Here is a 72,089-nt window from a genome sequence, read left to right on the forward strand (position 1 = left end):
TGCTGCTTCAACAGTTTTTAGATTCAAAATTAAGCAGATGGGAAGCAAAAATTTCACCAGATTTTTCCCTCCAAGAAATGTTTTGTCAAATGGATTTTGGTACGTTATGATACAAAGCTGCTGCAGCAAAGGTTTTGAACTATGCAAGAAAACAAATTTATTTGCGATAATTTTATTTAAAAATGAAACAACGAACAGTTTAAATTCGTACAGTGATTCTAATAGTAATTTGTATCACAAAATATATACAAATTGTACTTTAGGGATAACACAATTAGTAGGACGACTATAATCTGCTTTTATAGAAAAAAATTGAGATGCAGAATTCTTCAGAAATCGATCTTTTAAAATTAATTTTGTTGAAAAAGTTAAAAACTTTCAAATGTTTATTCACTTATATGTGAAAAAAAGTATCAATAAAATAAACATGAAAACAAAAAGAAAACGAATTACTGACATGCTGTTCAACTTAGATTTTGCATTTTACTAATTAAACTCTTAAGCAGAATGAATTTAAATACACTTTTAATTTTTCAGGATTAAAAGGGCACTTATTCAACACACTTAGTACGTGTTTTAATCGAATCTCACTTTACAAATTGTGTTTGCTCTTTTACATCATTTATCAACTGCCCATAATTGTTAAAATGTTTCAATGCATGGCGCAAATAAGATTGTAAAAATTAAGTTTTTCAGAAATTCATTTTTAAAATTTATATTTTTAACACATATTTATTCGACATTAAATAGAAAAATCCAAATGATTTTTTTCAGAAAACGCTTATTATCCAAGAAATTAGGAGAATTCTAAAATATCCAAATTTTTGATGAAAATCTAAATTTTTATGCAAGATCCCGTTTATATTTGTAGCACTTAATATAATATACCATAAAACATAATACCACTATTAGACGTCATTAACCATTTCAATGGCTACCTCGAGGGTAAATGGTCAAGCAACGGGGGGTTCTTGCATGTGGAGCTAATTGATTAATCTCCGACATAGAAATACGGTATTTGATGCATTCGAAAAATATTTCTTTCAAGTGACGAATTATGTCTAAATTTGGAAACGGCACATTTTCGAATTTGCATTGCTATATGTATTAATCTGATTAAATATTATTAGAATATATATAAAGAACAATGGATAGTAATTGTAATGAACATTTCTTTTGCATCTGCCGGTGACAGTTCTACAATGGTACATGAATTGAATGGGACATTTCTGGGACGTCATTGTATATCAAGCGATTAAAATTATGGAATCCAAAACTTCATGACTAGAACAGTTTTAAATGAAGGAGTTCGGAATTTGATTAAACTATCAGTGTACCAAAAATATTAAATACGACTAATAGGATAGAAAAACTAAAAATTTAAGTACTTGTCGGTTTAACGGCGACCAAAAAGCACCAAGAAAAATTTTCGCCAAATTATAAAAATATACTCCAAAGCATATTAATTGGTAAAAGTGAATTATAGTGTGCACACTGCTGCGCAACAATGCCAAGTCACCAATAAAGATGGCGGATAAAATAAACAAATACTTCCGCGGAACAGTTATGGTTACCATTTTCCGCCATATAATTAGAACTTTTTACTGATAAGTATTTTTTTTTCATACTGCCCGGTGCCTTCTACAGATGCCGAAGACACCGGGCAGAATTTTTTAACTTAAAAAAAACATCTTACGGTTTCGCTAGCAGTGGGAGTGGGAACCTAGTAACTTCGCTAGCACATTGAACTCAAGGACTGTGTGGATAATTATGTGCAGGAACAGTACATAACCAAAAGAAAAGAAAAAAAACTGAGAAAGTAGCAATCGGAACATTCTCCATACAAAATTTCAAACAAAAATCCTTTTCCAACTTCATCAACTAGTAAAATTATAAACAGTGGCTCAAAAAATTGAGAGTACGCCTTATTTTTATTTGATAAATCTGACTTTCAATATAAATAACTCATTACCGAGAAAAACAAGGATTTTTTTTTTATTTTTACCCGTAACAAATGGTTTAATTTAAAGTAAAAATAAAGAAAAATCAATAAAAAACTTCTAAATTGAAAAATTTCGGAAGCATTTTAAATAAACATACTCAGATTTTTGCCTCAAAAAATTGAGAGTACACCACTGAAATTATTGCAATATCTCGCATAGAAACAAAGTGTCACTCTTAAGTTGTATGTCTTTTGGCTCCTATAATGGCCTCTAAACGTCGTGGTACCGCTTCGACCAATTTTTGGCGGTATCTGAAGATATTTTATCCCATTCTTCTTGCAACACTTGTTTTAAATAGGTTTTGCTTTTAATTTTGTGTTTTTGAGCCACTTTTTAGAGTATGGCCCACGAATATTTGATGGCATTGATGTCGGGGTACTGTGTGTAACTGCTGTTTGCAATGAAAATGACACCATATTTTGACATTACTTGCATTCTGTTTGGGTCTTGTCCTGCTGGGAAAGGGGATTTCCATTTAAACCCACATTTATAACACTTCCCTTTAAATTGCTGTGACCATATGGTTCTTCCAATATGCTGTAGAAACTTCTCAAATCATAGGCAAAAGTGTAAGTGCTGAAACTATGCGAAATGACAGACAAGCTGGATATAAAAGTCACATTGTTAGAGAGAAACCGTTCCTCAGCTTGCAAATTCTGATAAAGCATTTAAAGTTTGCAAAAACTCATTAATTGAAGAGAAATTACTTTTGAAAGTTATATCAATTAATGGAAGAAAACTCAGCATTTCTGGCAGTGACAGCCATCGTACTGTATGGAGAAAGCCTAATACTGCTTTGGATCCAAAAATTTACGTCCTATAGGTAAACATGCTGGTGATTAAATCATGAATTCGGGTTGCACGGCTTCATCCGGGGTTGGAAATTTAATTCTTATAGATGGCATTATAAACATGGTTTACTTGGATATACCTCGCAGCAATCTAAAGGAAAGTGCTAAAAATTTGGGTTTAGATGGGAATTTTATTTTACAGTAGGGCAACGATCCCAAACAGAATTCAAATAACGTCGAAATATGGTGTCTTTTCATTGCAAACAGCAGTTAAACACACTACAACAGTACCCCGACATCAATGCCATCAAATATTTGTGGGCCATACTCGAAAAAGTGGCTGAAAAACACAAAATTAAAAGCAAAACCTATTTAAAACAAGTTTTGCAAGAAGAATGGGATAAAATATCTTCAGATACCGCCAAAAATTGGTCGAAGCGGTACCACGACGTTTAGAGGCCATTATAGGAACCAAAAGACATGCAACTTTACAGTGACACTTTGTTTCTATGCGTGATATTGCAAAAATTTCATTGGTGTATTCTCAATTTTTTTAGGCAAAAATCCGAGTATGTTTGGTAAAAGTTACTTTTAGTGTGCACCCAGCTGCGCCAACAACGCCAAGTCGCCAATAAAGATGGCGGACAAAATAAACAAATACTTCCACAGAACAGTTACGGTTACCATTTCCCGGCATCTAATTAGGACTTTTTAAGTATTTTTTTTTTCCATACTGCCCGGTGCCTTCTACAGATGCCTTCGGCATCTGTAGAAGGCACCGGGCAGAATTTTTTAACTTAAAAAAAACATCCTACGGCTTCGCTAGCAGCGGGAGCGGGAACCTAGTAGCTTCGCTAGCACATTGAACATAAGGACTGTGTGGATAACATGAACTGTACATAATCAATTGAATAGAAAGAATGAAGGATGTTGTACGAACGGATTTCAGAGGAAATTCTGCCCGGTGCCTTCTACAGATGCCTTCGGCATCTGTAGAAGGCACCGGGCAGAATTTTTTAACTTAAAAAAAACATCCTACGGCTTCGCTAGCAGCGGGAGCGGGAACCTAGTAGCTTCGCTAGCACATTTAACATAAAGACTGTGTGGAAAACAGAAACAGTACATAACCAAGAGAAAAGAAAAAACGGAGAAATAAGCAATCGGAACATTCTCCATACAAAATTTCAAACAAACATACTTTCCCCACCTTCATCAACTTGTAAAAGAATATATTCCACTCACCTTCCATCCATTCTGCCGGTTCGATATCAAACCATTCTCAATACAAAATTTCAAACAAGCATCCTTTCCTAATTTCATTAACTCGTAAAATATATATGTATGCATATTTAACTCGCTCTTCATCCATTCTACAGGTTCGAAATAATCCCGACATAACAAATTATGAAGGGAACCAACCGTTATAACACCAAAAGAATTACGAGAACTGCGAAGAATTCCATTTGCAGCTGTCTTTGAAAGTGAGAATGCAGACGATTTTTTTAAAGCGAATACTGACAATTAAAAATTGCAAAAGAATAAATATTTTCTGTTCGTATTCACATTAAAAAAAAGAAAGAAGAAAATAACTTTTAATTATAAGCTTAAATTTCTTTATAATAAAGAACAAAAGTAAAATCTTTAATCGATATTTTTTTAATATTTTTAATTTAACATTTTTCATAATTTAATTGTAGTTTAAGTACAACTCAACCATTGCAAAAAGTAGTAAACAAAACAGCAGTACGGTTGCTAGAAGAGGAATCCGATGGGTTGCAATATTGGCGACAAACAGCTGGTGCACACTAATCTTCACTCAGGCCGTATGTTTATTTAAAATGCTTCCAAAATTTTTCAATTTAGAAGTTTTTCGTTGATTTTTCTTTATTTTTACTCTAAATTAAACCATTTGTTATGGGTAAAAATAAAAACATGTTTGCTCATCTCAGTAATGTGTTATTTATATTGAAAGTCAGATTTATCAAATAAAAGTAAGGTGTACTCTCAATTTTTTGAGCCACTGTAATATATAAACTCACCCTTCACCCATTCTACAGGTTCAAAATACTCCCAATATAACAAATTATGAAAGGAACCAACCGTTAGAACTCCAATAAGAATTACGAGAACTGCAAAGAATTCCATTGCGGCTGTCTTTTAAAGTGAGAATGCAGACGATTTTTTAAAGCGCATACTGACAATTAAAAATTGCAAAAGAATAAATATTTTCTATTCGTATTCACATTAAAAATAAGAAAGAAGAAAATAACTTAATTATAAACTTAACTTTCTTGATTTAATAAACTTTTAATTATAATAAAGAACAAAATTAAAATCTTTAATCGATATTTTTTTTAATTTAACATTTTTCATAATATAGTTGTAGTTTATGTACAACTCAACCATTGAAAAAGTAGTAAACAAAACAGCAATAGGGTTGCTAGAAGAGCGTTACGATGGGTTGCAATATTGGCGACAAACTCGGGAGCACACTATTCTTCACTTTATCCTATTTTATATATTACAAAAAAATCGACAAAAGGACGAAGTTTTTTCTTGGTACTTTTTGGTCGCCGTTAAACCGAAAAGTACCTAAATTTTTATATTAGTATTTTTTCGGATATCTATTTACTGACTTAAACAACGTAAAAGAATTTTTATGTCATTTAAAGCATTTTTGCAAATAGAAATGTAATTTTATCTTTAACGGTTCTCGGATATTGTCTAAAAATTCAGCGTTAGTAATTTTTCAATAATATATTAAGTAAAGTAATTTTCGACCTTACGATTCTTCATTTACTCAAACATAATTCCTGACGTCATTTCAAACATCCCCCGCCCTCTTCCATTGGGAATTACGTACCCGTCGAGCGGTTCAGGAAGTACCCATTAGACATGATTAGAGTGGACCCTCTATATATTCGTGATATTTTTAGATAATATTTCAATTTCATCGACTATATATGAGAGTACAACAAGAACGGATTTACAAAAATGATAGCGAGAAACATTTTTCATGAAATGCACATTATGTATTCATCAAGCTTAATTTACATCATTTGACTTTAAACATAAAAAATTAAAATTTTATTGCTAAACTTTATTTTACATCAAATAATTTGCGACATGAAACATTTCTTTTTACGCGTAATCTTGTATAAGTACGTAATCCCGTATGTGCAATAAAAGTTAGACGTCTTTTAACGAAAAGTATTTTTAAAATCAAATTCTCAATACAATGAGTTAACAGGCGGAACTAAAGAAAGAACAAGGTAGATTTTTTTTTGTCTGCCAAATTGTGCTAAATAAAAACTCGTCAAATATCAACTAAAGAATACAGTTAAATTACCATATTTGGCAGATTATTGCTTTTCTTTTTTTTAAACAAAAAAGTGAAGTCTGGCAATTTTATCGTATTCTTAAGTTAGGTAGTTCCCCTTTTATAAGACTGACATCGATTAATTTCTACCAACAAATTCGTTGAGAATAATTTTACAATAAAATTGCCTCCAACTGAACACGTTTATACAAACAAAAACCCCGATGCGTACCTATGATTTTTACAAAAACAAAGTCGTATTCCCATTGTTCCAAAATAATTGCATTTTATGCAGTCTAAACGACTACTAAGTGAAAGTTTATTTTCATACAGAATAAACACATTTCGGTACAATTTATAAATAATGCCATAATTCAATATCGGTATAACAGGAGAATCTGGTTCTAGAAATTTAAGAAAAAATTTAAACAATTCGCGCTTTAAATGTCTTAAAATGACATCTTGGCGCCATTCGATACCTATGTCGCCAAATGGAGATTAACGGCAATCGAAAAATTCACTTTCAAAATAATTTCATTATAAAAACAACGGCATTGATTAAGAAAACATCGTCGATTGTTTTACATTTCATTTGCACTACATAAGAAAGTTAAAATTTGTGCTAATACATCATAACGGTTTTAATTTTTTTTTTTAAATTACGAACTGTGACACAGTAATGAATTCTAAAAGTAAACAATTTTTTGAGCATAAAGCAATTGTTTGAAGAAGAGATAATGTTAAAAGAGAGGTAAGCAATAGAGTTATAAGAAGTTATTTATAGAAAATCAATCTAGTGAACAGTTATCTGGTATTATATTAAAATAATGCAAAATAATTATTATATTATCGATTATTATATTAATCGATTATACTTAATCGATGAATAATCCATGAAAGTATTCCTTCCTTTAAAGATACAACAGGTTTCAAAATAAGAAAACTTCGAACTTATTTCATATGTTAAAATATAACTGAAAAAGCATTCAAGGAATTTAAATCGAATCATAAAGCTTAATTTAATAATCATTGACAATTGACACATTGGATCACAATTAAATATTTAATTAAATACCTATGTGTATACACATAAATAGTATAAAATTTAAAAAAAGAATAATTAGCATTCAAATCTGCAATATTTTTTAATTTAACATTTTATTTAATATATTATGTATTTAACTTTAAAATTCATTTTCAATGCTACATAAAAATGTACAAATACTATCTTAAAATAAATTTTCATTTTAATTTAAAATTTATAATAGTCATAGCAGAGTCGAAATATTTATAAATATCCTTGCATCTGTATGTCGATTAACAACAGCCTTTTCAAAAGGAATAATAACTCATATTTTGCTATTTTATAAAAATTTATATTTAATGCCGATTAACTAAAAATTGGGTTAAAGTGCAGAATCTACCACTGCTTGCAGCGATTTTTTGGGGGGTGGGGTGGGGGGTGCGTTTTTCAAAAAACATAACTGTGATAGTTAAAACTCTAGAAGATGCGAGAGCGTTCCATGTTAACGATTTTGAAAATCGCGCCAATCAGTGGGCAATTCTGCCCTTCAACGGAATTTGCACCTTAAAAAAAAATTATTTCCCGGATAAAAAAAACTTAATACACAAGCAAAATATTCATTTTGCATTTGAGGTTCTAGTGTAGATTTGGGTACCTCTTCGATTGGCGACAAATGTCAGCGATGAAGCACTACTTCTGGTTTCTACAATGTTTTGTTTTCATTAATGTTAATGTTGGGTTACCGACCGATAATCCGCTTTGCTCCAATCTTGGCGTCAAAAAAAATCGCCAAAAAATCAAGCGGCACCCAATTATAAACTTTAACAGCGTTTGATACTTAACATTACAAAATAATGCAGTAAAAGTTTATAATTGGGTGCTACTTGATTTTTTTGACGATTTTTTTTATGCCAAGATCGGAGCCAAGAGGATTTTTGATCGGTAACCCAACAGTAACTTTAATGAAAACAAAACATTGTAGAAACCAAAAGTAGTGCTTTATCGTGAAATTGAGAGGTACCCAAATCTGCACTAAAACCAATAAGGCATATTACTTCAATTATTAAAGAACATGGCAATAAAAATATTACTTAAATGAGTAAACATGAACTTACCGGAAATATAACAGAAAACTCCAAAACGACAGCAATTTAGAAATACTTGTAGCTCTATTATAGATACGCATTTGATATTTGTGTTTTCACTCTTTCATAGTCTTTGGGTTTCCATAAATTACCATTTTTTCTACCAATACTTTAGATCTACAAACAGGAGACTCAAAGCTCCACTGACATCGTTAAATTGAATAAATTTGTAAATAAATGTATTATTTTACTTGAATTTTCACAAGATCTAAAATGTCGGAAAGCAGTAGAGGAATCCAATGTTCAATGAAAGAATACGTCTGAATCGAATGCAAAAAAAAAAAAAAGTAACATCACAATCGAGCACAAACAAATCGAACTTCGCAGTCACATGAAAAACGACGCCAGAGAATAGGAGAAAATGGAATGCGCGAGCATTCGTGACGTCAAAATACTGATTAGCATAATATTTTCAAAAAATTAGCAAATGGCTGTGAAGGGTTAGAAAACGTAGTAGATGTATAAAACTTACAGCCAATCAGGCACGTTTCGTGTTTTTCGAAGAATAATTTCTAATTTCAGAAACAAAAATCTTGTCGGTTTGGCAAAGCTTATTTGTATTGAATGAAAAGGTTTTCACATTTAATGAGAAATATATTTTAGGCTGATTAACAATTAAAATGCATTAGTCTATTTAATACGATAAAATCATTAGTAAAATCTTCATCTATGCAGATTCTTAATTCTTTTCAATTTAATTAGCTACGAAAAAAATGGAAAGATGTGATTAAAATGCGGAATTTTTGCATTAGCAATTGAGAAAGAGAATGCAGTTACATGAAATGTAAGTTATAGTGTTCCATATTAAATTAAGAGAATGGATCATTTTATCATTACGCACAATTTTTTAAAAAATTTCACATTGAATTATTATACAAGAAATATACATATCCAAATTAATTATTTGTCGTCAAATTGGTTATAAATTGTCCATTACTGAATACCAAAGGAATCATGTTTCGGATAAACCAAAAGTTTTGCTTCAAATTTCCATTATAAACAGTGATTGCCCAATTAAATGATTCATTCATGAGACTAGTTTTGCGTTTTCAAACTTTTCAAATTCTATGAGAAAGACGAATTCGATTAATTTATACTCAGTTTAATCTTGTTTTGATTTAGTTAGTCTAAAGCTCCATTCGAAAGTAATACATGAGGGCTATTGCGGGACAGACTTCCTAATTTTGAACCCACCAAAGGACAAAACATGCGCCTACACAACGGATCTTTAGTAGAATCTTGTTTCGAACGTGAAATCCTGCAGCCTCGAAGCTGAGATTTTATCATTAAATCATCGTAGACCGTTTGTACTGAGGTCAGTCGACAAGGATCGTACCCTGGAAACATTTTATTTTCCAAATTTTCTAACTATAGCAATGATGCTAATATGACGGGCAGTAGTCTCGTCTTCATTAGCGGAAGAATGGGGGTTCGAGACCAGATTCCACCAGACGCACTATCTGCAATTGTGAGATTTTTTATACACCAAAAGTTTGAAAAATACGATAGGCTTCTTTCTCACTACAACGAAGGACCGCAGTGGCCTGGTGGTAAGATCTCGGCTCGTGAGCCGTAGGGTTTCAGTTTCAAGACCCGATTCCACCGAGGAACCGTCGTGTAAGGGAGTCACGTTAAATCCGTCAAGGACAAACGCCCTCCCGCTGGCGTGGTGTGGTGCGGAGAGGGGGGTGTCAGCTCAGGTTCGTCCTCGTCATTTGACCGCTGTTCAAAATTACGAGGTCCGTCCCAAAATAGCCCTAGTGTTGCTTTACGGGACGTTAATATAACTAAACTAAACTAAACAAAAACGCTACAGCGAATTATCTGAAACTGGTTTACTGCTGCTCCAACTTTAAAAAAAATAAAAAAAAATAAAAAACTTTTTTTGTGTACAAAGTATACAAAGAGAAAGAATTGTAATTGTCAGAAAATTCTAACTGGAGATTCTAACGAATCTCCACTCTTCAGACTTTCCTGGGTCTGAAAACCCCCTTTTCAGCATTATTTATGTCTCTCTGTCAGGACAATAACTCAGAAATGTTTGGAACTGGACGGATGGAATTTGGTATATGAATCTACGACAGAATTTATAGATTTTTATCATAGTTTGAAGGAAATACATTATGAGAAAATCTGTCTGTCTGGCTTGTTATTTGAGTTCATGTGAACTCAATAACTACAAAAGCATCATAGGGAAAAATCATTCCATAGCAACGATTACACAGTATTTGTTCGTATTTATTTCCGCAATCCACAGATTGGAAACTCCTGTTTTTAGAGAAATCAAACATGTTTACTATGCGACTCACTGCCATTTTGATAACCTCCATTACACGTTCAACAGAAAGAATTGAATTCTGGAAGCATTAAAAGCAATTTATTTGCTTTTTTTTATAAAATTAATCATTAAAATGAACTGCTTTACAATTTAAGTAAAATCTATTTGGTGATTTGTGAGACATGCATGATTTCGAAGAAAAACTGTTTGGCAATACAATACTCAGATCCGCTGGAGACTCCGGGGAGACGCAGATTTGGTTAACAGGTTTTCCAACATTTCTCCTCACCACATCTCGCACAGTTCTTTAAGAAGGGGGCCTTTCGATCCAATCTGGTCCAAAACGAAGACTCATGAAATTATCTTGCTATTACCGGTGAAAATAATAGTGATTTTCAAAAAAACGTTCGTCTATACTTTTTATTTCAACAAAAAGTTAAAGCATAAAGTGGATTTTTGAAAATGCAAAGGCAAGTATGATTTAAACTTGACGATATTTTTTTCGAAACAATTTAATAACCAGAGGGAACAAGTTTAGTTTAGTTTAGTTTAGTTATATTAACGTAACGTTTTAAAGCAACACTAGTGCTATTTTAGGACGGACCTCGTCATTTTGAACCGCGGTCAGATGACGAGGACAACACCTGATTTGGCACCCCCTCTCCACACCAGCGGGAGGACTCCAGAGGGAACAAGAAAGCCCTCATAGACTCGCGGAGTTTGAACATTTTGTACTCCGTTGAGTACAAGTATCTATTTTCGATGCCTACCCTGTAACTAACTGGATCCAAAATTTGATACTGCTTAGATGAGTTAGTAAAATGAATGAATTTCAATTATGACTGCACAAAATGAAATTTATTTACAGTCATTAACAAAACAGAAACCAGTGGAAGTGGTATCCGCAAAAGTTTATCGCAAACTTTCTAATAATAATTTCGCCCCACCCACCACATAAAACTTGTAAATCTTAGGTAAGGCAGAGAACACATTGCATGGCATTGGCGTACAGTAGTAAGGAAATATTAACCTTTGGCTGGAATTTAGCATTTTTACTCAATATATCGTATTTGTCCTTGGAGAGTTTGTTTGGCGTTTATTCCTTGACATGTGATAATTAGTATCCAAAAATAAAAGTTGTGCATTGAATGCATTTTTTTCTAACTGATTGAAATCAAAATTTGACAGTGTACACTTGTAGTTACAAAATCATACATCAAATTTGATATATTCAAGTCATTACCCCTTTTACATGCTTTTGAAAACACAGACCGACAGACGGTCAACACCTTACTTGGATTTAGTTCAAATTTGATAGATGCAGTCTATATTACAGATATTAAATCTGGGACCGAATTTTATCCATCTTGCTCTCTTTATTTTGTAGTTATAGTGCTGCCTTATATTTAAACAATCAAACATACAGACTTCCACTGAATCTATTTTGTTCAAAATCTGATAGAAATCTACGAGTTTGGTGAACACCATATACTAAATTTCATCGGTCCAGCTTAGAGCATTTTTAGTTATCTTTGTCACAGACAAACTGACTAAAAGACATTTACTAAAAATGTGTTTTTCGAATACCGGAAGGTCTGAAATGTGGAGATTCGTCAAGATCTCGAGTTCGAATATTTTGACACTAGCAATGCTTTCTCTGTACTTCATATACGAGAAAGTATAGAACTGCCAAAAACAGAAATACATAGTATTATTATACGGCCTTCAGAAATGGGTTTAAAAGTACGATATTAGACGAATTTTACAACAACACAACCACATTTATTATTACCCTTTGTTACCGAGTTAATAATTATTTCTATTGTATATATATTTAGAATTTATACGATTTTTATATCTGAGTGTGGAAATGTTAACCATTGTCATAAAAACACACACACACATAACGAGCTTAGTTTAGTTTAATTATATTAACGTCCCGTTGTAAAGCAACACTAGGGCTATTTTGGGACGGACCTCGTAATTTTGAACCGCAGTCAGATGACGAGGACGAGACCTGAGCTGACACCAATATTTACCCGGCCAATATTTATCTACATTTCGTATACGAGAAAGTAAAAGACATATAAACTGCAGTTTCACCAGAGGACCACCCTCCCCCCACTGTCTGCTGCTTTAAAGGATGATATTTTCAAGAGTTGCTACAGTCAGTTCCAAACATTATTAATGCTGTAAAATTTCCCCGTGAAATTTTACAGCACAAATCAAGGTAGAGCTTCTTAAAATTGCACAAAATAAATAAATGTGAATGTTATAAACCGTTTCGTATATATGGCTTTATGTATATTGCCAAAAAAGAAAACATATTTTAGTAAATATTTTTTGACAACAAGTTTTAGTGAATCTATAATTAAATATAAAGAATGCAGACCAACTAGACTGTTTTATGAGTTATATTGTATTAAGTTTTGAATAACAGTTTTTATATGCACAAAGACAAATCTATGTATTGACAAAGTTTCATATTTTTTTTTAAAAAAAAGATTTAATAAGGTCTAAAAATTCAAATCATGATGACAAATTATTTGAAAATTGCAGTATTTCTTTACATATTTTTTAAAAAAAGTATATATTACAAATGGAAATCATACAAAATAACATTAGGAATGATGGATAATTACTTTATTGCAATATAAAAATATTCATACAAAACAACGTTAAATATATAGTTATAAAATATATATCTACATTTTAAAATTTAATTTAAAAAACAATCATAAAATTATTCTCCCGATTAACATTAACAGGCTAGATTTTTTTTTGCATTCACAGTTTTATATAAAACATTCATTTAATGGGTGTTTCTTTAAAAATAAAACACACACACAACTGTTATGTCAAATTATACACAAATTCCGGAATATTAATTATTACACATGGAATACTTTATAAGTAACCATGTATTAATCTTAAGAAAATACTGAACATAAGCTCAAAATTAGCAGAGCATGACAGCAATTTCCTTTTCTGTAAAAATATTTCTATTTACAAATAAAAGAATGATAAATATTTTCAGAGATTTCGACATTTAGCAACAGACAATATTCAAAGAAATAAATATGAATACTATTGGCATAGAAATTGCCAATGAATATAATTGTGCATATTTTATTAGATTTGTTTAATATTCCAATCATCTCTACACAAACCCTTGAGTAAAATTTTTTCCCATCAAAAATGTACAAATATGTATAAACAAATAAAGAAATAAAAGAATTTTATAATTAAAAATAATAAAAAATTAATTTTTAAATTTAAACTTCTTTACCAGAGAAGCTACTTTTCAAATCAAAACAGAAGTAATTAATAATAACAAGAAGAAGAAATAAAAATGACAGTATTTCAAATATATCCTATTGTACAGCATGGCGTTAAAAAAAACTAGCTAACAAGCTTTTCTAATATTAAAAAAATATGACCTCAAATATCTGAAAAATAAAGTAGAATAAATTTTTCCTATTAGCTCTTTGTAATGAAATTATATAATGATTTTATATATATATATATATATATATATATATATATATATATATATATTTACATTATATTTCAGAGATAATATACTTTCAAAAAGTCTTTATTAATCAAAGCTGTAAATTAGAGAGGTGAATAAAACCTTAAAGGTTTTTGACAAAAGATTTAAAATTATTATATGATAATTAAACTCTGACTTTATAATATGTTTTCCAAATACAACTCCATGCAATTATATAAATGCAGAGCAATTTGGAAATATCTATACGACTCAAATATGGAAAAGCAGAATATCTATCAATAAAGTGTAAAGTTAACACTGAAAGATCCAAAATAAAGGAAACATATTTTCCCCTACATAAATAAGAAAATAAATACTAGTTGTTTTCTGATATAGCAAAAGTTTTTTGAGTTTGCATAAAAGAAACTCAGATACCAGATGGAAGCGTCATGTCTTAATAACAAATATACATAAGTATTATACAAATTATGCATAAAAATAAAATAGTTGATTGAAAAAGAAAATGAAAATCAACATCATAAAACAGCAGTTAAAGGGAAAATGCAATTAATACAGAACTCTAGATAAGCAATCTGGTTACACACTGCAGATCTCCTTTCTGCAGAGAAAAATTATCCCAAAATAATAAGCACAGGATTCTGAAATAAGCAGTGTCTATGATTCTGATTAAAAAAACGGCAGGAATTGGACATTTTTTCTCATTGGCAATCTCTACTAATATTTTATTCTAAATTAATTTTCTTCGCAGATTTTTATTTCCCATCATTGCACTTTTAATATGTTCTTCCTCCACTACTCTTAGATTTGTATTTAAAGCAATGTTCTTTTCTAAAATATGATATTCATATTAATAGTCAGAAAGTATAATAAAAATACTTTTCTTATACTAGAAATCTCTTTCCATGAATCTCATACATAATTAATTTATTTAATAATATTCTTTTTTTTTTCATATACACATTTTTAAAAAATTTTATGATCATTTGATGCATGTCATTTTTCAATAATATTTTCATTAATGTTTGATTAATAAATTCATATTCAATACTCGAAACATTTTTTTAAATTTAATTAATTGGCCAATATGTGTAATATATAAATACAAAAGATGCATTCAAAAGCAAGTTTTTAAAAAATTCTGTAATCTAATATGACTTAATTAAAAGTTATATCTAGTATTATAATATCATATATTTCTGAAAATAATAAACAAAAGCCATCCATACGACATTGATGTTAACAAAATCTAATTCAAAAGTTATAGTCAAAATTAAGTTCCCTTATCTTACATTATCATGGATTGTTTGATACAAGCATAAATGAATTTCATCCTCAAGTATAAATTGGCATTTTTAGTAAAAAATTTCTAGTATGATAATTTTTTTGTTTTTTATCAGTATCAACAACAAAAATCAATTTCACTGGAATGGCATTTCATATTCTTCAACTATCTGTCGAACAGATGTTGGTGCTAATTGCAGATTGTTAGAAATTGGATTCATTGGCAGATTCAATTGCAGACACCTATTATCACAGAACTATAAGCAGAATGAAAGAGAATTCCCGCCAAATGAAGTTTCAACCTTTTTTTTTTTTCTGGTTCGGAATCCAAAGGGCAACTTCCCAAAGCCCTGTCATCTTCTCCAGAACTGAGACTTTCACAACTGAAAAAAGAAGACATTTTTTTCCTTTCAACCAATACAATCAATGAACATAATTTTCTTATTAAGAAGAAAGACAATGCACACAAATTATAAACTAAAAGTTTAGATCAAAATGTGTTTTACTCTAATGGTGACAATACAAGTTGAAATTATACAGAAATTAATGAGAGGCAGCATTACTGGTAAAAGATATACAGTATGATCTCTTGTAACTATCTATATTAAAGACAAAAAAATTTTTAAAAATGCACTACAAAATGAGAAGGGTAATGATAACGAGTAAGGAACAGATTAAGATAATATGCAAACCAATTAAGTTACCTGGCAAGATTGTAAGCTTTCATAAAATTTGTCAGGAAATGTTAGTACAACATGTGAAGCATCACCATATATACAGGGAACTATATAAAATTTGGTCAATATTCATAATCACAATCTGAATGAAAATAATCATTATTTTAAGTTGCTCTAAGATTCGTTGAGCAATGAAGTTAAAACAAAACCTGATGACATTCTTTTACTAAAAAGATGGTAAAAGAGTATGGTTCTGAAATTTCTAAAAAGACGCAAGGAGTAAACAAAAATTACCGAGTTTATAAATGATTAATAATGCTATAAAAACTATTACTTAGTGATGTGCCTACTATAATTTTAAAAATATATGTTTAAATTTAAAAGGATCTTAAGTATAGCCTACAAAAACATTGACTTAAATTCATTTTACACACAAAACATTTTAAAATTATATATTGCAGTTAGATAATAAACAATAATGGATGTTCATGATTGAATCATTTCATTGTCCAAAATGCCCCGTTTGCTTTAGTTTCGATAACCAGGCTTGTACTGTAATGAAAAAGAAAAAAAATTAAAATGCATGAAACTTTTTAAAATTAAAACTTTTAAAATAAGGTATTTAAATTTTTTTTAAAGATATTTGACATATTCTAATATATAATTTTAATATATATGCATACAAAATTTCACACTCTGATATTGAGTTATATATATATATATATATATATATATATATAAATCTATTGTATTCTTAAGATGATATGAAGCTAGATATTAAACCATTAAGAAAAGAAAATAAATTTCAGTAGAAACTGATTAATATTGTGACAATATTTTGGCAAGGAGTATGTTTTTTATATTTAGACTAGTCTCTTTTAGCAACCTACTGGTTCACCAAGTATATTTACCGAATTTAATCTCAGTTAAATTCTTAAGTGTAACTAAATGTTTATGAGTGCCTTAACAAAATAGTTTTAAGTATCAAACTGTAACTGACATTTAAATCATGATAATTTAATAAACTTACTCTTGTTCTGCTTATTGAGTACATAAACCTTCCAAAAGAGTCTAGTCTCATGATGTCATATGGCTATTAAATAAGCAAATGTCTGAATAATATACTTTTTAATTGCATGTCATCTTTTGTGACAATGTCAGTTCATTTTCTTGGTTTCAACAAAAGCAATTAAATATCCAATGGATCAATTGAATAAGTTTGAATTTCATTGCAAAAATAAAAAGTACTGTTAAAATATAATGCAAAAAAATTTAGCTATCAAAATTAGTAGGAAAATTGCATGACAACTAAATTAGCATCATTCTAAAGACAGTAGTTTTTTTTTTTAATTTTAAAATGATGATGTTTTGAGTAATAACATTTTTGGATGTTATTGTAGAAAAACACCAAAGTGCACATTCCCTCTGGAATATATATATATATATATATATATATATATATATATATATATATATATATATATATATATACAGACATTCCTTCAGAATATATGTATAAGCTAAACTTACAGAGTGCAAAAGACAAGCACATGCATGTACACTAACATGTTCTTTATTAGTAGTAGAGATAACTGCTTATCATATAACAATGCAAACTAAGTACCATACTCATTTTACAATTTCTTATATTTATACATTTATCCAACAAAATAAGACATCTAGTGTCCTAAAGAAACAATAACTTTCATACAATATTCACAAAAAAATTTCATACCTTAATACATCAGCTTGTGCAGATGATGAAGCCATAGACGGTTCTTTATGTGGAACTGAAATCCCTGAAACTCCAGCACTGCATCCAGGATCTCTGGAAGTTTCCAATGAAAAATTCTTATCATTGAGAAACATTTCACTCTGAGTAGACTTCTGAGGATCATCATACCACTGTAATTCAAAAGCAGGTAAATTTGTTGGCAAAGAAGAACTGTTTTTGTCATTGGAGGGCCCTGAAATATTAATTTCTTTTCATATGGCAATTCTTCTATTCAACTGTAAACATCACATACATTCCAACTGTAAGCATATGCAGAGAAATAAAATAAGAAAATAAATCATAAATATGGGTAGTAAACTTCCATCAATCAGCTAACATATTTTTCTAAAAACATAGAATCCCCTTTATTACAATAACTTTCCCCCAAATCGAATATGAAATATTGCAGAATGACTCAATTGTAATGAAAATTCCATCAGTGTCAAAATTTTGATAGTTATCAAATCATGATTGAATAAACATATCAATAAAAGCATTCTTTATCATTAATACCATATAAAATAATTTAAAGAATAATATAAAATGAAATTGAGACAAAACATTTTTTAAAGGTATTGAGTTAGGAAAAATTATATAATTATTTAAATATAATAGAACATATGAAGCATACAAATTAAAAAGTAATGGGGGAAAAGATCATAACAATTATTCAAATAAGGAGCTGGAATTTTAATTAAAAATTAGCTGAGCTTTAGCATTCCAAAAATACTATTATTGTACAAAAATAAATTTTACAGCATTTCAAAATTTATTCTTATTATTCAGAATATATACTGCCGTATGATATTGAGATTGCTTAAGCTATTAGAATTATTTAAAAAAAAAGACAGAAAGAAAGAAACCTAAATTCAAACAAATACGGAACGTTCTGATCCGTCAAATGTACCAAAAGGGTTAAGAATTAATTTATGAGCTGGCATTCAACTGTTAGATACAACAGTAGCAAATGTGTTCCAATACATCTCAAATTTCACATACTATCGATATGCAGGGTAGTTATAATAAAAGTTCTACTTTGAAATGATCATAAAAGGAAAACTACTGGACCAAATGTTACCAAACTTGGTAATAGTTTAAAGGAAGTCATGGAAATTTCTTTTCGTCCAAAAAAAAAAAAAGTTCAACAACTCGCCACCAGGAGGGAAATAATGTTGCATGCAATATTGGTAAGCAAAATAGGGCATGAAGACATCGATTCAAAATGTGTTTAATCGTTTCTGAAACGTGCTAAAAAGCATGTTCAATGTGGCGTTCACCATTTTCTGAAAGCAAGTTAAATAGCATAACTGCATTCTCAACAGTAGCTCTTAGCATATCAGGAGGAAAGTTATGCACACTTCGGTGAATCGCATCTTTCATTTCAGCTAAATTGTTTAGATTATCAGCATAAAGTGCTTTTGAGATAACACATATTGAACATGCTTTGTAACACATTTCAGAAACAATAAAACACATTTTAAACCGGTGTTTTCATGTTCTAATTTGCTTAATATTATTGCATACAGCGCCATTTCACCACTATTAGTAAGTTTTTCAACGTTTTTAAGGCGAAAAAGAAATTCCCATAACCTTCTCTAATTTATTACAAAGTTTGATAACATTTGGTAAAGCAGTTTTCCTTTAATGACCATGCCAAGGTGGAACTTTAATTTTAACCACTCTGTATATTCAACTCGTGCAAAAGTTGACGGCTTAACTATGTCTGTAAATCTCTTCATATAAAAAATCTTGTCTTATTAACACCATTTTATTTTCGTTGACATATTGCATGTCTCGAACACAGAATACCATTCTTCAACTGAACGTTAAGATACAAAACGAATGAACAAAATTTATCATGTGATAGAATCGCCATCTATGGGCGAGATCCTGAAACAATGTCAAAATACACTTTTTAGACAGAATATGGTAATTATGTTTACTTATGTCTGCTTGTAATGAAGACAGGGAAATACTCTAATATAAGAAATAATTTAAAATAATTCGTCAAGCAATATAAAATTACAACTCATGCTTTTTATTAATTTACTAGAGTTTCTTTACTCGGGAGATAAAATTTTTATGTCCCGAATTAATATAATCAATCATAGTGTGATTAAGAGATTGAAAGGAATCAGAACTTTGCATTGATGCTTTTAATTTATTGCAGAGTTCTTTGACTGATAGATTGATTTACAAATATCATGTTTTAATGCCATAAATTATTAGCTGACTTCGTGAATGGGTTTTCTAAATTTAGCATGCCTGTAAAGATAAAATTTTTAAATCAATTTATTTCTCCCATCTTCATGCATTAAAATTCTAAATTGTTGCGCAATTGAATCGCTCAGAAGCGTACATTTTTAATATTTTAATAGCTATTAAATTATGATTATGTTCAATGCATATTGACTTTAAAAATAACGAAACAAAGAGTAAATCTTTCTATAATCAAATGTAATATTATTTACATTAAAATATTCGAAAACAGAAGATACCAAATAATGTATTTAAACATGATAGCTTCCAAGAGACTCAACAGTAAAATCTTTAAAAAAGAAAGAAATTGGGAGCTATCAATTGATGACGAACGCAATAATTTAGTTTAAAATTAAATGCGCATATGTGGTGCCATCAGTTAATGAATCTGTGAAATAATTTTTAGATTCCACAATCTTGAAACTTCAAATTATAAAATATACTGAAAAACCTTAAATAATTAAAAATCTGAAAACCACATAATAAAATTTTAAAAGTTATACTATAACTCATAAAAAGTTTTGAAAATCTTTTTATGAGTTATAGTATATTGTTGGAAACAACTTTCTTTTGTAGAAATTCAGGCATTATGAAGATATTCTACAATACAATCATGAGGAAGAAATACATAGAATGTTAAAATATATTTCTGTTTAAAAATCCGATACACATTGAATTGTCTTTATAGAAATATCACGGCTTAGTTTCGTTTTTTTTTTTTTTTTTTTTACTTTTAAATGTGATAACACTCTCTTTATAGGAAAAAAAATATAATAGCTTTGCAATGTTTAGGAGTGCAGGTTGTATTTCGACTTCAAGATCACAGAATGAACCTCTCATACAAATGATTTTATATTTAGAGATGAGTAATGTGGTAAATTTGTAATTAGAATGGACACTTTTGTAGGGCATTTCCCTTTATCTTAATGTCACTTATATTCTTAAAGTCTAAAACACTAATATTTTTTCAAGGGGACCAGTTTTTCTAAAATTATGAAAATTCATACAAAATCACCCGATATGAGGTATTGGCAAATTCTATCAAATATAATTTCATCTTTATGTAGCATATATTTAAAACACGGGAAGAACATTTTTGCCGAACTTCATTTGTTCAAAATATTTGCATTGTTACATTTATATTTTAATGTACCTAATTAAATGCCGGTGTTATTTTCCGCTTTATATCAACAGAGAAAACAAAATAAACTGATTTCTATAGCTTTTTGCTTTGTAATGTTATATAAAAATACACAAGTGACCACCTAATCTTTCTGTTCAAAGTCAATTTAGTTCGATAAATTATCAGCCAGAGTTTATTTCAGTCAAACCATTTTTCTTTTCGAAGATTACACGTCGTGTACTGAAAGCTTATAAGCCAGTTAACAGCTACGCTGGCACGAGCAATTGCTTTTGTATTGTGGTTATGTTACTGGGCTGCAAACCACAAGGTCCCAAGTTCTATCCTCGCGAATCTCAATCAGCCACAGTTGTTATTTGTCGATTATTTTAGCTGTAGAACTATAAATGTTCTGCTATTACTTTTGAAAGAAATTTAATAACATTAATTAACTATTAAGATTCACTGTTTAACAGGATTTCTTCCTGAACTAGCCTTGCTATATCAGATGCTTAAATGCCAAGGCTGGATTTTGTGCTATTTTATCAAGCTAAATCATTTATTTAAACTATTATCGCTTAAATACAATAATTGGGTTGGTTGGTTGATTGATTAATTTAAATTTAGTGGCGCAAGAGCCAAAAATAGGCTATACTGCGCCAATCATATAGTTTAAGATGATACCACGTGAGGAGTTAATAGTTAAAATAGAGAAAGTACATTAAAAAAATAATTCGTTAAGATAGCAGTGATCAAAACTTGAGAGGTATGTTAAGAAAAACAAATGAAATGTTGAAAAATATCTATAGAAAAAGATAGAAACCACTAGCCGTAAAAAGTTAAAAATATACTGATTGAGAGGTTCTCCCACTAATATATATATATATATTAAATCATATATATTAAATCCCGTATATTAAATCATGATGAGTTAAATTACGTTATAGGATGAGAATTAATGGTGGAGCACACTCAGGATATGCGAGATTGCAAAATCTACATTACATTATGCGCACTCAGGGTGCTATTTCGTACAATAATTTTGGGAAATGGCCAAAGAGTTTCTTTAGAAATCTGTGATAGGGTTCTTATGAAGGTAGTACTTATATAAAATGTTTGGACCGCAATTGTGGAGTACTCTTTCACCTATGGCATTCATTAAATATACCAGAATAAATTAAAGTCCTCTAGAGTACAAATTCAAAACTAAGAACAAGGAAAAGAGAAAAAAGTAATTAAGATTTATAATACAGTCTAATTTTTTTTAATTATATGATCGGACATTTATTATAAAACAATATAACATGTTAAACTCATAAAAAAAGCGCAAAATAAAATTTGCAAACTGTAATTAAAAATGGATACTATGAGAATAATATTCTAAAATTTCAACGCTACTTAATTTCATAAGAAGAAATTGGAGTACAGTACCTTTGACCTTTAATTTTTTTTTTTCTTCAAATGCAAAAAAAATATCTAGAGATCGCAGGTGCCCCCAAAGCTGTGAGAAAGCTACAATGCCTATTTCGCCAAGTTATGAATCAGTCAATATCAAGGGATAACGCATCTTTCGATCATTTCGAAACAGGTGTAAATATTAAACCTCGGATCATTCAGTTTAACATCATAACAAATTCTAAAGCAAATAAAAATGCTGAATGATATGCATAAATGTGTAGAAATAATTGGTAACAGTTTTAATCCTGTCGTGCCAAAATCCTATTTTCGTCTAAATTCATGATATTTTTTGCATCTTGGTTGATTATATTTTTATTGCTATGTGGTTTTCATTCTCTACATAGGACTGAGTAGTTAAAATTATGAAAAGTCAGCGATGCATTCCAAAAAAGAAAACAGGAAGTAGGAAATAGAGAGAGTGGGAAATCTTTCAAAGCTTGAATAGTTTCAGAGAAAAAGCTTAACAGAGAAAGTATTTTGATTTCCGAACCTTTCTCTCTCCGAGTGAAAAACACGATAAAAACGATACGTAAAGAGCTAGAATGATGAAATTTGTTATCGAGATTTTAGCATCAAGCGTATGATTTTATATCATTTTGAGCGAAATTTCCAGAATAGCGACTATCTGTTGTTTTGTACATTCACATGCCTATAAGTATCAAAACTTATATAACAGCAAAATTTTCTATAATTTCATACTTATGCCGTTCAACGTATACATTTCTGACAATTTATAATGCAGAAGGATAATCAGCAGCAATACATTTAAGTACATTTTTATCAAGACTTAGTTCAAGTAGTAGTACATTTTTGTACAATTTTTGTATCTCACAATTAGTTTTATGATTATTATGAAATACTAACTGCAATACAAATAGGAATTATTAAATACTTAAAAAATTCAGATATAATTTAAAAAGCAGACGTACCCTTAAATTAGCGAATACTGATTGCGGCAAAACAACCTGTTGCTGTTGCGCTGGCATGAGGGGTGGCTCATCCGCTAGTATCTGCATTTCTGCTTCTCCCACAGCAGCCTGAATGCTTATTTCATCTGCCGCTAAATCCATGTCATGGATTTAATAATGTTAATTGTCCAAGGTTCTAATTTAAATTTTAAAACATATGGAACTATTAAAACAATTGTATTATTTAATGTAGGCATAAAAAATACAATAATGTAAAATTAATACTAAAGTTTAAGCCAATATATAAAATGCTATATCCACAAATTCTGTAAATGCCAACAACTGAATCATTTTACGCCAATGAAAAATTTGGAAGATCGGAAATTTCTTTCCGTTGCTTTTCTTCCAAATAAAAATAGTACTCAAAATTATTGATGAAACTCATTTAATTCATTTTATATGTATCAGAATATAATACATCAATAGTATATTGAACGTATCCAAAAATTTACGTATCATGGTAATTGCAAACAAGAGTATCTCGAAAAAGCAAAGTGATCGGAGATGCATACAATAATCAGTACTATAAATTGAAAACTGTTCAATATATTTCATTTTTCTAATAAGCAAGTTAGCAACGTATGATAAAAAAACGGAATAGTTAAAAAATGTATTTTATTTTAAAGCAAGTAGCAATACGTTTATCTTTAAACAGATGCTTAAGTTTTGTATTATTATACGTATAGTGTGTCCCGTGCGATTCAAAATCAAAAAATTATTCGACGGGACGAAGAAAAATCCGCCAGATTTGAAGCCACGACTTGATTGATAGTTGCTCACTAACAGAGTTTTCAACATTAGTTTATTATTTAAATCAATATTTTTGCTTTTTTTTTTCTCATCACTAATTTAATAATACACTTTTACCTAAAATTTTAATAACTTATAAAATTCAAATACTTTTTATTTATAGTAATTTTTTTCGTTAATTTTAAGATTTATAATGTAATTTGTGACGAAATAAAAGAGTTAATAATAACATATTGATAATAGATTGAAAGAAATAAATTTGAAAAATAAAGAAGCGGATCAAATCAAATGATGATGATAATGATGTCGTGTCCGCGTTACCACAGAAAGTAGCTTCTGAGGGTAAAGACCCCTGAGCACCCGAGGGCAGAAGTCTGACTTCTAGCTGATATGAAGGTGAAACTCACACATTCGCTTGCACAACCCCTTTTTACAGGGGGGCACATTCACACACCTCACAGATAGAACACAGATGAAGAACAACCATGCCCGAACCGGGACTCGAACCCGGGACGCCTAGATCACGGGGAAGATGCGCTACCCCTATGCAAGGACGACGGCGATCAAATCAAATATTTACCTAGATAAGATGTTCAGGAATAAGAGCGATTCTCCTTTGAGGGTTTGTATGAGTGACTTAAAATCAACCATTGTAAAAAGAATAAATTGATACAGTTTCCAAGCTTATATTTAAAATGTTTGAAATTTGCTATTATCGTTATTTACATTACAAAATCCATATTTTTATGTAATTCAAGAATCACAGGAAACAATTTTAAAGGAGAAGTAATCATATGTTGAAGTAAAATATAAAACCAGCTTTTACTAAGCCATGACTCGAGTTTTAAGATATTTGGCAACACATTTGTATAGAGTTTAATGATCGAGGAAGCATGAATATATCTTCTATAAATACTATCACATATTGATAACGTTAAGAAAATTAGTTTTAAAAAGTAATAACTTTCTGATGAGATCCAGTCATTTCGAAATAATGAGGAGGGGGCAGAGTAATATGATCGAATTTAAATTAATTTATCGTAGTTCAGATGTAATATACGGAATTTCTTTTCGGGAAAATACGAAAAATTTGATATAACAAATTATAACTATCATAGAATAACTAAGTTTACATTTCCTTGTTTCTCGCGAGTTAAGTACCTGTAATCAATGGGAATATCGAAAATAGAAAATGCAAATGCGTGTTAGTTTCAATAATATAAAAAAGCGATTTGAAATCGCTAATCTGAAGAAAATTTTTAGTCAGCTGTGCAATTTTCAAAATCTTTTTTTGAGATGCTGAATCAGACAGCGAAAATTGTGATTTTAGAAATTTCATCAATGATTCAAAAATTTGTTACACAAAAGATATTTTTACACCTCTTTAAAGACCAATATTATCTATTTAATAATGGAGATTTCATTGCAGCATAATATTTTCTCCATATTTAAAAACCTTCAAAATTCATTTAAAAGCAAATTTGTAAACTTAGATTAAAACCAATTTATTGTTTCGTCAGATGGTAATATGATAGGTTTCTACTTATCGATGAGAATTTTTAACTATTCTGCCTTTGTTTTTTTCTTTACATTTTTTTTTATTTTTTAAATTGTTTCTGGTAAGATTTGTATTAATTAATTCTAAAATTTAGTTAATGATAGTAAAAAAATGATTACTATTAAAATCTTGTCATTAATAAAATTAATTAAAAATTCACCAAACCAAAAAAAAAAAAAAAATTTAGAAAAACGATTTGCTCGTGTTGATTTTAAACTTGAATTTAACTTTCCTCCGATACAAATTTCATAGCCGCACGAATTGTTTTTCTTATTTTATTAAGTTTTGAAAATTAACTTATATAAAATGTTTAGAGATCTCTTTTACTGCAGAAAAAATATACTTAAGACCTGTGTTAAAAGATTTTAGCAGATATGTGGAAGAAAAAAAAAGTTAAAAAGCGAATGATTAACAATTTATATTAAGAACAAATACCTGCTCCGTTTATTTTTATTTGTTAGAAAGTTGATTAATCATCTGCCTTGTAACACTCATTAAAACATTTTAATGAAAGTTGTTACAAATCACTTAACTGAATTGAAATTTTATTATAAATTGAAAGCATATCAGACTCCATAAAAGCACTGGATATTGTAATTTGAACAAGAACAGATTTTACATAAGAAATATTTTACTCTGAAATTACACCGGATACATCAGCTTGTTTCATATCAAATGAAGTTATGCATACGCAGGTGCAGGGAAATTATTGAATATTTTTGAAAAGGTCTTTATCAAACTCTGGAAGGTTCGTAAAGGCAAATGATTTGGTAAATCAATAATACGCCTTTGTTATTTCGCATACTCTTAAATAATGCAATGAAATCGTAAAATCGAATTACCTCTTGCAGCTGATCACTCCAGGGATCTTTCACTTTTTGACTCTTTTACAGACCTAATCTCTCTCTCCATTTCTTCCATCCCTCGAACGAGCCTTAAATGTTCCTGAAATCAAGAAAAGAATCATTTAAAAAAATTGTATTAAGAAAGCGCTAATTCAAATGATTTAATGAGTATAGATTTATAGGAAAATATTTCTAAATTTGAATTTGAAGTGCTCAATTATGTCAGGAAGCGTGTTTTATTTAAGGGATGGCATTTGAAGCGATATTGCTATTTTACCATGACACTTATGGGAAAAGTTTACATTTTAGAATATTTTCTGCCTGATAACTATATACTTATTATAATGCTCAATGTGTGTGTGTGTGTGTGTGTGTGTGTGTGTGTGTTGGCGCTCTACAGGCCAGGTCATTTGACCTACAGCTACCAAATTTGGTACATGTATACCTTAGAGGTCGGGAATGTGCACCTGGGGTCCCTTTTTTGAAATTTTAATCTGAATTTTAATAATTAATTAAAAACTAACTTTCCCGGCAAAAAAATCTTCCATTTTCCCCACCGCCAACTTTTCCGATAAAAAAATCTTCCATTTTCTCCACCGCCAAATGAGTAAAGCTTCAGTTTTTTTTTCCTCCCAACAGTAATGAGGCTAGGGTTAACATTTTTCGGCGGATTATTTCAAACGATTCTGTTTATTTTCTTAATGTTTTATGCATTTAAAATTAAACATTGTTAATTAATTCATGTTTCAGATTCATTCTGAAGTACTTTTGAATTAAAATAACACAGAATAAAGGAAATTAAAAATGTATAATCTGCATAGCGTTACCCCAACTGGCGTAGAAAAATTCACGCATTTGCGTTACCGTAACTGGCGAAGAAAATTCACACATGCGCTTTGTGTTCCGATTGTTGACAATATTATCAACGGATGATTCTTGATTTAAATTATTTTTAGGTTAGTTGCATGCTTTTGTAATTAAATTGTATTTATGTTAGTTATATATTTTTTGTATATGCTTATAGTTTTAAGTACATCATTTTTTAAGTAGTTTTTTTAAACCTGTTTTCGACCGATTATTTTAAACGATTCATTTCATTTTCTTAGTGATTGATGCATTTAAAATTAAACATTGTTAATGAATCGATCTGTTCATGATGAATCTGAGAAAATTTTGTTGACAAATTCTTGAGATATTACATAAATTAAGAAAGATATTGTTTAGTGCCCATAAAGTTTAAACGCTCAGTGATTATATTATCAGTAATCATATTATAAAAAAATGCTTTGTTTCAGTAAAAAATATTATTATATTAATTGCAGATTCATTCTTTCCACTTTAATTTAAAGCATAAATTCTACGGGAGCTAACAGAAAATGAGAGAGATACATATTACGTTATGACTGAAGGTCTTTATAATATTATGAGTGAATTATATGACTTTCGAAATTTGAAGTTTTAAAATATTTTGATGAAGAATCTATTAAAGTAGGAATGGCGTAAAATATTTAATTATTAAAATTTAAACGAACATTAAGATTGGCGAACCAGCTGGTCGCCAAAGGCGGCTAGTATTAAATATTTAAGAAAACTTTTGCTTCGAGTTTGACCTTTCTTCAAACACTTCCCAACAAAAGCAACTGACCAGAATTTTATATTATTTGTTATATACAATATTTGACGTATTTGGCCAAAGACTGAAGCAACAGTTTTGGATTAATTTAAAGTTCTTGCAAGTTACCAAATTTAAAGAAAAATCAGATTTGTGAAATTAATGTGATTTTAAGCTTTGAAAAAATTCTGAATTTACGATGGTAATCTTTGTACTAATACTTTGGTTCAGTTTCCAAGTAGTATTCTAACCTAAAACTAATGGCAAATTTCAAATTGATATTTTTAGTATTTTAGTAGTCTTTTTAGAAAATATATTTTCCCCCCAAAAAACGCAATTGAGGGAAATGAATTTAAAGTGTGTGTGTGTGTGTGTGTGTGTGTTTTCAATTTTCAGATAAAAAGGATTTTTTTTTTTAAATTCTTGCTATGGTATTATATTCCTTCTATTTCGAACAATCTGTTGAACAATTGATCAGAATATTTCGACACTTTCAGTTTTTAGCTTGGAAGTATGTTCACTAATCTGGAAATATTGTTAACAATTAATGTTTATAATAATTAAATAATTTTGAAATTTGGCGGAATTCACAGCAACAGTGGAAAATTGAGATACTTTAGTAATTCAGAATTATCTAAATTTGCAACAATATCATAAAACAGTGAGATTCTTGATGTAAATATTCCGAGTGATATTCAGTAATTGGCAAATAAATAAGTTAAATAAATACATAGGAAAAAACCATAGATTTGAGATATAAATGAAGGAAGGTAGTCGCTCGTTTCTTCTCGAAATAAGCGTACCCAACATGAGTCATGTGACTCGCGGTGAACCTTAGTGCGAGAATACTTTTTTTTTGCCGCCATATCGCAAATCTTGACCTATTCAAAAACTGTCGCGCAGCATTTCGCTTCCCAGAATTGGATACGGTCGACGGTCGACATAACATTTCCCGAAAAAATTTTCTTTTGCACTTTTTTTTTTTTCTTTAAAAACTAAGCATATTGGTTTCGAAAACAATGGCTTCTTTTTTCGCAACATCAGTAGGTGAATTTGTTGATTTAAATTATGTATACTTTACTTTTTTTGCGTTATTAAAAGTGATTTTCTTATTTATGCAAATATTTTAATTCTTTTATTTAATTAAAAACGTCTTTTAATTTCACATTATATGTCAAATACTTTCTATCATTGTCTCAAACAGATAAAAATTTAAAATCGGATTATAAAAGTGCGCCAAGTCTTTCTCAAAATGCTGTGCACATGCTTATATTAATATTTTCCATGTTATTAGATAGAAATTATGTAGAAATATATATTTTAATTATTATTAATTAAACTATATATTATGCACTTATTTCGCAATTTTGTTATCATTGCAATTATTTTTTTACTGTTAGGAAATATTTTCTGATATCATTTATCTGTTGATTCTTTGTATAAAGCGAAATACCTGTAAAAAGTACTTTAATATCCCAAAATTGTTTAAAAATTGATCACAGATTACTTAATTATTTTCGAAAAGAGATAATCCTTAATTATCATAATTCTAAATATCCATTATAAAGACCATCGAAACCAATCAATGGTTAGAAGTATAGAGAAATTTTAGCTGGGAGGTCCAACCTATGATGCAAACTTTGTTTCCTGAAAGAGATGGAGTTTATCAGAATGATAATATGCCTATCCATACAGCGAGACTTGTCCAGTCATCGTTTGATGAGGATGAAGTTAAACTACTGCCTTGGCCCGCACAGTCACTCAATCTCAATATAATTGAACCATTATGGCATATTTTAGAGTGTTCAATGCGGAATCGATATCCTCGGCCGGCATATCTCCCAGAACTTTCACAACATCTCCAAGAAGAAAGGTACAATATTCCTCTAAACCCTATCAACATTTGTATGAATCGATCCCTAGGCGACTCCAAGCTGTACTACATGCCAAAGACTGTCCTACACCATACTAATAAAAGATTCTTTATAAATCTAAGGTGTTTCCATTATTTTGATAACCACCTGTATATATATTTATATCCTGATAAACCGCTTTGAAATTATTTCATATGGATTTTGAATTGAAATTTCATAATGGAAAGGAAATTTTGTGTAGCATCTACGGTTCTGGGTTGACAAGGCCATTCTGAAGCCGTGGAAAGGCAATGACGTTTACAGTAGAAAGCAAGAAAGGAATTAAACTAAGTGCATCCAACATTTCTATTCAGCATTTATTTGAACGCGAAAGTATGATAGGTTATCTTACAAAAAATATCTGTGAAAACAATTTAAAATAGTTGAGAGTAACTATACTGTTATAAAGGACCATGTGGATCTTTGTGATCAGAAAACACTCGTTTTCCTCTCATTGATAAACATTTTATCCACACATTTCTTCTATTATATTCTTGATGACAACAGACTATTGCAATGTTATCAAAAATTATAATTTAGTCGATTAATAGTTATATAGTCGATTAATCTATATTTTTGATTCGTTACAACTAGAGACAACTGATATGGAATTTGAGGAAAAATTCCATATTTTCATAATTATCTATTAAATGGTCAGTCTATTTAAATTATGGTTGTATAATCCATAACTAGTATATCAACTAACAGTGAATCATGAAATTTGAGAAATTTCCATGACGTGTACATTATCTATATAACAACGAGCAAAACAAATAAACTAAATTCCAAGCCGAAAAATCGAACTAATCGAACAGCCTCCATTCTAAGCATGATTTCAATAATTACTGTACAACATGAAAATATTTAAAATTAATTTAAAATTAATTACTTTAATATTAATTTAACATAATAAAAATTATTAATTTTTAAAAAAAATAATTTTAAAGAAATTATTATTTTTAAATAAATTAAAATAATAATTTATATAACAATAGCATCAGCCTGGAACTAAAATATGTCCTTGATATCGAGACTTCAGGGACACAACTAAAACATTTATTATATTATGTTTTCACCCCATTAAATGCGTAATGTTTTATAATGACGCTATTTAAAAAAGAAATCATTATTCAAAATATTCTCAAAAACTCTTTTAAAAAAAGTTGTTAAGAGTAAATTGATGCATGGTTGGGCAAAGTCAGTTAAATGCACACTTATGCAAGTATATTTCTGTGTTTATTTAATTCCATTACGTAAATATCATCAAAAAAAGTAATTTGAAAATAATTACTTTATAAAACATTATTTTGAAAGAATAAATATAAATATTTTAAATCTTAATTATGCGCATAAGTATTCAAAAGCATAATAAGAATGAAAAGAAAATAAACACAGTAATAGAGACAATTTTGGTGTTGAGCCTATTTTATTTTGAGGGTTGATGGTTTGAAAGTAGATTAAAATTAAATGCTATTGAATGCGCCTATTGATAAGAGTCCAAAATGAATTGTCTTCAAGCAAAGATGATCGGATAAAGAAGCTTGATGCGATGTTAGGAGGCCAGCGATCTCTGCTTTCAGCGAAGTCTCTTGAAAATTAGATGAATATCTTTCATTATAGAAAGACAAAGTCACAAGTAGGGTGACCGCATCCGGTCTTCAAGTCAAGTCCAAATACAGGAAAGTCCATCATTAGGAAACAATATCACAAATAGCAAAGCAATAAAAATGGTCCGCAGTGTAAATATATATATATACAAACAAAAAATATGTACAAAAAACTATATACAATATATACAAATGTTCAAGACTGGATTTCTTTTGAAGCTTGAGGAACTTTTACTTTATTTTTCAATCCGGAAGGTGAGAGGATTAGGTACAAAAGTCTGTTCGGAATGAGGAAGAGATTTCTTATAATAATCAGGCACTTTTCACAGTTCATAACCGTAGATTATACGACTATTATTTTTTCTAGTTGCATTTTCTGAAGGTTGAAGAACACCTATTACTTTTGAATCTTGTTAAACGGAGGTCCACAAATGATGAAATAATTTTCAAAGATAGCTATTGTAGATTGTTCGCTGAAGTTTTTATATATGCATTCATTTCAAGTTTAAAAAAATGCTTGGTGTTTCATAATCCAGTCTGCACAGGCAGTAAGTTCGTCTTGTTCAGTCATTTCCAAATGTGCCAGAGGATCATCGAAAATCATGTACTCGGAAAAAGGATTGAGGAAAGGGTTTAGGGTGATTTGGATGGTAGCTGGTTCTGGTTGAGGAAGAGTTAAAGCTTCGTCAATGTTAGAATTCGAGTCAGATTCTTCCTCGTTAAGTAGCAGAAGTGCTTCATCAATGGAGGTTCCAGCATCAATTTTAGCATTATTTGGCTTGTGATCCATTAAAGTTTGACATCCGTTATCCCGTTTTTTAAATTCATTCATCAGACAATTTTTCAATATTAAAATATACGGAATAAAGTAAACGCAAGAAATCCAGTCATTCATTATAAAAACTCGAAAATAAATCCATATGAATGTGCCCACAGAAACATATTCTAGCACACCCATTTCTTACTACGGGAAAAAGGTTATTCACCAATAAAAATGCGTTCTTAAAAGAGCTCAAAATCAAACTCAACACCTCTAGCAGGTTCAATTACAGAAATGACCCATTTAACAAAAACACTGCTTAAAAGAATATCACTGTTTAAAATTACATTGTTTCTGTAAAGTTAAGTAAACACTGATATTATTTTTATTGTTACACTATACCAGAAACCGTAATATTCTATTTTAAGCGCTGTTGTAACTTGTTTTGTTGTAGAATAAAGCAGTTGTTTATTGTTAAAAGTGGAGATTTAATTATTGCAAAAATAGCCCTTTAATTTTAAAAATCAAATATATAACACATTTTTTTATAATTATAATTTTTAATTTAAATACTTTGTATATATAATTTAATATAATAATTATAAATAATTTACAGATTTAACAGATGGCATACGCTTTTGTGATTCAAAATTCCAGTGAGGGCAAATGGGGAGGGGGATAAAGTGAATTCTGCAATATTTCCTTTCCATTTCTGAACATTGCATAATTTTTAATATAAATTTGGGACTCATTAGCTGTATTCCTAAATGCGAACTAAAAAAATTCGTTACGAATTATAATAAGGTTTAAATAAGGAATCTAATAACCTATATTACGAGTGAATAATTAAGTGAGTATTATTCTAGGGCAAGATCACTTCTCTGGATATTTTGCGCCGATACCAGATGAAAACTTTAAAGCTAAGGTTTAAAACTATGCAAAAATAAAATAAATTTGTGATAACATATTAAAAAGGATATGATCCTAACTTCAGGAAAGGGGTCCTAAATTAAGAGCAATCATAAGAAGAAATCAAATTTCTTTGATAAAATCAGCCTCCTTTAAATACTGAAAAATATTAAAACGTATTTTATGTTCATTTAAAAGCAGGAGACAACAAAAAACTGATTCAAAATGTTTAAGACCCAATGAGTCCAGTAATATACATTCAATAAAAAAATATCAGATAATTAAACCATCACTACGTAGGCGGCAAGTTGGTGGTGGCTGCTGAAAGATTTTTTTTTTCGGTCTTAAGGTTTCTATCACCTAAGCAATTCTGGAAAAGCCACTTACGAATACAAGACCGCCCAACATTATAATGAATGACATATTTGTATAATTCGTTCACTAATTTTTAGCATTGTCCAATGTTTTATTTCCTTGAATACCCACATGAGAAGGAATCTAAAAGAGAAGAATTTCAAAAGCATTTCGAAATAGATCCGTAAGCAAATTCCTAATATCGGAAATGTAGGCATGACTTTTCAATGGGGACTGGAAGGGATCGGAATAAATCATCGCCTTTTTAAACATATTACTCGCAATATACTGTATAGAACGATATATATACGCTATATATAAGGTAAAAACTGAAGTAAATTCGTTTGACTGATAACAATACTGTCACAAACATACGCACAGCCTCCATGAGACTGCTTTGGAACCATCCGTGTACATAGGAAAGTAGTTGTTGTACAATGTACAAGTCCATGAACAGAAGAAGGTGCCCTAAATATGAAATGAGGAATAGTTATCTATTTTTGAAACGGATGAAGAATAAAAAAGATATCATTTTGATACTAAGATTGTATTCGAAAATAACTTTCGTCATAAATTTAAATACCAAGGAAATATTTAAGTAATAGCTTCTAAATACGTATTTTCAGCTGAGAGACGAAAGACCTGCAGATTTTAAATAGTGAAACATTCCTATATTTTAAGTACACAATTTTTATTTTATTGAGAATAATTAATATGCTCTCACAGCAGTGCTCTAAAGGCGTAGTTTGAACCATCTTCATGAGCATTATTTTTACCGAAATCTGGAAATGACTCCTTCATTGCAGTCCTCGCAAAGTTAATAAATAGGAATAGAATAAGTATTAAACCTCTTTATTGAATCTATTTTTTATATTTCAAAATTTCAAATGAAATTAGCACAGCGACCTTATGATGATACATTCTAATTCAAAAAAATCAATTAAAGCGGAAAAATTCAAACAAATATTCCCGTTATTTCACACACTTTTTTGGAATATAACCACCTTTCAAATGCTCTGCAAAATACATATCCTCAAGGACTATGGCACCTTAAATGAAAAAACTTAAATCGCCTCATTAAAATGAAGCCTTTTGCTAATCATGTACCTATTTCTTCTGAAAATCAGCGGAAATTGCTTCACCGAATTTTTGCCTACTCTCCAACAACGATTTCATCTCTTCCGCATAACATTATGGACTTCCGGTAAGGTCGCCATTTCTTTGGGTAGTTTAGTTACGAAATATAGATCTTTGGCCTAAATCAAGGGTTTCTATTAAATGTATAGTCCGATTAATCATTTTGGGCGAATTTCTCCCAACAGATTCGAACCAAGATTTGATATGGAACTGCAATTATAGTCGTAAGATCATAATTGTATTTAGATGCAAACTAAATGACAGACGTTCAACTCTTGGATTTGATCGGTTGAATATGCTATAAGAATCTGGATTTCAGATATTAAATCAGTACTCATTTTTATTTAATGTTTTACGTTTTGTAGTTATCTAGTCCTATTGTACTCCAACCGCTAGACAGACATTTTTTTCCCATTTAAATTCGTTATAAATTTTATAAATATCTGCAAGCTCATCTAAAGTGTCTTTACCAAATGTAACGAGTCCAGTTGAAAACTTTTTATTATTGCCTTCAAATAACATCTAAATACGTTTATTGAACTCAAGGAAGTTTTAAATGTTGGATTCATCAGAACCTCGGATCGAATTTTTATTTATTTATTGCAGTACTTTCTCCGTACTTCGTATATGAAAAGTAATTATTTGAAAACGAATTCATTTTTATGTAACATGCAACAGCGTTTCTTCACGGCTTGAAAAAACATCTGCGGAGGTCAATTTCTTCATCAAACTGCGACTTGAATCTAATAGCGTTTTCTTTCCATTTTACTTTATATAAGTAATGATTCTTACAATAACGATTGAAGAATATTTCAATATTTCTCACTTGTTCAGGTAATATCTTGGTCTTTTGAGGCAAAAAAGGAGATGAACGATATTCTTTTAATATCGAATGTGCTGCGTTTAAGAAAATTTTGAAGGGGAAAAATCTTACGAGATTGTGCAAAAAAAATTAAATATTTAAGTAAATGAAAGTGCTCTCTAAAAATGAAAAAAATTAGCGACTGAACTAATCTATATTATATATGACTACAGAAAAATTTGATATCTGAAGACGGAAGTATATCTCTGAAAACAGTTATTGAAACGAGACTGAGCTGTCATACATTTTATTCTTCAGGCTTGGGATCAGAGAAAAACTAATATTTATATTTTCAGATTAGCACCATTTAAATAAAGCCAAGCATCATTTTCATTTAAGAAAAGAAATAAAATTCGAGATATTTAACTTTGTAAAAAAATTCTTTTTAACAGACCTGGTAACTCCGAGATTTAATCCATTAATTATTTGAATGATTGATTCCAGAAAAATAACTCTATCAATTACTTAGTAATCGATGTATTATTAAGTACCTTATTTAACTGAATCACGCTAGATGCTAATGGTTATTTGACCATTAAATAAAGTGTTTCATTAAAATCAACCTACTAACTGCGTCGGTACACATCATTAAGCAGGAATAAATCATTTGGAATTTCCAAAAAAACTAACATTTATACTTTAGATTATTGAATTAAAGAACCAAATACGAGTTTTATTCTTCAACTAGTTTATTAACTATTAAAATGGAACTAAATTGAAATCATGTTAAGTATGCAGATAATACTTAAAATCCCACTTCCAAAAAGACAGTTTTTATGTCATGAATTTAAAATATTTCTACGGATTTAAATGATATTGACGAGTCGTAACCAGAAATTTTTATAACCACGTGATATTTCCAAGTACTTTTTATTCCAAGTAGAATGTCTTGATATTTTTATGAAAAAATGATAATTATTTTCCTATCACACTTAGAGATTCTAGATCGCTGTTAAATATTGAAAGTAAAGTAAAATTCTCAGATGAAACATTAATTATGAGAAAAATGAATTATCTACAAATTTCTGTAGCATTTCCATAGTTATGATACAAAAGAAATTTACAGGAATTACAGAAATTTTCAGTAGAATGCTTTTTGGGACCCTTAAATAAAGGCAACTCTTGAAGTTTAAATCACATTCCAACAAAAAAAAAAAATTGCATCTAAATCTCAGATTAAAAATCTCGAATATCCTTCAAAGAATATAAATATTACATTTTTCCAAATTTTTGAAAAAAATTCATACATTCAAAAACGGAATTTCGTTTTCAAATATTAACGACTGAACTTCCCAAAAAAAGCAATTCAATCTTATTAGGTGAAATGAAGATTTGGATATATTAACATAGTCGCAAACATATCTTGAGTATTGTTTATGTACGTTTATTAACACTTTCAATAAAATAATAAGCCTACATAAGAAATTGAAATGCAAAGCAGATGGTATAGATAATATTTCCTATATCGTATTATTGTATGTTAAAAGAAATAAATATGAAGGCATTACACATTCTAAAATTATAAACAGATTAACTCATTCTAAAAGTTGAGATTCTTAGAAACAGGATAGTTTACGTCTGAAATCCATTCATTGCTCATCTTAATGATCCAGCATAGTTTAAGCAGTCATTCCAAGAATTATTAATCAAAAAATCATTTATAAATTAAAAATAATCCACAACCATGAAATTAAAATAAATGTTCTTAGTTAAAAACTCAACAGAAACTCATTTTATTATAATCGAATTGAAAAGTTTGCATTTTGAAAATAGTAATTTATCAAAACATGCAATACAGAAACCTTAAACAGGTGGCACAGCATTCAGTTTTTTACTTGGATAATTTAATTCTCAAATATACTCATTAAAGTTTTATTTTAATAACGTTATCAATTTTAAAACATTTTGATATACATATCATCTATATATACTACGAAAAGATTATGAAATTTACTTACTTACATGGAATTGTAAACTTTTTTGACAGAACTCAAATATACAGATAGAAATTTTTAATACTAGATTTCAAACGCTTTGAGAAGTAGTCGCTTACAAGAATTCCAAGAAAAAAGTTATAAGTGGGAAACGATAAAGTGACGAAATGGCACTTGTATACTAAAGTGTCACGTGATTCAACAAAAGATTCTGGCGGGAAATATCAGCAAATGGAAGTAAAAGTGACAGTTTTCAGATGATAAAATGATAATAATTTCCCTGTAATTGAATTAAAAAAATGTTTGAATCAGAATCTGAATCCGGATGAATCTGAATAACTTTCAAAATTTACTTCAAATATTCTCTGAAAGCGAAACTATTTCCTCTTAGATTTTTTTTTAATTATTATTATTATGGTGTTTGATAATAAAGTCTACGTTTCGCGATAAAAATACCCCCCACCCCCTTTCATGATATAGAAAGTTGTGAAATGAAAATTCACAATTTTATAGTAAAAATAATTCTTATATTTGAACGACATAGAAGCTGCCGTAAAAGATGCATCTCCAACAATTCTAACAAGATTCAAAATGACTGATGCTCAAAATCCACTCTGACAAAAAAATAATCGATATTGAGAGGGCTGAAACTAATATCCAAAACAATGAAATCCGATAATAATTTTCAGGCATAATATTTTTAAAAATATTTTGTTATTCGGCACTTTTAAGATAGCCTTTTTAAAAAACGGTAATCTGTTTGATATTTTGTAAAAAGAAGAAATGAGTCATATCAAAGTTAACTAACCTTCCCGTGGGAAATTGGAATCGTATATGGATAATTATTGCATAATACCTAACATTTAAATGATAACATTTCATCTTCGTTATCATAGAATGATAAGTGCGATTCCGTTTATGATCCTGATAAGTCCTGTTCTCCCTAAGTTAAGAGTCTTCCTCTTGTGTAGGATTCAATTTCAGCTAAAAGGATGCGTGGATCCTGTCTGCCGAACAGTATTCATGATTATGAGGTCCAAACAAAACTTTTCATGCCTTCAAACTGGAGGGAAGATTAATTTCCCATCAAGTCTAGTATTTACTGAAGAGTCATTATTTTTCTTCTGTATCGAAATTTTGAAAAATAACAATAAATGTAAATTCTCAAGAATAAAACACTTTTTTTCGCGAGATAGAATATATTTTCAAATTTTTTTTTCTTTCCTTTTTGCTTATAATAATCACTGAGGCGGGAGTGTGTGATATTATAGTATTAATACCCTTCAATATTTATAAGAACCTGTGGCGAATTGAGATGCGCGGGAATAGAACCTGGGACCTTGTGGTTCGCAGTTCAGTAACATGACAATGATTCAAAAGCAATTGCCCGTGCAGTGTAGTTGTTAACTGGCTTATAAGCTATTCAGTATAGACTCTTCCCCCCTCCTGTGAGTCGGAGGTGAGACAAACGATATGGGTTTTGATGCATTTAGCTATTGATTCTAATGCGCCTGTACCCATTTGAGTAGTGCCAACCAAGCGTTATGGCGAGCGTATGTGGGGAGTGGTTGCTAATGCTGTTGCTGCGTCAAGTGAGTCTGGCGACTTTGGGTTGCTGCGTCAAGTGAATCTGGTGACTTTGGTTTGCTGTGAGTAGATGGCGCCTTAACAGCTGTACGAAGGTTGAAGGTTCATCGTGCGAGGTCACCAATGTGGCGGATTGATATGAGCGAGGATAAAACCTGGAACCTTGTGGTTCGCAGTCCAGTAACATGACCATGATACAAAAGCAATTGCTCGTGCAGCGTAGTTGTTAACTGGCTTATAAGCTTTCACCACAAACCCATTTTGGATAGTTGAATAGTTCGAAAAATTCCTGCACGCAAACAGAAATTCTGCAATCAGCCCCTGAATAGCAGACTTGAAATAAAATATTGGAATGATTTTAAACATTTTTATTTACACAATTACTCAATATAAAATGTTGAAATTCTACTGCATTAAAATCACGCAATTAATAACTTTCAGCGAAATTTCCAGGGAGGAACGTCAATCTCATTATCAGACCAAAATTATAAACACAGTCCTAAAATAAGGCTCGTATTGCATTAAAATGGTACTTCATATAATTAAATTAAGGAACAGAAAAGTTAAAATAACGTCTCGTCAGTTCTATATTTTGACATTTCTTATATTTTCGATCAAATAGTGGCGGTCTTCGGCTTCCTGCTTTTTTATTGGAAATATTATATGGCTTAGTATTAATTAAATCTCTTTTGTATGATTTATTACAAAATGTTTGTTTAGGGGTTTAGAATTTTACCCTCTTGCCTAGTTTTACGCCATTTTTATATGAATATTCAATTTATAATCCTTTGATCTTTAAAATCGGATTCATACCTGTGTATCCATTCTGGAAACAGGAAAAAGAAAACAAATAATAAAGTCCACTAGGACGAAAACTGCATAACCAGCTCTTTGAAGTATTTAAAAAAGTTTTTCCGGAACATGTCAGAACATATTAGTTAGGATTGGGAGCCAAACAGTATCATGGTGTATCTTCATTGACGCCTATGCTACTGAGCCATCACTTTTCGATGTCCTTTATGTGAAAATTCGCTTATAGCACCTAAAATGATCACCTATGATTGCTAACCATTTTACAGGCCACCTTTGTACCACTTTGCCCTCATTGTCTATAAAATCCGAAAGATTTCTTTTCAAATATATCGAAATTATTGTTGCTTATTTAATAATATTTATGTTTAGTGCGTTTGCCTCTTTCGGGTTCAAATTTGGATACCTATTTTCGTAGTCCTTCTTTAATATCGGCTTGTTGAGTAGCCACCTTGCATTTCTCTTTCGAAGAAGAGAAGGATTTATGAGACATTTCAAGACTCTCAAAAACCGATAAACACTCAGAAGATTTGCTAGTTTCCATTTTGTTGTTCCTTGTATAAGGTTGAAGACTAATTTTGTAAATTATATTAAACGTTTGAATATATTCGAACTCTAAAGATAATACAAATTATTAATGCCCCATGTATTGCTGAATATTTTAAATATTCCTAAGTCTTCAGTACCAGCAGGTACCATTTTTAAAACCTGTTCACTATTGATGCTGGACTAAATGATAATGGGTAAGTTGTGTGTGTTTTTTATCGAGTTCATATGAATATAACTGCTGTTAAGAACCGAGATTTCAAATGTGTGGTACAATTTATATAATTATTGAGTAAACCATTACTAGTGCCATTTACTAGATGAATGAATTAATCAATTTGAAATGTGAAAATTCTTCATTAGCTTTATGGAATTTAATTGCTATCAAGTATAATAATATTATATTGTTTAAATTTTTGTTGAATTAGTTTCTGGAATCGGGAATTTCAACTGAAAATTCGACAATAATATTTTACTATGGGAAATTCGGGCTTTTCAGTTTTTCTAAGGAATATTTCATTCAAAATGCTATCAAAAATGGAGAATGTTCGAGATTCATCTTATAAATAAGTGTACAAAAAATTTATAGAAAAGAAAATTTTAGAACTTTCTTTTTACAAAAAATAACGCATATGAAAAAGCGCAAAACTTGTCAGAATTCTTAGTTTTCATGAAACGGAAGAAATCTGAATGGAAAGTAAAAAAAAAAAAAAATCATTCAAACTAGTTTTGTGTAGAACTGTTATTGAATCTCATGAATCCTTCCAAATGCCTACTTTTTACTAAAAAAAATAATTTATTTTCATGACTTAGAATATGATTTAGATTTTTAAAAAATGAGCATAATTCAGTTCATCATTTCACCATTGTCCTAGTAATTTTTCTTGTTTATTTACTTTTTAGTAAATAATTCCTATTCTTTTCAAAGTTAAAAAAATCTATGGTGTCGCAGATAATAGTAATTTAACTTTTCAAAATTAATTTGCTTTGGCACATTATTGCCTCTCGTTCAATACAAGTTTAAAAAAAGTGCACTGTAAAATCCTCCTGAATTTAGGTAAAGCGCATTTCAAGTCTTTTGAATTTCGAATACATCTGTTTTTTGAGAAAAATAAAAACTACTGTATGTCTTTCTCAAGATAAAATTAGCAATAATGATAGGTTCTTGTATCAGGGATTTGATATCCACCAGCATCCAAATGAATTTGCTTGTGTCAGCCTAGTATCAAATTGATATAAAATTAGCAAGGCAACGTTTCCCTTAACTGTAAATAACATAGGTGATAATTATCTGTATTTCTACTACTAATAAAGATAAAAATTATTAGTAAGCAGAATTAGTATTACATAATATAAGCGTTGCTACTATTTTTTAAAACTAAATTTGAACAAATGAAATATATTGAAAAAATTTAGTATCACTGAAAAAAAAATTGATTTCGTATAAAAATAAGTTTGTCGTATATTCCAGAATGGCTGAAGAATTTTTTTTTCATTAGAAGTAAATTCGGGAATGAATTTAAATTTTAATTAAAAATGTAAAATTTTGGGGGGAAATGAATCTTTTTGTGAATGCCACTCCTCACTGAGTTACTATTAGCCAAATTTAATAGTTTTAATAGTTAAAAATTAATGTCTGCACGAAGAGCATTACATTCAGTGCATAATGAGTGTCATCAGACCTCGCAATATATGGAAAGCTTGCTGGCTTAGTTGGAAAATTTCTTAAAAGATCAGCATAATATGAGATGTAAATTTTGACAGTCCCTGCCTCTAATAGCACGGAACTATTAATACGTTCTATGCAATATCGATTAGAGGTGATAGATACTCGACTTGGCTGTGATGCTATGACTGGCGAGTAGAGGTTTCTTGAAATACATGATTTCAAAGAATATCAATATTTATAAATTTTTACCATTTACCGTTGTTAATACAAAGGTGTGGAAAAAAAGGAATACTGTGTAAAACTTATCGAAAAGTTTTGTTTAAAATATAAACCCATGATTTTTTGCATTTGCATTCTATAGTTGCTGTATTTTTTGATGGCACATTATGCAAAACCGTCAGAAAGCTCTAGTTTCGTGGCGTGGTTTTCTTAAAAAGCTTACAATTGAACAAATAGAAATCTCCATTTCATTACCATAACATTTTGTAAACGCTTTAAAAGCGGTGGGCGTAACCGATAAATATTGTGAAATAAAATTATGATTATATACCACAGCTTACTTGTTGTATATAATATTTATCGCATAAAAAAGCTCACTGTGGTGACACAGAAAACCCTGTAAAACTAGTAACGCTTTAAAAATGCTAAGAAGCCTTTTTAAATGTACATGAGCGAAAATATTTGTAGTAATGTCAATGAAAGTTATATTTCCTTCATTTTACGTAAAATGTTATTAAACGCATAGGACTGTAACATCTTTGTTAGGGCAAGATCATGTTTTCTGCCATGCAGTGAGATGTTCATATATTTTAATATTCTATTCTATTTTTTTCTATTTTTAACACAGAAATTGCATTCTCATTTGGTTCAGCTTGGTCAGCTCTAGCCCTTGTGCAATGAGAAATTATTCATTCATTCTGATACATTTCCTATGTTATTGTAAAGCTAAATAAAGCAACTCAAGGATGAATTTTTTCTATTGTAAACAGTGATTTGGTGATCTAGATAAGACAGTGAAATTTCGCTTTGTCAAATGCAATTCATTCCAAATTTTATTCGTAATGCGAAATAATCGTTAAGCGAAGAATTTTCGATATGAATCAATATAAAATGTGATATGTCCCAATTCGAAAAAAATGGAAGAAAAAAATTATTTTTTGCAGTTTGTTTATAATTTGCGTAAATATTACAAATCACATTTTCTCTTGCAGCTCATCATTCCGCAAAAAAGTGTGAAGTAGAAGCGACACCTTCACTTTTATATATCCAACTCTCCTTATGTGATGCATTGCATATATCAAAGCTATCGTCGCTGCCAAGTGTCGTCCTTTCGATTTCTTTTTAAAAATACAATACTGGATCGAAGCTGGTTTCGGAAAAGAACCCCATCTAAATCGCACCACACTGAACCAAGCCATTTTTAGATGAAAGAGGAAGATATTTTCTTTTGGATTTCCCACTCTGTCGCATTAGACTAACCAGGTATGTCTATGTAATTGTGGCATTTCACCCTCTTAGAGATTACATGCATCGAATATTCAGAAATTATAAATGTTTCTTCCCTATTCTTTCAAAATACTAGAGGTTTAGATTTTGTTGCCTCCCAAGAATTTACAAATCGAGAAAATATAATTCCAATCAAGATACTTTTAAAAGAACACGAAAGGCAATTTGAATACGGAGCAATCGAATTCTTTCAGAAATGAATGAACCGCAAAGCAAGAGTAACCTGGCAATAATTACAATTCCCTAAAGTTAAAAACGAAAATTAAATATTTTTCTGATACAATAATTATTATTAAAATCATTAAAGTGAATTTTCCAAAATCGCACAGAATATTGTTCAGTTTTATTCCAATACTTTTCGCTATTTTTTCTTATTTAGCGATCAAATACCCTCTAAATATTGATTCTTCATAAAGGGCTTTCATTTAAACCCGGTATAGTGTCATTTGGGTATATTTCTAATTAATGCTGAAAATTTCATCGAGCTTTTTTCCAATTCCTGTAGTTTCTACCTAATATTAAAACGTGATCTAGTTTTGCTGATTATATGCTGTTATTCAAACTTTTGCTTCTGAATTGTGATATGGAAAATTGCGGATTGTTATATAAATTAAATTTTTCAAATGGAGAAATTTACTGTCAAAGTAAGTTTTCATACTTAATCGAAAAGTGAATTTGGCTCTTGAGCCTAAACATTTTATAGTTGATACTTGATATTAGGGCCAAAGCAGAATTTTATCGAATCCAAGAGGAATTGTTTTGTAAGAAAAGGAATAAAATGTTGGTATATATTTTAAAACTCGAAGCATTAAGACTTAATTTCCTGCACTATAGAACTGAAGAATTTCGAATTTTTCTATGTTTAGAGAAATGATTTAGTGTGAAATGCTTAAGAACATTTCGAGAATTCAAGGTTAAAATATGTGTGTTGTAAACGAAACTTTTCTTCTGGATCGTAAAAATGTAAAAGCAAGTTGGAAAAGATTTTTTTTAGTTTTAAAAAAACTTTTACCGATTTTTTTTTTTTTTGGAAATGATTAATTTCTGAGTGATAAGCCAATTTTTTTCTATTGAAATTCTCACTGATTTCACTAACATTTCATAGGATATTAAATGGCATTACTTTGTAGTAGGTGTTATTGAGTATGAATGCAGTACTTTTCGTTAACTGGTATTTCGAATCCATAGTGCCTATTAATACTGCCGATCGTTATCTTCAACATTCTCTTGCTGTTCGAACTAATTCTTTCTCTTTAAATTTTCTTGTTTCTTTACTATTGTTTCACATTAAAATAAATTCCTTAAATTCCTTTTAGTTAGTAGTGGAAGTTCCCCCATTTATTTTGATATCATTCGTGTAGGCTTATATTAATGAAAGAAATCTAAATTGCATTAACATATTTGATATTTTTGAATTTTTATATACTACATTTAGTGCTATTTGGTTAGTATTATCCGCTTTCATTTCGTTAGGTTTTTCTTTATTCACTTAAATCATGAATTCTCAGACATGCTATTACTCGAAATTAGATGTTTTAACATTTCAGTGGGTGTATTTTTATCGTTTTCCGCATGAAAATTACTTCATTAGATTAACGTTGAAATTCAAAATGTTATTAGCTGAAATTTTAAAAAATACTTTCAGTCTTGTATCCATCTAAATGCCACTAATATTTGAAATATTTTCAGTTCGTATATTTGAAAATGTAATTTAAAGAAACGCCAAGGAAAATGTTAATAGTGCTCCATGCTTTTAGTCAGATTCGTGCATCCAAACACGTATTTTTAAATTTAAGAATCGAATCATTCGTGCATTATCTTAAACAGCAATTTAAAGTTTGATTTATTCATAATGTAATTGGATTGCAATGAATCGAATTTTTCTGAGTTCCGAGACATAATCGGGAATGGGCAGAGATCAGATTTGGACAAGCTGTATTGTACTTTGAGAGAAATCTAATATTAAAATTCTTAAATTGTCAGGGAAAGCAGTACGGAATATAGAAAATATTTTTATGGAATTTCGAAAGTGAATACTTTCTCATTCGCAAATGACAAATATTGTTTTATTTACTATTTCCCTGCTTTAATAAATATGTCGCTCATCAAAACCATCATAAAAAAAAACCTGTGCTCGGTATTTTTTAAATTCTATTTTCGTGTTAATTTCAATGTAAAATGTTTGATCTGCTTGACGCAATGAGGGGTATTGTCGTAAGTTTGAAATGCATAATGCGAATGAGAAAATTGCCTAGTGCTGAAAATTTTTCGCGTCTCATGTTATACGTAGATTAATGTACTTTCTTTCTGTATTGTATGTGAAGCCTAATCTCTGCAATGGTGCATTATGCAGTGAATGAAGTATGCAATGAATACAGTATAGTCGAATGTGGAAAGGGTCAATGGGAGATACGAAAGCGTAGTAAGTCATTTCGCCATCAGTCGGGGAATAGAAATGAACTCGTCCAGTTTTCGGATGATGTATGCAAAATTGAGCATCGGAGATTTATGGAGTTATCAGAGTGAGTAATTATGCCTGTGAGGTAACGGGAATTGTAACCAGGACCAGGTGTCAGCAACACACGTACTGCTATGATATAATCATGGAGTGGAGGAGTAGCTGAGGGCTTAGGTAGTGTATGAATTCTAGTTCCAGAGTACGGGTGTTGACGGCGTAGGGGTGTGTGTGTGTGTGTGTGTGTGTGTGTGTGTGTGTGTGTGTGTGTGTGTGTGTGTGTGTGTGTGTGTGAGGATTGCAATCAATTTCGAGGGTCGTGCTAGAAGAGAGTTGGGTAATGTGTGTGGAATGTAATGTCGAGGGTGGTGTTGGAAGCGGCGGGGGTAATGTGTGTGATTGTGGATTGTTATGTCGAGGGTGGTGTTGGAAGCGGCGTGGGTAATGAGTGTGGATTGTAATGTCGAGGGTGGTGTTGGAAGCGGCGTGGGTAATGTGTGTGATTGTGGATTGTAATGTCGAGGGTGGTGTTGGAAGCGGCGTGGGTAATGTGTGTGATTGTGGATTGTAATGTCGAGGGTGGTGTTGGAAGCGGCGTGGGCAATGTGTGTGATTGTGGATTGTAATGTCGAGGGTGGTGTTGGAAGCGGCGGGGGTAATGTGTGTGATTGTGGATTGTAATGTCGAGGGTGGTGTTGGAAGCGGCGGGGGTAATGTGTGTGATTGTGGATTGTAATGTCGAGGGTGGTGTTGGAAGCGGTGTGGGTAATGTGTGTGATTGTGGATTGTAATGTCTAGGGTGGTGTTGGAAGCGGTGTGGGTAATGTGTGTGATTGTGGATTGTAATGTCTAGGGTGGTGTTGGAAGCGGTGTGGGTAATGTGTGTGATTGTGGATTGTAATGTCTAGGGTGGTGTTGGAAGCGGTGTGGGTAATGTGTGTGTGTTAGGATTGTGGAAATGGAAAATGTTATATGAAAAAATGGTGCCGCAATTGTGTACTTCATAACAATAAATTACTTCATCTATGTCAGTATAGCTTAGTTTCATATTACGAACAATATATCGGTAGAAAGTAGGATAAATCGAAGTAGAAAAGTGATGCGAAAAAGGGCTTAATAGAATGCTTAGCTTTTTCTAAATGTTAAACCCAGTTCATTTCTGAAGGCCTTTGTTGATAGTTTAAAAAAATCTTTAATTTGAATTCCACCAATCCAGCATTTATGGATTTTTTTTAAATTGATACATCTCTGATTAATTATGCCGAGTTCCCAGTTTGTCTTGGAATATTCTGAAGTCAGAAGAAAGATTGAACATTAAATTAACAGATAAATCGACTGAACTAATGAAATTTGCTTCATGACATTATTTCAGAAAATCTCTCATAATGAGAACTCGCAGCTCAAAACAACAAATGCAAATAATAAAGATTGTAACCAATAAATGTAGGAAATTTTTGGCGTTTAGTAGAATAGACACATGGCACTTTAATGCTTACTTTCTGAGGAGCATAAATAAATTAAATTCATATTTCGTTAAATTTGAAATTTGACAGACAGGAGTCCTTAAAAATCAGGTTTTTTTTCCATAAAATTTCAAATGTTAGTAAAATTAAAATATTTATTTTATGGAGGCTTTTAGAAAATCTGTAAATTTCTTCGAATAATATTCACTCATTCTCATTTAGGAGGACCGCTCAACTGGAATTAAGCCTAAGTCAATTTCAAAATTTCGAGTAAAAGTTGACTTTAATAAATTTCAACTCGTAGTTCTTGCCATATAAAACAATAATAGCTCCTTTTCCATAAAGTTCAATTATGAAACATTTAATTCTTTTAACCATCCTTCTTTCTCCTTCTTTCTCCGCTATTTGGTATCTCTCTCTGTACATATATGTATATAATATGTAACATTATTTTGTTTGAAGCAGAATGCAAGTTTCACAAGCAATGAAGAGACTTTGTATTTTTGATTTCGCTTTATTCTCTCCAGGGATACAGGCATGATTTATTTACAAGAAGGCGCGGCAAGATACAAAGGCAGTAGTAAGAAAAAAGGGGACGAAACAAATGATCACTAGTCTTATACAACATGGGACTTCCGGGCACGCGCCAATTCAATACACGTGGTGACCTTTGGCAAGGGCTCCGAAGGGATCACTTTCACTTGATACTTGGATTGATTGCGAAGTAAATTTTATACAGCTTCATACGTGGAATGAGATCAGGAAATAAGAGCATATTTCACTATGGGCTAAAGTAAGATAAAGTTTTGGGAATTAATTTGGTTAAACTAAGAGTTTAAAATATCATATATATTATTCTTCTAATTGATGTAACAATTTCGCATCCCATAAAAAATTAGTTTTGATTGAGGCTTGCATTATCGATCAACCCTAAACTGATAAGACATTTCAGAAGTTGAAGGAATGTAATTTCTTCTGAATAAAGTATACTAGCTCAGCTTATTTGAACTTCATTTCCTCCCAGAATTTAGAAACAATTTAGTTCGCTCCATATCACAACAAAAATAAAGTTTGAATAACCTCATATATCGAATGCGGTGGGGGGGGGAGGATTTCAATAACGTTCAATGAAAATAAGTAATTGGCTAGAGAATCAATAGAAAAACTTAGGAAACTGAGTTTTAGAGATAAAAATAAAATAAAAACTTTAAATGTAGCTATTCTAAACTTATTTAAACAAATCTCGTATTGTACTTCTTTGTACTTAGATATGTAAAAAAAAAAATTCTTCTTTTCGCAGAACTTTTAAAAAATATGAAATAATGTTTCAAGATAAAGACGTTTCTTTGAGATCAACTTTGCTTATTGTAAACAAAAAACAAACAAACAAAAAAAAAACCACAATTTGATCACTTTCCTGCAATTCACCTTCGAAAATTTAAAAACGATAATTTTTACTTTCTGAATTGAATTACAATTATGTTCTGAACCTTTTGTAGGATCATCTGCGCTGAAATTCAAAGTATCTTACACCAGAATAATATCCATATCTATTTAAAAACGTTAATCGCTAATGATTAGTTGCTGCTAAACTATTTGAAATTTTCTAAGATAAATTAAAATAAACACGCTTGATGGAAGCTTAGATAGAATGAGGAAAACACACTATTAATCTCTGGATATTCAATACACGTATCTTCTAAACGATGCGAGTGCCACAATTATATGGATTTTACCTGGTACAGGCTAATATGATAGAGGCAAGAACCATTGCGATTGTTTTCTTGTGCCTTTTTCTACAAATGTACCAAATGAATTAATGTTAAGTTGGCATGCTCAATGTTAAAAATGATTGGAACAGTAGATTTTGTATGTAAACTGTTTGACTAAAACCACATAGTTTCTGTTGGATTCATTCAATTTTTTTTTAATCATTTGAGTGAAATGGAAAGTCACAGAAATCATTAAAGAAGCAGATTATCCTGAGCAGATATCTGCGTTTAATGGGAACAATTGCGCAACGTCATTCCCCATAAGAAGAGGGACTGCATTTACAGCTATTGGCAAATAGTACGGAGAGCAGCTGTCCAGATGGCCTGAAAGCCTTTTACTGTTTCACACAAAGTAATATCGGTAAGTTATACTATTTATGATAATTGTTATATCGGAGTGAAGATTAAATAAAATCATTTGATTTATTCAAATGGTAAATGGAACTATAAAAATGTACTCATTTTATTTCAATATTTATTCATAGGCTGGATGACACTTAATAGATACCAGTTTGCATGATAAAGGTATGCCACCAACCACCGTATTTTCTCAGTTTGATACACGTGCCAACTGTCTATATCACTGTTGCTGGAAGCGAGGCAGTATTCGCTTAAGGTACGTCCATGTATCCAAAGGCCCAGTAAGTACTCGAATTTTATTAATGAAACTGATAAATGATATGGCATTTGGAAGCTAATTTGTTCATCTAGAAAGCAAGTTTTTGGAGGATACAAAAAAGATGCGAAAGATAATTATTTAGAAGCATTTATCAAAATATTTCATTCAGATTCCTCCCAGTATAAGAACTACAAGAATTATAATATGAAATACGTGTCATGCCATGAGACAAATTTCTGTAGTTGTGTTTCCAAGCGATTACTTGCCTGAGAAGGGAGTCTGCTTGGAATGGTCATCTATATGTCATCGTCGCTAGAAAAATATTACTTGACCGGGAACCATGTCAGATAATCGGTTCCATAACCTATGGAAGGGTAAAAAAATATTTTTAGATGATTTTGTATTGTTTCTGTAGAGGCCAAAGTGAAACTTTCTTTCTGGAATGACCAAACGTAACACTATTAAGTAAAAAAAATTATATATTTTTGATTTGTCGTAACAGTAAATGTTTTTTATTGTTAAGATCATCAAATTCTTCTTTAAGCATCTAATTAAGAAATTTTAAAAAATTAAAATTTTGTTCTTAAATGAAATTTCATATTTTATCTCAATGCATATTGTGGTTCTTTTTTTCTAGAAGAGCATTCTAACGAAGAAAATTCGTTTTCGTATAAACCTTATAATATCAAGTATAATCAATAATTGAGATTGAAGAGTAATTAATAAACTGGATGCATCATTTATTTTCTCTAAATAAATACGCTATCTCTCGAAAAAAAATTAGAATTCTTTTTTAGAACGAATGAAATGAAATGGTTAGATGAAATGTTTTACTGGTGTATTTCAAATACGAAAAGATTTCGTTTTAAAGGAAAAAATGACCTGATGAAATTTGTAAAAAAAAAAAAAAAAAAAATCTTAAGAAACGGTTTATTTCATTCTATAAATAAAATCTTAAGCAAATTCTTTTCACGATTTTGAATTACCGGTATAGATTGGAAGAGCAAAATTGTAATTGCATATACTCCTGCATTTCACGGTATTCTTGATGGATGGTTTCATATATGTTGATTTAAATTAATTTTCTCAGATATTGACATGTTTTGACCAAATGACCGTGGCTCAACAGGAAATACATGGAACTGCTCAACAGGAAATACAGAGGATGTCTGGATGCCCAGGGAAGAACAGTACTGAAGTGATTTCGGTAAGTGGTGCAAATTAAGATAATTGTCGAATCGAAATGAAGATTGTATCCTATCATTTGACTCGACTGTCAAATAACTAAAAGCATACCTTTTCATTTTGTTGGTTATATAAATAGGTTTAACAATTTACCGATTCCTCTGTTCTGAAAAAACCCATTGGCACTCGGCATCACACAACCTTTTCGATTCCATACTCACTCTATCAATACACATTAATTGTGCTTAATTCATGGAAAACATTCTCTTAAGATGACATTCAAAGACATGTTAAGTTCCTGAATTATAACAGAAATTTCAAAGATCTGACATTCGAGAATCATTTTATTTGAGACTTTCAAGAGAGATGCTGCATGGCCAGAAACCTTTTCAATCCTACTCTGTAAGAAATAAGTAAAAATTGTTTCCATGTAATTTTGTTTCGTGTCTTCTTTCATTAATTCCTTTTTAGAATGAAAAACATATTGCAATTAATATTTAAAATGTTATCGTAGTAATCGGTACATACGGATATCAGTAAGGTCATTTTCATGTATGTATAAACCAGAAAATGTCATCTACAAACCTGCGAAAGAAATATTTTTCAAGCGAAACTTTAGACCATGTTTTTTTGTCCTATGGACGAATGCGTCTGCTTCGAGAGCCTAAGAGGGTTTTGTGAACGTTTTTGAGGACTTGGCAAAAATAACCTACTGTATTCAGAAATGTAACATATGACGGCGGTTATTGTATGATTGTTTGAGCATTCATTATTCGCGTCACTTCTAATCCTCAGAGAATAAAAATTTTCGAAAAACTCAAGAACGAAATATTTATTTAGCTAATGATTTAAATGCAATTTTAAAACAGTAAATTTCAAAAAGCGAAATGGTAAGTAAGCCGAAGTGTTAATTAATCTACATTTAAAAATTTTTATTTTCACTTCTATGAATAACGAAATTGAAAGCAAATTCTTTTATCGAACAACTGAATAATTGATTTAAAGAGCAAAATTAAGTCGTTTCTACTGCAGATATTCTTGATATTTTCAGATGTGTATTAATTCAGATATTTAATCTTTCCAGATATTGACATACTTTGACCGAAATGATCGCAGTACAATGGATGGCATCCGGAATGTTTAGCAAGCGCATATTGGAACTCGGAGCCTTTAAAATGAAATATTGCATGAAGATCCAACAGATGCAGTGTGTAGAATTATAAATATTAGACCAAACCCAAAATGCATATTTGGTACCAAAATATTGTCAATGATCTGCATAGTTGAAATGCGAGTACATATAGGGTTAACATTACTTGAGGATGCCAATACATCTCTAAAATGTTTTATTCTTCCATTTTTAAGGTTTTGAATATTTATATATTTTTGGAGAATTCTTTCAACCAATGCAGTAATTCATTTTGAACTTGGAAAAGGTTGAAGTGCATGAAATGTACATAAATCAAAACATGTGTTTGGCATATGAATCAATATTTCTTAAGTTTTGGAAATTGTTAAGCTTTTGGTTCATTATATTTCCTTCAAAGTTGATGTTTATATTCTACTCTTTTAGAAACATGTATTTTTTTTTTAATATTCTAGACATATGAAACATTTTTATGGTTAAATTAAAATTTGTAAGTGTGTTTGATTTTTGATGGTTATCTAAAACCAATTTCAAACAAGACCGAAAGAAGAATTTTTCTCTCAAGATGTATAAAATTGACTTTTAAATTTCATTTGTAACCATACTCTTATTAAAAGTTAGCAAGTAAAACCTTTTTTACTGACCCAGCAATATAGCCAGGGATCACAACCACTGTAACATAATTGTAATTACTTGAAATAAAAAAATACGTAACTACTTAATTTGCATTTGACATTTATCCATCATTGTCAACGGAGAATGCATCTTCATGATTGGATGATTTGTTAAGATTATTTTTCATCGATTTCCTTATTATGATTCTAAAAATTTAATGTTTTTTTTATTGTCAATTGATTAGCTGTTATTCCTTCTCATCAGCATTATTGTTTGCAGATAGTTTTCAATTTATTGACAGATTTTACAAAATAGTCTTCCATTGTTTTCATTTATTACTGAATGTCAAAGATCGAGGAAGCAATTTGATTCATTTTTCCTGAATAGAAATTTAAAAACATGATATCAAAGATCACCATTTGAAATTTAATTTCAGCACTTTGAGAAATTTTATCACGTTTTTTGTAGATATATTAAGCAAATATCTGTACATTGCATCCATTTGCAATTATTTTTTAAATCAAGATTCTGTTCTTATTAAATTTATTAAAAATTGGTAATAATTAATGATTCATAGAACTTCACTTTCTGACTATGAAATGAGTTACCATAAATTCAGTATATTTACTGTAATGGATATTGCGCATAATTCTGATTTAGCAACAAATATTTTTTTTTCTCTGGGGATCTTAACATTAGCCTTTGAAATATTGCTTTATGTTATCAGTATCTCTAATTTTTTTTTTTTTTTTTTACTCAAATTTTAATCTGAAAGCAAAATTTATGAAAATGAAATTTGCTTTAAAATGTATTTGTATGTTTGTCTAATTTAAAATATATCAATCACCGTCAATGGCGGGGGAAACGCGTCTGTACCATGTATGAAAGAAATGGCAAAAGCGTTGTCCATATGTCTACTTTGTTCTCTAAAAGATTATTTGAAATTTAAATATTTTCAATAGATATTGCTCAAACTTAAGTTACGTGTTTGCTCACGTGAAACAGTGTTGTGCATTGCAAAGATGTTTTATGCTCATATATTGAATGTGGAATTATTAATTAATGGAACTGTAATTATTCTTAAATTATGTGATACGATAGTGCTTTCTTCTCTTTTCATTAATTATAAAATGCACAGCATTCATTTTTCCTGAACAGAAACTTAAAAACATGGTATCAATGATCATTCATTTGTAATCTAATTTCAATATTTTCAGAAAAATTTTAACATAGCATTTGTAGTTATATTAAATAAGCATCTGTTCATTGCATCCATCTGCAGTTAGGTTTTAAGATTTTATTCTTGTTAAATTTATTTAAATTAATGATTAATTAATTTATTAAAAATAAAAAGTTAGTAATGCTTAGTATTTCAAGTTCACCATTAATCTTTTAATAAGTAATAATTTCTAAATCTCGCCATTTTGGCCTTCAATTTTACTTAAATGTGTACATCCGCGGATAGAGGATACTTTGATTGACTCGGCCGGTCAGCCAATCAAAATGTCCTCAGATTCTTCGAAGGCATTTGATCATTGTGCCTGATCACCACAATGATCAGTATGCCTTTGCAGAAAATGATACTCGCGTATGATTAGCATGAATCAAAATTTCTAAAAATCTACTAAAGTATAATAAAATATTAGTTGAGGAAAAAATGTGAATGGATGCGATGAATGTTGAATAACGTAGGTTAGATTGCTTTCTTCTATTAATAATACGAGAAAATTAAGTTTTATCAGCTTTTCAGAAGTTTTTAATTTCCATTTTTATTCGAAATTATTTAATAAAATATTAAATTCTCACTTATTCTAAATTGAATTATGTATTGGAAAAATCTTAGAATGAATGTTCAAATTATATACTATTTTTAAATAATAATTTATATAAATGTGTTGTTTCCTTAATTACATTTTGATAATCAATACTTGTATTAAATTTTCCATTTCAAGTATATAAATTTTATGTTAACTGAGTACTTTTATTTTCAAAATTGTTTGAATTCCTGCTTTGGCAGTTTGATACCTGTTTAATTTAATTTATCTGTACTGAATTCTTAATTCAATGCGTTTATGTTCTATTTTTTATGTTGTAGTAATTTTGTAACAGTTTTTTTCTTTGTAACGATTAATTTTTGTATATTAAACTTGCAAATAAAGTTTGTATAATTAGAATTCATTTTGTATTTAATTATCAAATATTCTTGTTTCCTTTCGAGTAATTGTTTTGACAAAAGTATTAAATTTCCTGAAAGCCACTCCTGTAACAAATCCGTACACTGAATGTAAGACGTACATACATCCAAGTCCTTTGAAGAATATTGAGTTGATTTTAAATAAAAAGTAGAAAAGCACAAGATGAATCAATAGATTTGTTTCTATCCTTTACCTTAAATGATTTTATTATTTTCAAACGTAAATTAGTTGCATGTAAATCATTGGAATTCATTCACTAGTTTAATGAAAGAGTATAGATAAAAAGTTAGAAATAGGCCATGCTCTAGAAATGCATTACTAGAATTTGAAGATTTGGAACTTTTGTCTGCTTTTTAACAATGTGTTCATAGAAATTTCATTATGTTCAAGTTGTATTCATCTGCCTTCGAATTTAAAACTAAAGACTATTGGTATATTCGTTCCTGATAGTCAATGGGTAAATTTAAGATCTTTATCTTGGTGGAGAATGCATTTTTAGAAACTTTGAACTGGTTAGATGTGAATTGTAAAGTTTGCTTTGTTCTTTCTTTAACTTATAATTTACTTAAGTTAATATTTTCTAAGAATGAAGCTATCCAATTAAGTATACATATTTGAAACTCACTTGAAAATATATATGATCACAATAAAAAAATAATTTAATTTCATATCTTCAGTAGATTCAATCTTTAATATTCGATTAACGTACCAATAAAAAGAATTAACCTCTTTGGATAAATTATAGTCGGTCCATTTTTATTCCATTAATGCATCAAAATTTAATTCAAATCTCTAATAATAATAATAGAGATGAATGTGTGTATATAACTATGTGTGTAACTACACAGGCACTCAAAAGTGCGAATTTTTTTACCTAATGCTACCAAACTTGATACTTATTTACTTAGTAATTTGGTAATATGTAACTCAAAGATATTCTTTTGAGGAAATTTACATTAGAATTTCGAATAAATAAGACAGCAGCGTTTTGCTAAGTTTCTAAGAGTTTGCGCCAAATCTTATAAAAAGTTTAATTAGAATGCATGTTGAATTAATTAAGTTAATAAAGCATTTTCAATAAGTAGCTCATTAAATATTGCATATTGAATAGATTCGTTCTGCAAAATATTTCAGCAACTTTAATATAAAAAAAAAAGGTATGCATATTATATATATCAATAAACACAGAACTTACGCACTTTTTGATTTGATTTATATATCAAAATTAAGATAAAATATTAAAACTCATTTATAATATACTTTCTTAATTTCTATTTTTTTAAAAAATTTTTTGAAATTATTTATTTTATTCTTTATTTATTTATCATAACAACGAATGCTTTCAGCTTACCAAGAGCGGAATAAATTGTAGATTTTAAAGGTGGTTAGCACAAAGAAGTTAATGCTATTAAGGTTATGGATGAATCATGTGGTTGCTAGAGACGATATAAATAGGGGTATTATGAGAAACCAATAAAATAAAGGAAACAAATACACATGTGGTTGGAGCCGAAATTTTATTTTTTGAGTGAACTAGCTATTACAAATTTTGACTATTGTAAGAATAAATGTTTATATCAAAATAAAGGAGAAATTGCTCAGGATGCATTTTTTTAATGTTCAAAGAAACTAGTTCCAGAGATGCTGTCGCCAAGTCAGAAGATGCTGAGAAGTGTAATTCAGTCTTGTACGTTCTTACAGACCCACTAGATGTTCAACCAGAAGTCAGTGCCAGAGCCGTGCCGCTACAATTTGCCATATCAATTCATTCAAAAAGTATCAATGCCAGATTCTGGTCTCGTATGTTCATTCAATCTTCCAATTACATGTCCACAGTCAAAGTCCGGGATACCTCACTGAGGCAGAAGTCAAAATCGGGTAGGCCTTAAAGAGCAGGCCAAAATGTCATAGTCCGTGGTACCTTCATGAGGCTTCATATAGTCACATTTGGATAAGTATTTTCACAATATCAGAAGAAATTATTTATCTTCATATAAAAATGAAGTCCACAGTGATAAAAAGTATATGTACTAAAAATTAATAATAATAGAGTCCGCAGTGATAATATATATACAAACAAAATAATAAAAATAAACTCTATGTGCACTATTTACACGAGTATTTACAAAATACTCAAAAATGACGAGGAGATAAAAGAGTAGATTTACTTGAGGATTTTATATTGCTTCTTTTTTTCAGTGCTGAGGAAATCTCAATATTCGGAGAATTCTTGACAAAACTATTGTACGAAGTGAGCAGAGATGATTGCAGTTTATATTTTTCGGTGGTTTTAATAGTAACTGTCTCTTTGTAATGGAGTTTCAAACATAATATGTCAGAAAAAGTTTATTTTGGGCGTGCTTTTCAGCTGAATAGAAGAAGAAAAGGCAGAGGAATCCTAGCTATTTGTCGAAAAGGCTGTTTTGTTTCAGTTCATTTGGAATATAAATCGCAAGTAGGGTACAGGTATTTGCCGGAAAATCATCGTAACTGTTTCATTATCAATGTTCAAACCAAGTGAGCAATTTGTTTACAAAACTTTTGACAAGAAGCAGCATACGTTCATGAACTTTCATTTCATCAAACAAATAATTCGTTTGAGTGGAAACATCCTTCATAATTTCACTTTCCGCTTGCAAAGCTATATCTTGACGCCTTTTGCCTTTAGAGTCCAAATGGTTCAAAATCATGAAGAAAACCACATATGAAAAAAGATTGAAACAATGCCAAAAGTTAAGATTGCAGAATATTTCAAACCAACTCCACAACCAGAAGAGCAAAAGGCAAACAGTAGCTACTATCTCCTTCGTCATTTTGAATTGCAGTTTTTAAAATCAAAAGCACTTTGAAAAATCAAACGTCGATTTTCAGTCGAAGTCAAGCTCACCGTATCTCAAGAAAAACAAGCAAATGATGAAACAACACATCATTATTCACACTGTTATAACTTTGAAATATTGTTACAACAGTTAATTATTATTTAGCTATTGTTATGCTGTAATGAAATACATAACAAACAGGATTCAAACATTATTACACATTATTGCTCAAAGTAACAATTCAGATTCATCTATTAAGATCGTAAGAATTATTGTGATTATAATAATATTATGATATAGGTGTTTTTCATGCAAGTAATTTATAAAAAAAATATTGCTTTTAAAAAATTAAAAAAAAATTATTTGTTATTTTTTAAAAATAAATACATGTAGTAAATATTACCGAGTGATTTTTAACTTTCTTATACAAAATGCTTTCGTTCGAAACTTTTTGCAGTTGGGATATCCAATTCTTCCGAAGTAAAGACTTTCGAAGTTCTACCTTTATGCAAAACAATTTCCGGCGAGAAGCACGATATATATAATGCAAACAAATGCCTGATATATAAACAACAAATGAAGGAACAAATCTGTAGTAAAACATACATTCTCATAGCGTTTTACATTAAGATTACGCAACTTACTAATCTACTTCAACGGTCACTTTTATAATATTATTCTTTTCATTTTTAAAAATTTATTTTAGGTATTTTAATCCATTATTCCCACACTTACTATGAACTATTTCAAATCTTATAATTCAAAAATAAAGTTTAATGCCAAAATATTTCTATATTTAATCGAAAATTTACGAGTCAAGTTAACGCACATGCGCAGAATTCATTCCTATTCAAAGCATTGTGCTTTTTGACCAGAATGACACCGTGTTAAAACTTTGTTTATAATCTTAATCAGAGTCTTAGACCATTCAGACGCTCTCCGGGTACAAAGCTTCGTGGCCAGATCGGCAAAACGAGGCATTTAGTTTTGCTGGTCTTCAGTTCGAGTCTCGAAAATGAGAATTTTTTAAATATATTTTTCTTTCTTTATTTATTTTAGTTATATTTATCCATTATTCAAACACTTGCTAATAAATTTTCAAAATGTTATACTTTGAAAATAAAATTTAATGTCAAAATAATTCTATATTCAAGAGAAAGTTTAGGAGTCAAGTTCACACACATAAGCAGAATTCATTCCTATTTGAGCATTGTGCTTTTAGACCAGAATGACACAGTGTTAACACCTTTAGTTTATAATCTTAATCAGAGTCTTAGGCCATTCAGACGCTCTCCGAGCACGAAGCTTCGTGGCCAGATGGGCAGAACGAGGAAATTAGTTTTGCTGGTCTTCAGTTCGAGTCTCGAAAATGAGAATTTTTTAAATATATTTTTCTTTTCTTTTTTCTCTTTTATTTATTTTAGGTATACATTATTCCAACACTTCCTAAGCACTTTTCAAAATGTTATACTTTGAAAATAAAATTTAATGTCAAAATATTTCTATATTCAAGAGAAATTTTAGGAGTCAAGTTCACGCACATGTGCACAATTCATTCCTATTCAAAGCATTGTGCTTTAGACCAGAATGACACAGTGTTAACACCTTTAGTTTATAATCTTAATCAGAGTCTTAGGCCATTCAGACGCTCTCCGAGCACGAAGCTTCGTGGCCAGATGGGCAGAACGAGGAAATTAGTTTTGCTGATGTTCAGTTCGAGTCTCGAAAATGAGAATTTTTTAAATATATTTTTCTTTTCTTTTTTCTCTTTTATTTATTTTAGGTATACATTATTCCAACACTTCCTAAGAAATTTTCAAAATGTTAAACTTTTAAAATAAAATTTCATGTCAAAATATTTCTATATTCAAAAGAAATTTTAGGAGTGAAGTTCACGCACATGCGCAGAATTCATTCCTATTCAAAGCATTATGCTTTTAGAACGGAATGACACCGTGTTAAATCTTTTAGTTTATAATCAAAATGACAGTCTGAGACCTTACAGACACACTCCGGGTACGAAGCTTCGGGGCCAGATCGGCAGAACGAGCCACTTTGTTTTGCTGGTCTTCAGTTCGAGTCTCGAAAATGAGAATTTTTTAAATATATTTTTCTTTCTTTATTTATTTTAGTTATATTTATCCATTATTCAAACACTTGCTAATAAATTTTCAAAATGTTATACTTTGAAAATAAAATTTAATGTCAAAATATTTCTATATTCAAGAGAAAATTTAGGAGTCAAGTTCACGCACATGCGCAGAATTCATTCCTATTCAAAGCATTATGCTTTTACACCGGAATGACACCGTGTTAAATCTTTTAGTTTATAATCAAAATGACAGTCTGAGACCTTACAGACACACTCCGGGTACGAAGCTTCGGGGCCAGATCGGCAGAACGAGCCACTTTGTTTTGCTGGTCTTCAGTTCGAGTCTCGAAAATGAGAATTTTTTAAATATATTTTTCTTTCTTTATTTATTTTAGTTATATTTATCCATTATTCAAACACTTGCTAATAAATTTTCAAAATGTTATACTTTGAAAATAAAATTTAATGTCAAAATATTTCTATATTCAAGAGAAAATTTAGGAGTCAAGTTCACGCACATGCGCAGAATTCATTCCTATTCAAAGCATTATGCTTTTACACCGGAATGACACCGTGTTAAAACTTTTAGTTTATAATCTTAATGAGAGTCTTAGGCCATTCAGACTCACTGCTTGTACGAAGCTTCGTGGCCAGATCGGCAGAACGAGCCACTTTGTTTTGCTGGTCTTCAGTTCGAGTCTCGAAAATGAGAATTTTTTAAATATATTTTTCTTTTCTTTTTTCTCTTTTATTTATTTTAGGTACACATTATTCCAACACTTCCTAAGAACTTTTCAAAATGTTATACTTTTAAAATAAAATTTAATGTCTAAATATTTCTATATTCAAAAGAAATTTTATGAGTGAAGTTCACGCACATGCGCAGAATTCATTCCTTTTTCAAAGCATTATGCTTTTAGACCAGATTGACACCGTGTTAAAACTTTTAGTTTATAATCAAAATGACAGTCTTAGACCATTCAGACGCACTCCGGGTGCGACGCTTCGTGGCCAGATCGGCAGAACGAGCCACTTAGATTTGTTGTTCTTCAGTTCGAGTCTCGAAAATGAGAATTTTTTAAATATATTTTTCTTTATTTATTTATTTTAGTTATGTTTATCCATTATTCAAACACTTGCTAATAAATTTTCAAAATGTTATACTTTGAAAATAAAATTTAATGTCAAAATATTTCTATATTCAAAAGAAATTTTAGGAGTGAAGTTCACGCACATGCGCAGAATTCAGTCCTATTCAAAGCATTATGCTTTCAGACCAGATTGACACCGAGTAAAAACTTTTAGTTTATAATCTTAATGAGAGTCTTAGGCCATTCAAACGCACTTTGGGTACGAAGCCTCGTGGCCAGATCGGCAGAACGAGTCACTTAGTTTTGCTGGTCTTCAGTTCGATTCTCGAAAATGAGGATTTTTTAAATATATTTTTCTTTTCTTTTTTTTTCTTTTATTTATTTTAGGTATATTTATCTATTATTCCAACACTTACTAGGAACTTTTCAAAATGTTATACTTTTAAAATAAAATTTAATGTAAAAATATTTCTTTTTTCAAGATTAATTTTAGGAGTGAAGTTCACGCACATGCGCAGAATTCATTCCTTTTTCAAAGCATTATGCTTTTAGGCCAGATTGACACCGTGTTAAAACTTTTAGTTTATAACCTTAATGAGAGTCTTAGGCCATTCAGACGCACTCCGGGTACGAAGCTTCGTGGCCAGATCGGCAGAACGAGCCACTTAGTGTTGCTGGTCTTCAGTTCGATTCTCGAAAATGATAATTTTTTAAATATATTTTTATTTATTTATTTATTTTAGTTATATTTATCCATTATTCAAACACTTGCTAATAAATTTTCAAAATGTTATACTTTGAAAATAAAATTTAATGTCAAAATATTTCTATATTCAAGAGAAATTTTAGGAGTCAAGTTCACGCAGATGCGCCGAACTCTTTCCTCTACAAAGCATTATGATTTTAGACCGGAATGACACCGTGTTAAAACTTTGTTTATAATCTTAATGAGAGTCTTATTCCATTCAAACGCACTCTGGGTACGAAGCCTCTTGGCCAGATCGGCAGAACGAGCCACTTAGTTTTGCTGGTCTTCAGTTCGATTCTCGAAAATGAGGATTTTTTAAATATATTTTTCTTTTCTTTTTTTTCTTTTATTTATTTTAGGTATATTTATCTATTATTCCAACACTTACTAAGAACTTTTCAAAATGTTATACCTTTAAAATAAAATTTAATGTCAAAATATTTCTATATTCAAGAGAAATTTTAGGAGTCAAGTTCAGGCACATGCGCAGAATCCATTCCTATTCAAAGCATTGTGCTTTTAGACCAGAATGTCACCTTGTATAAAAGTTTAGATTATAATATTATTGAGAGTCTTAGGCCATTCAGACGCACTCTGTTTTCGACGCTTCGTTGCCAGATCGGCAGAACGAGGAAATTAGTTTTGCTGATGTTCAGTTCGAGTCTCGAAAATGAGAATTTTTTAAATATATTTTTCTTTTCTTTTTTCTCTTTTATTTATTTTAGGTATACATTATTCCAACACTTCCTAAGAACTTTTCAAAATGTTATACTTTTAAAATACAATTTAATGTCAAAATATTTCTATATTCAAAAGAAATTTTAGGAGTGAAGTTCACGCACATGCGCAGAATTCATTCCTATTCAAAGCATTATGCTTTTAGACCGGAATGACACCGTGTTAAATCTTTTAGTTTATAATCAAAATGACAGTCTGAGACCTTTCAGACACACTCCGGGTACGGAGCTTCGGGGCCAGATCGGCAGAACGAGCCACTTTGTTTTGCTGGTCTTCAGTTCGAGTCTCGAAAATGAGAATTTTTTAAATATATTTTTCTTTTCTTTTTTCTCTTTTATTTATTTTAGGTACACATTATTCCAACACTTCCTAAGAACTTTTCAAAATGTTATACTTTTAAAATAAAATTTAATGTCTAAATATTTCTATATTCAAAAGAAATGTTAGGAGTGAAGTTCACGCACATGCGCAGAATTCATTCCTTTTTCGAAGCATTATGCTTTTAGACCGGAATGGCACCGTGTTAAAACTTTGTTTATAATCTTAATGAAAGTCTTAGGCCATTCAGACTCACTCCGGGTACGAAGCTTCGTGGCCAGATCGGCAGAACGAGCCAGTTTCTTTTGCTGGTCTTCAGTTCGAGTGTCGAAAATGATAATTTTTTAAATATATTTTCTTTTCTTTTTTTTCTTTTATTTATTTTAGGTATACATTATTCCAACACTTAATAAGAACTTTTCAAAATGTTATACTTTTAAAATAAAATTTAATGTCAAAATATTTCTATATTCAAGAGAAATTTTAGGAGTCAAATTCAGGCACATGCGCAGAATCCATTCCTATTCAAAGCATTGTGCTTTTAGACCAGAATGTCACCTTGTATAAAAGTTTAGATTATAATATTATTGAGAGTCTTAGAGCATTCAAACGCACTCCGGGTACGAAGCTTAGTGGCCAGATCGGCAGAACGAGGAAATTAGTTTTGCTGATGTTCAGTTCGAGTCTCGAAAATGAGAATTTTTTAAATATAATTTTCTTTTCTTTTTTCTCTTTTATTTATTTTAGGTATACATTATTCCAACACTTCCTAAGAACTTTTCAAAATGTTATACTTTGAAAATAAAATTTAATGTCAAAATATTTCTATATTCAAAAGAAATTTTAGGAGTGAAGTTCACGCACATGCGCAGAATTCATTCCTATTCAAAGCATTATGCTTTTAGACCAGAATGACACCGTGTTAAAACTTTTAGTTTATAATCTTAATGAGAGTCTTAGGCCATTCAAACGGACTCCGGGTACGAAGCTTCGTGGCCAGATCGGCAGAACGAGCCTCTTTGTTTTGCTGGTCTTCAGATCGAGTCTCGAAAATGACAATTTTTTAAATATATTTTTCTTTTCTTTTTTCTCTTTTATTTATTTTAGGTATACATTATTCAAACACTTCCTAAGCACTTTTCAAAATGTTATACCTTTAAAATAAAATTTAATGTAAAAATATTTCTTTTTTCAAGATTAATTTTAGGAGTGAAGTTCACGCACATGCGCAGAATTCATTCCTTTTTCAAAGCATTATGCTTTTAGGCCAGATTGACACCGTGTTAAAACTTTTAGTTTATAATCAAAATGAGAGTCTTAGGGCATTCAGACTCACTCCGGGTACGAAGCTTCGTGGCCAGATCGGCAGAACGAGCAACTTAGTTTTGCTGGTCTTCAGTTCGAGTCTCGAAAATGAGAATTTTTTAAATATATTTTTCTTTTCTTTTTTTTCTTTTATTTATTTTAGGTATATTTATCTATTATTCCAACACTTACTAAGAACTTTTCAAAATGTTATACCTTTAAAATAAAATTTAATGTCAAAATATTTCTATATTCAAGAGAAATTTTAGGAGTCAAGTTCAGGCACATGCGCAGAATCCATTCCTATTCAAAGCATTGTGCTTTTAGACCAGAATGTCACCTTGTATAAAAGTTTAGATTATAATATTATTGAGAGTCTTAGGCCATTCAGACGCACTCTGTTTTCGACGCTTCGTTGCCAGATCGGCAGAACGAGGAAATTAGTTTTGCTGATGTTCAGTTCGAATCTCGAAAATGAGAATTTTTTAAATATATTTTTCTTTTCTTTTTTCTCTTTTATTTATTTTAGGTATACATTATTCCAACACTTCCTAAGAACTTTTCAAAATGTTATACTTTTAAAATACAATTTAATGTCAAAATATTTCTATATTCAAAAGAAATTTTAGGAGTGAAGTTCACGCACATGCGCAGAATTCATTCCTATTCAAAGCATTATGCTTTTAGGCCAGATTGACACCGTGTTAAAACTTTTAGTTTATAATCAAAATGACAGTCTTAGACCATTCAGACACACTCCGGGTACGACGCTTCGTGGCCAGAGCGGCAGAACGAGAAACTTAGTTTTGCTGGTCTTCAGTTCAACTCTCGAAAATGACAATTTTTTAAATATATTTTTCTTTCTTTATTTATTTTAGTTATATTTATCCATTATTGAAACACTTGCTAATAAATTTTCAAAATGTTATACTTTGAAAATAAAATTTAATGTCAAAATATTTCTATATTCAAGAGAAATTTTAGGAGTCAAGTTCACGCACATGCGCAGAATCCATTCCTATTCAAAGCATTGTGCTTTTAGACCAGAATGACACCGTGTTAAAACTTTTAGTTTATAATCTGAATGAGAGTCTTAGGCCATTCAAACGCATTCTGGGTACGAAGCCTCGTGGCCAGATCGGCAGAACGAGCCACTTTGTTTTGTTGGTCTTCAGTTCGATTTTCGAAAATGAGGATTTTTTAAATATATTTTTCTTTTCTCTTTTTTCTTTTATTTATTTTAGGTATAATTAACTATTATTCCAACACTTACTAAGAACTTTTCAAACTGTTATACTTTTAAAATAAAATTTAATGTCAAAATATTTCTACATTGAAGAGAAATTTTAGGAGTCGAGTTCACGCACATGCGCAGAATTCATTCCTATTCAAAGCATTATGCTTTTAGACCGCAATGACACCGTGTTAAAACTTTTAATTTATAATCTTAATGAGAGTCTTAGGGCATTCAGACTCACTCCGGGTACGAAGCTTCGTGGCCAGATCGGCAGAACGAGCAACTTAGTTTTGCTGGTCTTCAGTTCGAGTCTCGAAAATGAGAATTTTTTAAATATATTTTTCTTTTCTTTTTTTTCTTTTATTTATTTTAGGTATATTTATCTATTATTCCAACACTTACTAAGAACTTTTCAAAATGTTATACCTTTAAAATAAAATTTAATGTCAAAATATTTCTATATTCAAGAGAAATTTTAGGAGTCAAGTTCAGGCACATGCGCAGAATCCATTCCTATTCAAAGCATTGTGCTTTTAGACCAGAATGTCACCTTGTATAAAAGTTTAGATTATAATATTATTGAGAGTCTTAGGCCATTCAGACGCACTCTGTTTTCGACGCTTCGTTGCCAGATCGGCAGAACGAGGAAATTAGTTTTGCTGATGTTCAGTTCGAGTCTCGAAAATGAGAATTTTTTAAATATATTTTTCTTTTCTTTTTTCTCTTTTATTTATTTTAGGTATACATTATTCCAACACTTCCTAAGAACTTTTCAAAATGTTATACTTTTAAAATACAATTTAATGTCAAAATATTTCTATATTCAAAAGAAATTTTAGGAGTGAAGTTCACGCACATGCGCAGAATTCATTCCTATTCAAAGCATTATGCTTTTAGACCAGAATGACACCGTGTTAAAACTTTTAGTTTATAATCTTAATGAGAGTCTTAGGCCATTCAAACGCACTCCGGGTACGAAGCTTCGTGGCCAGATCGGCAGAACGAGCCTCTTTGTTTTGCTGGTCTTCAGATCGAGTCTCGAAAATGACAATTTTTTAAATATATTTTTCTTTTCTTTTTTCTCTTTTATTTATTTTAGGTATACATTATTCAAACACTTCCTAAGCACTTTTCAAAATGTTATACCTTTAAAATAAAATTTAATGTAAAAATATTTCTTTTTTCAAGATTAATTTTAGGAGTGAAGTTCACGCACATGCGCAGAATTCATTCCTTTTTCAAAGCATTATGCTTTTAGGCCAGATTGACACCGTGTTAAAACTTTTAGTTTATAATCAAAATGACAGTCTTAGACCATTAAGACACACTCCGGGTACGACGCTTCGTGGCCAGAGCGGCAGAACGAGAAACTTAGTTTTGCTGGTCTTCAGTTCGACTCTCGAAAATGACAATTTTTTAAATATATTTTTCTTTCTTTATTTATTTTAGTTATATTTATCCATTATTGAAACACTTGCTAATAAATTTTCAAAATGTTATACTTTGAAAATAAAATTTAATGTCAAAATATTTCTATATTCAAGAGAAATTTTAGGAGTCAAGTTCACGCACATGCGCAGAATCCATTCCTATTCAAAGCATTGTGCTTTTAGACCAGAATGACACCGTGTTAAAACTTTTAGTTTATAATCTTAATGAGAGTCTTTGGCCATTCAAACGCATTCTGGGTACGAAGCCTCGTGGCCAGATCGGCAGAACGAGCCACTTTGTTTTGCTGGTCTTCAGTTCGATTTTCGAAAATGAGGATTTTTTAAATATATTTTTCTTTTCTTTTTTTTCTTTTATTTATTTTAGGTATAATTAACTATTATTCCAACACTTACTAAGAACTTTTCAAACTGTTATACTTTTAAAATAAAATTTAATGTCAAAATATTTCTACATTGAAGAGAAATTTTAGGAGTCGAGTTCACGCACATGCGCAGAATTCATTCCTATTCAAAGCATTATGCTTTTAGACCGCAATGACACCGTGTTAAAACTTTTAATTTATAATCTTAATGAGAGTCTTAGGGCATTCAGACTCACTCCCGGTACGAAGCTTCGTGGCCAGATCGGCAGAACGAGCAACTTAGTTTTGCTGGTCTTCAGTTCGAGTCTCGAAAATGAGAATTTTTTTAATATATTTTTCTTTCTTTATTTATTTTAGTTTTATTTATCCATTATTCAAACACTTGCTAATAAATTTTCAAAATGTTATACTTTGAAAATAAAATTTAATGTGAAAATATTTCTATATTCAAGAGAAATTTTAGGAGTCAGTTTCACGCACATGCGCAGAATTCATTCCTATTCAAAGCATTATGCTTTTAGACCGGAATGACACCGTGTTAAAAGTTTTAGTTTATAATATTAATGAGAGTCTTAGGGCATTCAGACTCACTCCGGGTACGAAGCTTCGTGGCCAGATCGGCAGAACGAGCAACTTAGTTTTGCTGGTCTTCAGTTCGAGTCTCGAAAATGAGAATTTTTTAAATATATTTTTCTTTCTTTATTTATTTTAGTTATATTTATCCATTATTGAAACAATTGCTAATAAATTTTCAAAATGTTATACTTTGAAAATAAAATTTAATGTCAAAATATTTCTATATTCAAGAGAAATTTTAGGAGTCAAGTTCACGCACATGCGTTGAATCCATTCCTATTCAAAGCATTGTGCTTTTAGACCGGAATGACACCGTGTTAAAACTTTTCGTTTATAATCTTAATGAGAGTCTTAGGCCATTCAAACGCATTCTGGGTACGAAGCCTCGTGGCCAGATCGGCAGAACGAGCCACTTTGTTTTGCTGGTCTTCAGTTCGATTTTCGAAAATGAGGATTTTTTAAATATATTTTTCTTTCTTTATTTATTTTAGTTATATTTATCCATTATTGAAACACTTGCTAATAAATTTTCAAAATGTTATACTTTGAAAATAAAATTTAATGTCAAAATATTTCTATATTCAAGAGAAATTTTAGGAGTCAAGTTCACGCACATGCGCAGAATCCATTCCTATTCAAAGCATTGTGCTTTTAGACCAGAATGACACCGTGTTAAAACTTTTAGTTTATAATCTTAATGAGAGTCTTTGGCCATTCAAACGCATTCTGGGTACGAAGCCTCGTGGCCAGATCGGCAGAACGAGCCACTTTGTTTTGCTGGTCTTCAGTTCGATTTTCGAAAATGAGGATTTTTTAAATATATTTTTCTTTTCTTTTTTTTCTTTTATTTATTTTAGGTATAATTAACTATTATTCCAACACTTACTAAGAACTTTTCAAACTGTTATACTTTTAAAATAAAATTTAATGTCAAAATATTTCTACATTGAAGAGAAATTTTAGGAGTCGAGTTCACGCACATGCGCAGAATTCATTCCTATTCAAAGCATTATGCTTTTAGACCGCAATGACACCGTGTTAAAACTTTTAATTTATAATCTTAATGAGAGTCTTAGGGCATTCAGACTCACTCCCGGTACGAAGCTTCGTGGCCAGATCGGCAGAACGAGCAACTTAGTTTTGCTGGTCTTCAGTTCGAGTCTCGAAAATGAGAATTTTTTTAATATATTTTTCTTTCTTTATTTATTTTAGTTTTATTTATCCATTATTCAAACACTTGCTAATAAATTTTCAAAATGTTATACTTTGAAAATAAAATTTAATGTGAAAATATTTCTATATTCAAGAGAAATTTTAGGAGTCAGTTTCACGCACATGCGCAGAATTCATTCCTATTCAAAGCATTATGCTTTTAGACCGGAATGACACCGTGTTAAAAGTTTTAGTTTATAATATTAATGAGAGTCTTAGGGCATTCAGACTCACTCCGGGTACGAAGCTTCGTGGCCAGATCGGCAGAACGAGCAACTTAGTTTTGCTGGTCTTCAGTTCGAGTCTCGAAAATGAGAATTTTTTAAATATATTTTTCTTTCTTTATTTATTTTAGTTATATTTATCCATTATTGAAACAATTGCTAATAAATTTTCAAAATGTTATACTTTGAAAATAAAATTTAATGTCAAAATATTTCTATATTCAAGAGAAATTTTAGGAGTCAAGTTCACGCACATGCGTTGAATCCATTCCTATTCAAAGCATTGTGCTTTTAGACCGGAATGACACCGTGTTAAAACTTTTCGTTTATAATCTTAATGAGAGTCTTAGGCCATTCAAACGCATTCTGGGTACGAAGCCTCGTGGCCAGATCGGCAGAACGAGCCACTTTGTTTTGCTGGTCTTCAGTTCGATTTTCGAAAATGAGGATTTTTTAAATATATTTTTCTTTTCTTTTTTTTCTTTTATTTATTTTAGGTATAATTATCTATTATTCCAACACTTACTAAGAACTTTTCAAACTGTTATACTTTTAAAATAAAATTTAATGTCAAAATATTTCTACATTGAAGAGAAATTTTAGGAGTCGAGTTCACGCACATGCGCAGAATTCATTCCTATTCAAAGCATTATGCTTTTAGACCGGAATGACACCGTGTTAAAAGTTTTAGTTTATAATATTAATGAGAGTCTTAGGGCATTCAGACTCACTCCGGGTACGAAGCTTCGTGGCCAGATCGGCAGAACGAGCAACTTAGTTTTGCTGGTCTTCAGTTCGAGTCTCGAAAATGAGAATTTTTTAAATATATTTTTCTTTCTTTATTTATTTTAGTTATATTTATCCATTATTGAAACAATTGCTAATAAATTTTCAAAATGTTATACTTTGAAAATAAAATTTAATGTCAAAATATTTCTATATTCAAGAGAAATTTTAGGAGTCAAGTTCACGCACATGCGTTGAATCCATTCCTATTCAAAGCATTGTGCTTTTAGACCGGAATGACACCGTGTTAAAACTTTTCGTTTATAATCTTAATGAGAGTCTTAGGCCATTCAAACGCATTCTGGGTACGAAGCCTCGTGGCCAGATCGGCAGAACGAGCCACTTTGTTTTGCTGGTCTTCAGTTCGATTTTCGAAAATGAGGATTTTTTAAATATATTTTTCTTTTCTTTTTTTTCTTTTATTTATTTTAGGTATAATTATCTATTATTCCAACACTTACTAAGAACTTTTCAAACTGTTATACTTTTAAAATAAAATTTAATGTCAAAATATTTCTACATTGAAGAGAAATTTTAGGAGTCGAGTTCACGCACATGCGCAGAATTCATTCCTATTCAAAGCATTATGCTTTTAGACCGCAATGACACCGTGGTTAAACTTTTAATTTATAATCTTAATGAGAGTCTTAGGGCATTCAGACTCACTCCGGGTACGAAGCTTCGTGGCCAGTTCGGCAGAACGAGCAACTTAGTTTTGCTGGTCTTCAGTTCGAGTCTCGAAAATGAGAATTTTTTTAATATATTTTTCTTTCTTTATTTATTTTAGTTTTATTTATCCATTATTCAAACACTTGCTAATAAATTTTCAAAATGTTATACTTTGAAAATAAAATTTAATGTGAAAATATTTCTATATTCAAGAGAAATTTTAGGAGTCAGTTTCACGCACATGCGCAGAATTCATTCCTATTCAAAGCATTATGCTTTTAGACCGGAATGACACCGTGTTAAAAGTTTTAGTTTATAATATTAATGAGAGTCTTAGGGCATTCAGACTCACTCCGGGTACGAAGCTTCGTGGCCAGATCGGCAGAACGAGCAACTTAGTTTTGCTGGTCTTCAGTTCGAGTCTCAAAAATGAGAATTTTTTAAATATATTTTTCTTTCTTTATTTATTTTAGTTATATTTATCCATTATTGAAACAATTGCTAATAAATTTTCAAAATGTTATACTTTGAAAATAAAATTTAATGTCAAAATATTTCTATATTCAAGAGAAATTTTAGGAGTCAAGTTCACGCACATGCGTTGAATCCATTCCTATTCAAAGCATTGTGCTTTTAGACCGGAATGACACCGTGTTAAAACTTTTCGTTTATAATCTTAATGAAAGTCTTAGGCCATTCAAACGCATTCTGGGTACGAAGCCTCGTGGCCAGATCGGCAGAACGAGCCACTTTGTCTTGCTGGTCTTCAGTTCGATTCTCGAAAATGAGGATTTTTTAAATACATTTTTCTTTTATTTATTTTAGGTATATTTATCTATTATTCCAACACTTACTAAGAACTTTTCAAACTGTTAGACTTTTAAAATAAAATTTAATGTCAAAATATTTCTACATTGAAGAGAAATTTTAGGAGTCAAGTTCACGCACATGTGCAGAATTCATTCCTATTCAATGCATTGTGCTTTCAGACCAGAATGACACCTTGTTAAAACTTTTAGTTTATAATCTTAATGTGA

The 72,089-nt window shown here is 30.3% G+C and overlaps 1 protein-coding gene and 1 long non-coding RNA gene across 5 annotated transcripts; one reads left to right on the forward strand and one right to left on the reverse strand.

Moving 5' to 3' along the window:
• Positions 1-15,161: 15,161 nt before the first annotated feature.
• LOC129976040 (uncharacterized) lies at positions 15,162-38,014 on the reverse strand. 4 transcript variants are annotated; one of them, XR_008785069.1, is made up of 5 exons: positions 37,884-38,014; positions 26,765-26,867; positions 23,576-23,750; positions 17,771-18,002; positions 15,162-15,741 (listed from the first exon to the last, which is right to left on the reverse strand). XR_008785069.1 is itself a non-coding variant. In XM_056089388.1 (5 exons), the coding sequence occupies exons 3-5, from the start codon at positions 23,714-23,716 to the stop codon at positions 15,588-15,590; spliced, it is 465 nt and encodes a 154-aa protein (XP_055945363.1). In that variant the 5' UTR covers positions 23,717-23,750; positions 26,765-26,867; positions 37,884-38,014; the 3' UTR covers positions 15,162-15,587. The 4 variants fall into 4 exon arrangements, 3 of the variants coding, with proteins under 3 accessions (XP_055945363.1, XP_055945364.1, XP_055945365.1); XM_056089388.1 differs by having other exon boundaries at positions 17,771-17,940; XM_056089389.1 differs by having other exon boundaries at positions 17,771-17,940; positions 37,880-37,969.
• Positions 38,015-49,950: 11,936 nt separating this feature from the next.
• Positions 49,951-52,719, forward strand: LOC129976733 (uncharacterized). Its single transcript, XR_008785184.1, has 4 exons — positions 49,951-50,024; positions 50,149-50,279; positions 51,373-51,489; positions 52,552-52,719. It is a non-coding gene; the product is annotated as an uncharacterized LOC129976733 (long non-coding RNA).
• Positions 52,720-72,089: the final 19,370 nt, after the last annotated feature.

The sequence above is a fragment of the Argiope bruennichi genome, chromosome 7 (genome assembly GCF_947563725.1).
Source record: "Argiope bruennichi chromosome 7, qqArgBrue1.1, whole genome shotgun sequence".
Lineage (NCBI taxonomy): Eukaryota > Metazoa > Arthropoda > Arachnida > Araneae > Araneidae > Argiope > Argiope bruennichi.

What these genes read in the sequence shown, in the direction of transcription:
- LOC129976040 (XM_056089388.1), bottom strand. Translation starts at nt 23,716, where the DNA reads ATGGATTTAGCGGCAGATGAAATAAGCATTCAGGCTGCTGTGGGAGAA. An exon ending in CAGTATTCGCTAATTTAAGG is followed by an intron (nt 17,941 to 23,575) that starts GTACGTCTGCTT and finishes TTTGAATTACAG; the next exon opens with TGGTATGATGATCCTCAGAA. An exon ending in GCACAAGCTGATGTATTAAG is followed by an intron (nt 15,742 to 17,770) that starts GTATGAAATTTT and finishes TTCTTTTTTCAG; the next exon opens with TTGTGAAAGTCTCAGTTCTG.